Genomic DNA, 72,089 nt, shown 5'->3' on the forward strand with positions numbered 1-72,089 from the left:
AAACATGCGCCACGAACGCAAGCCGGTCGCCGCGAGGCACACACGCACGAGTTCTCGGCTCTTTGTTGTTTTTTAACTGCCCGGCTGTCAGTTAAACCTTGTCCAATCTCTTTACGGGGGTATGCCTGGCTTGACAAACGTTCGCAGGGGGCGCTGGGCGGTCGTTGCGAGGCACGCACGCACGAGATCTTGGCATTGTGTTGGATCTGTTAACTGCGGGGCGGTCGCTGCGAGGCCGGCGCTCGCGTGCACGCGCTCGGCAATTTCTTAATAGTGTTAACTGCGGACCCGAAGAATCACGATTTGCTAAGCAGTTGCTCTGGTAAAATATTTATTCCTCGTGTGTTCATTGTGAGGTTTCCTTCTTGTTGTTTGTTGCAGTGCTCTGACCTTTATTTCTGACCATTGGTCGAAAATTTGTCTGGAATCCAGAGTCTTCGTAATAAAAATAGGAAGAATGATTGAGAAGCCATGCTTCAATGTAATTTTGCATCAACCTAGAAAGAAAGTAAGGAAGGCATACGAAAATTTTAGCACCTCAGAGAAGGCAAGAAAACGGAGCGTTTCACTCCGCATTTCTTTGTGTGTCGGGCATTTGTATTTGTGTTGCTGGAAATATATGATAACGCTGGCGCATCTTTTGTGAACTGGAAGCAATGTGGCTCTCACAAGCGCCTTACTTTGTTCGTAATAAAATTTTTGCGTTATTGAACTTATATTTGCGCGTATGATACGCATGTTGTAGTAAAATTATTTTAGCTCGTAAGAACCACAGCTGCTGCATCTTTACGACCACGCCGTGGTGCGCTCACCGAGCAGTAGTGAGACACAAGTGTTAAGACACGACTGCCGTCGCTGCCCTGTTTGTAAAACACAACGGACATTGTCAACTGTGTGGGCTTTTTAGCTTGTGAATTTTAGTAAAGGAATTTCTTTGCTTGCAACCGTTTTGTTTTTACATATCCTAAATTGAAATTTTTTGCCGTGAAAGCGATTCAGTGCTAAGAGTCTAGAGAAATTTCAAGAACTGCAAAAATTGTGTGAGCGTTCTTGCGCAGCTCCTTTTTGTTTTGATATTTTTATTTTCTGATTTTGCTATGTGTTGTGAAATCACGTTACTTTTTGTCGTTATTAGATTTTTGCCATTAATGATTTCCCCTATTTACCAACGCTTTATACACGTACACTATTTCAAGGAGTAAGTGTTGTAAGCTTTGCAATATTTCACGTTCCATCAGAATCAGTTAAGTCGTTACACTACAGCCGCTTTTTGAATTTTTTGTGTTCCTGGATTCTTTTTTCGTTATTTTGGCTGCAATCCCTCAAAATTGTATAATAATTTATTCGTTTCTGTGCGTATCTTTCCGTGTTCTTTCACACATAATCGGCATTTAGGCTATTCCAACGATTGAGCGTGTCATCTTCGCTAATCGTGCCAATTTGTGCAAGTTTAACGCATCACACGGTTGGTACTGGAGGTAGTTAGAAAGAATGGTTACGCATTAAATGAGCAGCATTGAAAGAGCTGCGTTATCCCCTAAAGACAACGTTCTTAGGGCAGCGTACTACAAAAAGCGCAGTCTCGGAGAAGTATTACAAGATTGATTGATTGATTGATTGTAGGGTTTAACGCGCCGACGCAACGCAGGCGATGAGGCGCGCCGTAGTGGAGGGCTCCGGATTAATTTTGACCACCTGGGGATCTTTAACGTGCGCCGAAATCTCGTACACACGGGCGTTTTTGCTTTTCGCCTCCATCAGAAAAGCGGCCGCCGCGGCCGGGAATCGAACCCGCGACCTCGTGCTCAGCAGCGCAACGCCTTAGCCACTGAGCCACCGCGGCGGGTAAGTATTACAAGATACCTACCTTCAACCTCAAAGTTTAAGATACATGACCAATTCATTGCCTAGTCTGAACCACACAGGTTGTGCCACTTTGGTCACATCTAGCAAATGGATCACCATATAATTCATCTTCCAACGCTTCAAAGTATCCCAACACTATTTTATACCACTTGGAGGTTTATTTCCACCCACGTCAATGTAAATATCGGCGGTGTAACAGAAGGCAAGTCTACAAAGGTGGAGAGATTTGCAACAGCCGCAGCGAGAGCACCAAAAGTTTAAGAAAATAGGCAGAAGAGACTAATTCCATTTAGTCATATGATTAATATTCGAACTCAACATTTATTACCTGGCCAAAAGGGCTGTTGCATTGAAGGGCTACGTTTTTACTAAAAGACTGGAAGATAGCCGGGTGCGCAATGTGTTTTTGACAAGGACTCTACATCTCTTAGATGATTTTTTTGCCATTACCAGAAAGCACACTATTTTGCGTGTGCCCAAACCAGTCCTAAACTAAAAAAAATCTAAACTGCTTTGAGTTTACTCAGTGTTAAAGCAAACTCATATTTCTTTTTGGCGGATATACGAGGTATATGCGTAAAGGCGGCGATTATGTTGACGTTTGCATTGCTGGAGTTGTAGCACCACCAGACATGATAAACCACGAACCAATTAAATATGCGGCTCTGTCAGCCATCGCTTCATGCTATAGCCTGAAAAGTTACCAGAATGATGCCAGAGAATTTTCATCTAAATTTCTTCTAAATGAACGCCCTGCTCCGAATAAAGTAGTTATATTTGGCGCTTTTCCTATTGACATTGTACACAGCTTAGACTGTGTTAGTCGCACTGCTAAATCTTGGCGCTTATAGTTATGTGTTTATATAACTTATAATGTTCAATTCTGTCACTCCAATCTACATCATTGTACCAGACAGATCGTGGCCCCTCTTGAAAAAGCCGTGTGCAGTAAATAGATTATCTCTGTGCTTTCATAATGTTCCTGGGAATGGGTACAAGTTTAGCTAGTTTCAAAACTTGACCCTCAATAAAAATTCCACAAATTTGTGCCGGAAAGTTTTTCGAGCACAGAGCACGCAAGTAAAAATCTAGTTAGCCAAAGGAAATTACTCTCTCATGAGTTCCATCTTGTTGGTGAGGAGTAATTTTATTAAAAGGTTGCCTCAAACAGAAACCAGGTCATTGTTTTATTGTGTACGCCTTTTGGGCAATCTTTCACCACTGGTTTCCCCATCTAGGCCTAGCCAAATCCAGAGGCCAGAAACCCCTTCGCTTACATTTCATTCCAAAGACATCCTCCATCGTTGTGATCAGATCAGCGAGTGGAGTGAATGGACCCTTTCTCAACATTTCTTGGATCGAGTTGAGCATACCGCAGACCATTTTCATCGAACCTCTCTGCGGGGACTTCACAGTAATGCTGCTGAATACGCACTGCAAACACATAAAAACAAACATGTTGAATCTGGAACACCTGAACAGGCTAACGCTTTGCTGATTTTAGTACTCTTTTTTAACCGTAACAAAGAGGCCGTGCTGGAAAGGCGGTGCCGGCACGACGGGCTTCCGTGAATACAAATATTTACACTACTTGTTTAACGCTCTAAGCGACAATTCTCTCGAGCTCTCGACATCAGGGACTTTTGAGAACCCCGTGCAATTGCAATTCTCAAAAAAATTAGCCTACCTACGAATGCTAGCAAAATAATAACGCTTTTGATACACAAAGATTGCTTGCTGTCCTGTCTTTTGCTACGCAGTATATTACAACAATTTCGGTTCCAGGGCCCTAACGTTAAAGCTTTGTGCAGATTAGGGCCTACGTTTCATTTAAACGACTTCTCAGATGCAGAAAATACGTATGTGCAACAGCTGAGTTATCCGGAACGGGAAACTACCAACTCCCAGTTCGGATCACTTACGCCATTATATTTCAAGAACTCGAGGTAGACTTTTACATATTATCGTAGCTTTGTTTTCACTTATATCAGTGCTCTAAAACACCTAGATCCTACGCGAGACTAGGGTTAGATATGGAACCCCTGATTGCCTACTATCGCTTTTCAGAAAGTACGCAACAAAATTTTACAAGCGGACGCGCAACGATACCAATGTGATGAGTTGCCGGTGGACAATAAAAAAGAAGAAACCGACGCCAGCAACTTAACACTGCAGCAAATCCAGTCAGTTGGCTGATGAGTAGACGCCTGTGACGCGCTTAACTAGAGAGCGTGGCCCAGAGATCGCCGTACGGTCTCTGGGCCGCCTCTCAATAACTGATAGTGTTACTGAGAGGCGTCCGCCGCTGATGTTTCTGTCCGTTACCGCATTCGTCATGAGACTTCCGTTAGACTACGGAAGAACCTCCGTAGGACGGTTCTTTCATTTAATATGAACATTTTCCTGTGAGCCATTCGCCACTTTTAACATCCCTACCTTGAGTCTCGCCTTCTAGCCTCTTTCCGTCAGCCGGATGCCTTTACTTCTCGTCCTTTATATATGAAGTAATCTTTACACACGCACACACTCTCAACTGACCCGGGAATTTCACGCCAATCCTGGGCCACATATACCTGCCGAAATGAAAGAGAAACTTAGGGAATTTTTAAGTGCAGAGCACTTTAGGGGCCCGTCTTGTTGTCGTAGCTCGCTGTCACAATGTCACCCGAATGCCAGAATCAGGTGACGCCACGAGATTACGGACCGAAAAAGAGCCCGACGGCGTACTCTAACGGCGTAACACCGAGGCTTCGAAAACCGAGGGATTTGTATAGTCATAAACGTTGGAAACCCTTTAACCGCTGGCACTTGTAACACATCTCCACGCTGTTTATCGCAAAGAAAACTGCAGCTACATTTGAGGCAGGATCCGTGTATATAACGAGCCGCCCCCGCGTACATCCAGTTCGGAACGCTCATTGGGTTGGTTTTTACAGTAGTAAGTGAAAAAAGTGCCCGTCAAAAACGACACGTTCCAAACTGTGCAATTAGGCAAGATCTTGCTCGCGCTGTTCCAGGCACGGGGCGCGCGAGCACTGCGAAGGCAGGAAATTTCAATTGCAATTGACCAATTTTCGTACAATTCATCAAGAGATGAGGAAGACCGGGAGACGAAGAGCGTGATGGGTGGTAGCAGCGAGTAAATAACGGCACCACACTGCTCTGCACTTGCGACTGCTTGAACGCTGAGTGGAACGGCTTTAATTTTTTTCTTTCACCCGCAACCATTCTCCACACGTTTGTTCTCACAATACATTACAACAGTTTTAACGGCCCACGATTCCAGAAATATTGGTGTTGTGAACAACAAAGACGGTTACATATAGTATACAATGCCTAAAATTCTATGCGTGAGGGAGTACTAAGGCTTCTAAAAAATACCTATATCTGGGTAACAGCAGAACTAATTCAATAAAACATGTGTGCAAGCGTCCTATTCGAATAGAACAAGAGTGCGGTTGATATCTAATTGAAATTGTGAACAATGGGGCTCAATTTCTAAAGATCCGTTTCGGTTTTTTTGTTCAGAATTACACCAGAGGATGAGGGCGAACGTAACAATAATAAATAACAGTGCGCAAAAAATTAACAATGTTGCTTGCGCAGGACACGAGAACATGCGTCGAACAGCCGTGTGGGATCCTAGCTCGGTAAGCACAGTAGCAAAAGTTGTAATATGCGCTTTTGCACCAATATTTTTCTAAAAAAAAGAGCGTTGAACACGTGTTTAAAAACAAAGTTTGTCGTTTTTGTAAAATCGCGTACGTTTGGGGATCACCAACAGCAGCCTCCATGTAGGATATGATTAAAGGAGCCATGAAGAGAAAACAAAAGTTTGTTTTATTCGAAGGATTAGGTTTTCATAGTACCCCAAGCGCATTCCCGGAAGCAAATGACGCTTTATTCACTGAGAAATAAGACAATTTAAGCCAAAATTTTAAATCTCCCGCTAAAATTGCACATTCCGTGACGTGAACCATGGCGTCATACGAGCCGGTCCATGAAACAGATACTTAGTATGTCCACTACATATAGCACCCACACAAGGGAGTCGACCGAGACGGCGGCCATTTTAAAAATACTAGTAAAACCTAGTGCACCCGCAGCCCTAGTCATGGAATCGCCTGATCCGGAGAACAAAACTCTTGCCGAGGAGCTCGGGCTTGCATTTAACAACCTCACACAACTTGAACGCTCAATGCTTCTAAGTGCACGGGCGGCAAGAGTTGTGGGATACGCGGTGGACGGGAAAGCGACCATTCCGCGATAGCCACAACAGACGAACGCCCTGCCGCCGGCACCGCTGCCTCGTCAGCCCCGTCGCGACGGACGAATACAGACTGGTACGTATGTGCCGTATTTTTATTACGGTTAATAATAGTTCAATTTCAGTAGTAGTTACGCTTATGCCAGTTGGCCGGTGTCGTGTACGGAAAGCCGTTCGCGCGAGTTCTCTGCTTCGACCAGAAAGATAAGAGCGTCAATGCGCGGTGTTTACGGCATTTTTTTCCCCCAAGGTCACAGCGGTTTTACGCCGATTTGACGAAGTCTGCGACGAGCGCCAGCATGTCCCAGGAGTGAGCTAACGTAAGGGACCCTGCCGTAATCACTTCCTCGGAAATGAAGCGAGCACACTCGTACTTCCTTTAGCTCTCTTTCTCCTCCGTTTGCAACGTTCACAAAACGTAGCCACTTGCTTCGCCGAGGTTCGTCGTTGGGCAGCACATGAAAGGAGATCTCCTCACCGGCGCGGATGTCGCGCTCCCTCGACGATTTGCCCGTACTACATGGGCATTTCAAAACGCAGCAACGAAATTTCATTGTAAAGTACTCCAACAAACTGAAGTTTTCAGTGGTTGTAAACTGTAAACGAGCTCGCAACGACAGCAGCAAGCCAACACCATTCCGAAACTGCGACGACTGTCACTATCTCGTCGCTGCTTGCTGTTCCTTACTCCCCTCGTTTCTATTTTTACCTTTGCTGGTTGGCGATATGACGGCCAACCTCCTGTGAAGGAATTACGATACCAAGAAAGGTCGCGGCTGTGCGTGCTGGGATGGTTCGTTGACCCCTAAAAGCCTCGAACCCGAAAATTCGTCTGCGCGACGGTGGCGACGGCGAGATGTCGAGTTCGGCCGGCGGTAGTTTCGTACGCATTGGCGCACACGCTTGCGTGTTCGTTCGGAACTTCAACCGTTTACTCCACCGTTCTTTGTCATAAAAAGAATGTGCTGTATGTATCACGGGCATTTAGCTCGCTATGCAAACTGTAACCCCTGCCTAACATGCGTTTGCTTTTGCCGGCCTCCGCCAATCGCAGAGCATTCTCGAGTGACATCATAGATTCTGTTGCGGAAAATGAGCTGGTGGGTCGCATGGTTATTTCCTTTTTTCCTAATTATGGAGCTTATTTGAGCGAAGTTTGCGTTATAAGTGGTGTCGTTATGGTTCTAACGAGGCAATCTTTCGAATGAACCAAACTTGTGTTTTCTCTTCATGGCTCCTTTAAAGAACTTATAAATCTGCTAAAAATTCTTCGTCGTGTTACCTACAGCGAAATATTTTGGTTAGAAAAGCTGGAGCATGTCAGCAGGATACTTTAATTAAAACTTTGTCTTCAATTAACCTTCAAGGATTTCAACCCTAAGTACAGATATTCATCCCACAAGAATTTTCCCGGAGTAGTTTTACCAAATCCAATCTGGTCGGGGCTTATACAGAAGGTCAGAAAAAGCCATGACAACATTCAGTAAGTAACCGGAATTTAGTTGTATCCCTAAGTGAGCACTTACAGTGACGGTTTGAAAGAACTCCTCGAGTATCTTGCCCTGTGTGAAAAAACAAAACCATAAAATCAATTATTGTAAAAAAATAGGTCATTTAAAAGACAACACTCGAACCCGTACATACCTGGTTGGGTTCATTTCCAAAACACATGGAAACACTATTGTTGACGCACTGCAAGGCAAACAAAAATGCGATCGAAACGCCACGTGAGGACAATGTAGTATAAAATTTCAGTCACCCGAAAAAACTCAACCGCGTTTTTGTCTCAGAAAAAGGGCAAGGACTGAAGGATATTGATCACTTTGAGGATCAGTTTATTGCAGTGTTTAAAATTTTTTTTCTGGCTGTTCTTTGACTCCTTTCACAAAAACATAAATGTGCTTACACTGCACTTCAATATTTTGTGAAATTTTTATTGAACACCAACAGAGGTTTTTTTTGTATCGGAAGGGCCCAGAAACACTGCCACTGCGCTTTATCTCGTGCACTCAGTATTAGGCTTAGTTCAATTGGCGAAAAACCGTACGGCACCTAGTATTGATGTTGTACAAAATACTCGTTGGCGTGTTTGCTTCATATTCTACGCAGCCAAGATACGCAAAACAACCTTACGCACGAACTCAAATTTTTCATATGCCGATAAATTGCTTCCACATCGTACCCCAGCGGTGAACTCGGCGATTCTCATAGCTGGTGAACAGACCGTTTCATTTAAAGTTCTGGTGTTCATAAAACAATTCCTACAAGTGAAACACAAAAGGAGTGAGGCTTGAGTGCATACGTGAAGGAAATATTCCTAGCCTGACTTTTATCTTTCGCCTTTACAAGAAGTACGCCAGCATTGCCGGTAATACTTCAGAGTATACTATATTCTCAGCTTTTCTAATTGAGCATAATGTTAATATACTATATCAAATGTCTTTTTCCTCAACTTAATTTTGCTTTGCTGGGTTTGCCCAAAAGCTGCACGTTTGGTGCTTTCAAGTTCGCGTCGAGTGTTTCAATGCATTTGAATGCATATGACGCGCTTATCTATAGTGGCATTGGGCCATAAAGTGTTAACATCCATATCATATTGCCTCAAACCATGCATTGGGTTTGTTTATTTGTGTTTTGCTTTTGCCACCCGGCAGCGCTGGTCTGTTTTATCGGTGTTGTCTGTGTGCCAAGGCAGGCGGGTGTTGCTTCTTTATTTCTGTGCAGCATGTGTTATCTCTTCTGATAGGGAGAACGTTCCAAACTAACGTGTACAGCCTAGAATAATCTCCGTTGATCTACAGTGTTCTGGATACACTTCGGCTATTCGAGAAACCCTCCCGCTGAGGGATAAATTCCCGCAGAGCAGATGCCGCGGCATTCGAATCGTCTACGCTCGTCTTCGCACGTCACTTTGTTGACTGCTGTTTCGCCGCCTGTATTCTTTGAGTTGTTAGGGGAGCACAAGTTTACTCCAATAAAGTTGTTTTCCTTGGAGACAACTGCATCGTCTTTGGCTTCGTGACAATACTAGCCAGCGCAGGATGAAAAGGTGTTGCTTGGGTGAATACATAAGGGACTGGTGAGGAAGGTAGCCATCAATTTCCGGCCTGCTGCTTTATTCGCATGTTTTTCTTGTGCCTTTTTATATTTATTTTCAATGTTAGTCAAGAAAAACGTACGTGGGCAGAACCAGTAATGTTCGCTACTACGAACCACATTAAATAGCTAATTCCGAGTTGCTCTTATTTCCCTTAATCATCTGTGTAGCTGCGGGAAGGCTGGTTACCTGTGATTTTGTGGAAATGCAGTGTTTGTCGTTAAAAATTCAAACGATTCAATAGACAATATTACATTGCGTGTAGATGCATTGAAAACAATCAATTTGCCAAAACATAAAACCACATCTACATTTTTGCTTCGAATATTACGCGAATGTAGCATGGAGAGGAATAATTCTCCAGTGTAATTTCGCGCTTAAATCTAGGGTACATATGCTCTGTTGCGGCAAATGAACATAGTAAACGGACAAACGTTCTTTGTTGTAACTTTATTAAACATACTACAAAATTCAAACCCCGCTACATCTAACGACGACGATGGTTGAAACGCGAGGCTTCATTACTTGCGACTCCAATGGAGAAGTGCCAAAGTCAAAGCAAGAGGGAATGTAGTGGAGGGGTGGTTGAAGATAGAACTTAATCGTTTAGCGAAATGAAAACACGTATCGAAGAGATTGCCTTTATGGATTTCAGAAGTTTTTGTCATATACACGTTCCCCCTGCATCGACCACTTTGCATTGCACAGTATGGCCTTGTGATCGCTATGGTACACGGTTTGAGGTTCTGCCATCGTGACACAAAACAGATTGCGCTCCGTGCCGACCGTGACGGAATGCCGCTATCGAATAGACGTCGGCTTCGTAACGTTCAATTTTGGCCAGTGAAAGGGTTTTTCGTGAGGCACTTGTTCAAACTTGCTCTACTGTAGTGCGTTCGACCATACGTTAGCCGCCATTCGTAAGGCGTATAAAGCTTCGATTTGTAAGATGCTTCCAAGCAGTCGGTACAGATTTAGCGGTTAAAGGCTAACCGCACTTAAAATTTTGACTTCTAGGAAACACTACTTCCACATAGTCTGCTGAAAAAGAAAGCAAGATGCAATATACGACAGATGAAATATGTGCGTGGACGCCGCAAGTGTCAGTAAAAATCTGCGATTTTGAAACCGAAATCGAGGAGAGCGCGGTCATTGCAGTGACGCGTTCCAGCCGTCCAGCGAGCGGCCGGATGGTCAGCAGCTGGGGAGCAAGCCTGCGCGCAAGCTGTACGCGCGCACGGGGCAGCACATGGGCGAAGCGTTCGCAGCAGATCTCGACCGCTTCTCCAGCTTCGTGGCTGGCTCGAGGAAGAAGCCCGGGCCGGCCGGAGCGTCACAGGGGCGTCATGGCTGTTTACCTGACCCGCCGGCGGGTGCAGCGTTGCCTGCGGCGGAGCTTTTTTGAACGCTTCTGAGTGATTAACGAGGCGTTTCACGGGGCTACCAGTCGTATCTCAGCTGATTTGATGGTACTTACTTCACATTAAAAATATACTTGGTCGAGGCGATATTTGAGTCCAGTTTGCCTTAACCAGCGAAGATGTGGCGTACGTACGGTGCGTACTCGTGTGTTGCTCCGTACGGTTGAACAAAGTCTCGATCATTACACGCTGCGTGGTTGTGGTACTTTCTTTCATTACCGCTCCTGTCAGCAGCGTCGCTTATTGTAAGATGCCTCCTCTTGGGAAGTGCGTATCACGCTTGCACTTCTACTTACGAAGTGACGTTCGGCCTATGCTTCCCTTCGCCACTCTGACGCGGCTCATCTGGCGCCAGCGATCGCTGCTGGCAACAATAATCGCTACATCTGTGATTCCCACTGTAGCCTGCTTCTCGCAGGATATCCACTGAGAGATAAACGAAGTCACACGCTTTCCCTTTATTGCTAACTTGTTTGAAGGCATTTTTTTACGAATTCCTATAGGGCTTCATCGGAAGATTTTTCCAATCACAGAAGACCGTTCTCGCCTACCAATATAAAGCTTCGCTTTTAAACTATTCTACTAACCCCTATCACTCCAACACATTTTTACTAAAACTGCTCTTCCTAGCGGTCGTGCGTTCGCGCAATCCTACACTCTGGGAGGTGAGGTGAAATACTCCTAATAAACATATTTTTACGTTTTCTGCGCTAATTGAATGTGCGGAGGTAGGCGGACAGCGGAGGTAGGCGGTATTAAACGGAAGAAAAAACAACAGGTTCAAGAAGGACCAGGGCTGCATAAAAAGTGCTTGAACTTACCTGTCCAATATTAAGGATGCTTGGAAACTGAAACACCACTGGAGAGCCGCACGTAACGTCTGTTCCGGTGTTGGCACCGCTGCAGTCTATAAGCGGAGACGCTGCACCCTTCACAACGTTCACAGCAGGCTTAAAAATTCCACTGAGAAAATTTCCGCCATTTTGCTGGCTGGCTTTGTCTGTGCCATCCGCAGTTTCGCACAGCGATGGAATAGAATCCATCAACTTCCCTGCAAAAATAACAAAAATAGCACAGATCACGCCCAGCAGCGTAAGCTACTGATGTAGAGTAGAACTGGGTATGAAATTTATAAATTGCAAAAAGTTGTCTACAACCTCCTTCTTAGGAATAAAAAAAATACGTAGGACGGATGTCTAAACGTTCGCCTTCTCGATTATAAGGCCGGTTAAAAGGGGCACTATATAGGAATTTCAACGTGCATTGCCAGGTCTGCCGGTTCTGCCTAGAGATCTGTGGCTGGCGTACTGTTCACAAAGCCAGACTATTCGGCCACCTTCGCAGTTGAGATGCTCAGACCGGGAAACGGCGCACCTGGTAGAATTGGATTTTCTTAGGTCTGCCCATTTCCTAAGCAAAAGGTGGCTAGAAAGCCGAGTTTCCTCCAATCAAACCGAGGTAAATCAGTCCACATTTCACCCACCTCAAGTCCAAAGTCTCAGCTTGCGTCAATATTGATTTTTCTCAGAGTAACACAATTGCCACTGAGCTAATCCATGGTTTGGTTATGTAACGACCAAGAAGATTTGATGAGGAAGTGCAGAAGGAGGGAGATGAGAGGACGGTTACCTAGTGGGCAACACTTTTTAGGCTGTGGAGGTGCTTTTGATTAAAATAATAAATTTAAATCTATGCTTGTGTAGCTTCATGTCAGCAGTTTCATTTGACAGTGAAACTTGCGAATTTTTTGCACACCCCTACATATTACTAAAGTATGAAGCCTTCATAGCTGTAGACATTGAAACAACTGTCTCTCTTCGCAACTTCGGGGTAATAACTTTTCCTTTGCAACTTCCAAAATTTACTGTCAACTCTGAGCTGTTGTCGAATCAGAGTAGCTGAAATTGATAGTCAAGAGTAGAAAAAATAGCTCCATTGGATACAAGGCGCCCACCAACACACATGCTAAAAACGACACACCTGAATTATAAGCTGAACTCCCCAGAAATGTTCTCTTTTAAAATTAAATTCGGGACAAATTATTTGATCACGCCTTCTCTGTCGTAGATATTTTACACGCTTTTGAAGTATACACCCTCCGCCAGGGTTTCAACAGCCAGATAATACGATGACTACGACCTCTGCCACCGTTCATAACTGCTTGGAGCGTTGCCACTCTCCCCCTGATCTCCGTATTGCTTGAGCCGTCCGACAAAGGAACCTCCTGGCTACAGTACAGCACATTTCAGTGTTACAAAACATCGTCACCTCATTATTTTTTCACTGCCTCAAAAACACATCAGCCGCAATTTTTTTTCTTGGCGCTTGAATCTATTGCTATCCACAGTGTGCTTTCTAGCTCCACTTGATTTTCGTTCCGTCTATCCGTATACCTATTATCTTCTCGTGATATGCTCTCCTCTTGCCCGTGCAGTAACCACCATGCCACGTGTAACTGCTTTTCTTATCCAAACTTTTCTTAGCGTCTTGTACACAATCTTGGTCTCATTTTCTATCAAGCTACTTCCTACTACCTAGGACTTTTACCTATAATTTTTTATTCCTTGGTTCTTTAGACTCACAAAAATATTTAGAAGTTTTACACACCATCATTATAAATAGCCGATTTAGGTCGACTGCAGGACGAAGGCCTCCCGCAATCGCCTCCACGCGATTCCGTCCTGCGCTGCCCGAGTGCATTCTTTGCCTCCAATTTTCTTATTTCATCGTTGTATCAAAGTAACTGTCTTCCTTTTCTTATAGCCCCATTTCGCTTTGTGTTCTGTGGCCCCGCGGTCCACCTATGGTTAGTTCGTCGTACCATATAGTCAGCACAAGTTCACTTCTTTTTCTTAACCTGAACTCTGATATCATCTAACGGAGTTTGCTGCCTAATCCAGGTAGCTCGTTTTCTGTCCCTAAGCGTTACACCTAACATAATTTGGGCGGACCTAAGTTTGCTTTCAGGGTTTTTAGTAAGGCGCCACGTTTCCGCTCCGTTTGTCGTCACCAGCACTACGCGGTGGCTGAACACCTTTGTTTTTTATGGATATAGGTATCTCACTTTTCATTATTACCGAGGACTTACCGAATGCACCCCAACCCAGTCCTATTATGCGGGGAATTTCTTTTTCGTGGTCTGCGTCAGCCTCAACGTATCTGTGCCACGAGTAACAACAAACGTGCTTTTCATTGTGCTAATATTTTGGATTACCCAGATAACCTATTATTCGAGAGTGCTTATCAATTCCGCCGACACACTTATAGTAATTACCAGTCTTCCATCTGGCAGCTATTTTACTCGGACATTCGTCCAAATACACTTTTATTTTTTGGCCCCACTCTCATTTGCTGGAATTAATGGTCTCAGCTGATGGACTCCCTATACCTTAATGGCTCGTCAGCAGTACCTTTCAAGCAGTACCTAAGCGCACTCTAGATGGCGTAAAACTATATGAAAAGTAGAAGTTGGCAGAAAGGAAACCATTGCTTGAATCAACCTAGTACTTACGCCGTACGTAGTAGGAAGAAGGTTGTTGCCCCGAAAATATACATTGGTCATTGCCGTTAAATATGACGCAATTTTTCTCGCAATGATTCCAAAGTTTTTTCTTTAGATAAACTCGCTTACACCGAAAAAAAGACCGCTCATAAACCTGAAGTTGAATAAAAAAGTGGCGATAAGGGTCGTTGCAGCACTCCTGTTAAGCGAACTATGAATCTCCGATAGATGGTGACGTTTGTCCAAGAACCAGCGCTCCTGGAAGGTTTAGCGCGACGGGGGAAGCTGTGTTAATTAATGCGAGGCCTATGCCATCTCTGGGGTGTTTTATGGATGATGGAAAACCCTGCCTTGAACCATTATAGCCACCAGTGAGTGGGAATGACAATTCATGAATAACAAATGACTGGAGTACTACGCCATCCCTGCTCAAGTGCATCATGGAATGGATAATACAGAGACCCCTGGCACAATTGTCCCTGTATCGGCCGCGTTACTCGAAGGTTGTAAGTTCGAATGCAATTAAAAGAAATATATATATACATATTGATGTGTGTGTGTGTGTGCGTGCGTGCGTGTGCGTGCGTGTGTGTGTGTGTGTGTGTGTGTGTGTGTGTGTGTGGGTAGGTGGGTGGGTGGGTGGGTGTGTGTGTGTGTGCGCGTGTGTGTGTGCGCGTGTGTGTGTGCGCGCGCGCGCGACGACCGAGAGATGGAGAGAACCAGGTAAAGGCCAGCAGTCTAGAACGCCGTTGAAGGCATAGGGGGAGGAATCAACCGTTTTTAATATGTAGGTACTACTTTTTAATTGAATGAAAGTGTAAGAACCATGCTTCCAAGTACTATCCGAACCTACGACCTTCATATATGTTTATACATCTGTGCGTGTGTGCGTGCATGCCACGCGTGCGCACGGGAAAAGCAAAGCCCCTGGGGCAAATTCTGGTACCTACCCATTCCGAAGTTGGAGAATAATTCCTTAATTAGACCTTCCATAATAATCAATTGGCTTCCGAAGTTCAAATGCGTGATGCCGTCTATAGCACACTGAAAAGTAGAAAATGCAAACCTATAGATTGACAGCTTTTCTACTGGCTAACTTAAATCCTCTTGCCTTTGTCCAATACATTGCATGCAGTGAGTAATTAATAAACAGTTCAATTTGAACTTTGCAAAAACTTATATGCTTTACAGTAACGCTGCACAACCACACGAAAACCTTGCAGATGTCTATTAAGAAATAAGGGTTGCTATTATATTTCTACTCTTATAAATATTTATTTATTTATTTATTTATTTATTTATTTTTTTATTTATTTATTTATTTATTTATTTATTTATTTACTCTCAACGCCGAAGCATTACAGAGAGGAGCGGGTATACATCGTACAAAAATCAAGAAATACAGCATATCAAAATTGTATGCACACAATGGCAGTCTGAAAACCATAAAAAGAAAGACTGCGTGATGTAAAAAACAGGCAGGGTGGTTGTAACAACAATGTTCACATGGTTGCGTCTTTGAATGACGCACACACACACAAAAAAGCTAACAAGAGAAAACACAGCGTAACTGAAATGAAAGGCGTTATTGTTATAAAGGCGTTATTGTTTGAGGTATCTGTCCGAGTATGCACAAAAACCTACGTGGTACAACTAATATCACTGAACTGCCGTTCAATCATAGATATGGCATGTAGGAGCACACAAATCGATATACTAATTTACACCGCACGAAGAAAAAAGCTAATCCCAGGTTTAAAAGTCGATTTCCAATGACGGCCATGCCCAAAGAGAAGTGATGTCTATTCAATACGAGATGTTAATTTTTTAAGGAAAGGTGGTGCTTCTGTGTCGTCAGGTGAGGAACTGAATGACCGGTGGCCACGTGCGAGAATCTTAAGTTTAGTCCTGTTTGTCAACAAGAATATTTTTAATCTAATCATCAATCAATCAATCAATTCACTCGTTCTCGTGTATTCTTCACGTGTGCACAGTGCAGTCACAATACATTTAATCCAGCCCAGCTTTATGTTTGCCGTAAGATGTAAACACTGTTAGGACTTCGGTTAATGTCTGCAACCACAGGTACAGCATAGTACGGCATGAACGTCGCGTTTTCAATACTCTAAACTGGTCGGTTATATGCGTGCCTAAATATGCGAAATCACCCGTGTCTTGCACCTATTTTGCTTGGCATAAGGTTGAATGCAGATCTCAGTGTTGAGGCTGAAACATTTTCGGTCGTAAATAACGGGAATATTTTGATGCTATGCAAACGATTCTGTGTCGTTCAACTGATGCCACAAGTCAACGAACAGACTTCACCAAAATAAAGTACAGCCAATTCAGAAAGCAGCGAGTATCAAAAATTAAAACAAAATCAGACGAACATGTCAACATGCAAAATGTGAGCTTACTTTTATTCAATACGGTTTAAAGACGTTATCTGTAACTTTGCGATAACAACGTTGTACATTTACCTTCCCACCCCGAGCAGTCAAGAGCCAGATGGTGTGGTGGCTTGGGTTAGCATTCAGGGAAAGCTATCGGAAAAAAAACCGCTTGAAGTCGCATCACCGTTTTCTTTTATTGAGAAGGCAGGTCCAAAATATAACCAAGCGTGCCAGGCAATATCGCAGGCACGTAGAGCCAAGGAAACTTGTGGTTGCGCTAAGATGTTCCCCAACCCTCTTCGCGCTTGAAAGGAGTGTTGTAAAGCCTACGGTTCTCCCTTCCACCCCCCCCCCCCATCCCACATTTTTCTCATACGCTAAGAATTATCCGCTCCTTAGCTTTACCTTTAAAAGGTTATTCTTAACTGTTCGTGGTACGGCCAAAGTTTTTCTGTTGCCTGGCGTTCTGTTAGCTTTTCATCTGCATCTGACACACTGGGAAAGTAAGATTCCACACGGTCACGTCATGCACTGTAGGTAAACTATGCAAGCAATTTTAATAAAAACGTTTGAACGACCTATTGAGCAAAAAACATTCTTCGAGCACCGATGATTGTATGTATTAACATAACAAAACGTAAGTTTCCAGTAGTTACGATTTATCACGTAGCCCATCAAGCACGCCCTGCTCAACATCAACGCGTACCTACCTCAAGAATAAAATATAGCTGCAACACACATTCTTCGTTACGAAACCTAGTTCAACTAGCGGGGGCGCCTCCCCTGCGCTATAGGTGAGCGTGATTCACGATCAGAGAGACGCGTGCGAAAGGAAAACTGTTGGGCGCTTCTTTCTCTCTGCGGCGCAACAGTTACCAGAGGCCCAGGGGTCTCTGCGCGGATACGCGGTAATCCCTCCAGGCACTGCAGCAGCTTCGAAGGCACGTCAGCGCCAACCATACCGGCAGGTTAATTCAGCGTCATGACAGCTCCAGGGCGTTCATTGGAGAAGACGTAAAAATTGCTTATGTGTCATCAGGATTTCCTGATAGTACGATGGATGGCGTTAGGTACGTCAACTCGAACACTTGCGATCATGCGGATGATGGCACCAAACTAGCGGCGAGTGTCTTGCCTTATGTCTTCTGTTCTGCGTGGTTTAGCGAAACGCTGCCCTGCCTTCGGGTATCGCTGCCCTAAAACCTCTCAGAAGACGCGTTTGAGACATATTTTATGTATAAATGGTTTTTACATCGCGAATTTTGTGAGATAAAGTACCAAGTGTCAAGTGAAGCATCATGGTATTTGTAAAAAAAGCATTCTTAGTGCGATATGCATACCATTATCTCTCTTTCTCAACAAAAAAGAACAACCAACCAGCGTTCAATTAACTGCTCTACGCTGCACTACGAGCCACAGTTAACAATTAACCGCTGTCCTTCGAGCCACAACTGAAAAAAGGGATTGAGGCGTTATTTTTTGTAGTGCCTGTATTTACGCTGCCCATTGTAAGTGATTCAAACATTTGCATTATAAATAGTCAGAATAACGCGAGTTTATATCTGCCTGCAACGTTCAGTGTTAGCAATCTTGTGAATTCCAGTTACGCAGGTTTTTACTTACGTTAAAAATGTCCATCCCAACCTTCATGATGTTTCCCTGAAAAAAAGTAAGCGTAAGCATAAATAAACCTTAACGTACTTCCCATACCATCATAAATAACAATTCCAAATGGATGCCTCGTATAATTTCTGTGGTATGAAATTCATCCGTCTAGTTCCACCGACTAGCAAATACATACGTTAATACGGAGAGGATGTCTTTTCTCGAAAGAAGCCAGTAGGACGTTTTGTGTCTCTTCGGTACAAGTATCAGTTTGCGTAGCTATAGAGAAACTAGCCACGTAAGTGGCTCCCGAGTGCTCATGTTACCGTTTTGCGGATTTACAATATACCTGGACTTTGTAATATTATTTGACCAGAGCGTCTGAGATTTGGGCTCCCAGCTTTCAGTGGGCCACAGTGAAAGAAGTGGAAAATAGGTAGCACCATGCAGCGAATGAACCAGAACGTCCGCTATCCACTCCTACGTTTGCAAGACACGTGTGCACTGTTGCTTTCTTTAAGGGACACAGAATAACGTCGATATCTTAAAACTTTCTGCTGCATCGGCCAGGTAGGGTTCAAACCGGTGCCTTTTAATGCCAAGGGTAAGAACGTGTTTTCCAAAATATCCAGGAAACACTAGCGCTTTCGACCCGTTTTTGTACGCCCGCGTACGACTTTTGTACGCCCGCGTACAGCCGGGGGTTCTTGGCTGTACGGCCGCGTACAGCCGAGAACCCCCGACGCCTTTCATGCATGCGGCGCTGGGTCGCCTCCGGCAACGTGACTCGTCTCGCGCCCGGCGAAGAGGAGCGGTGCGTTCGCTGTGAATGAACGCCGCGTTCGACACGTTCGACCGCGTTCACCCGGCCTCCTTCTGTGAGCGTTGTACCGAACCGAACGGCTTTGAGGCATGGTCGGCAATACAGCTAAAATAATGGTTAACCAAAAACTAAGCCAAGCATTTGCTTTGGATATCCAAGGTTTGCAGAGCTAAACCACACCAATTTTTTTCTCATTGAGAAGGAACGCGAAAACCCTCGTCTATTGAGATTTCGGCGCAAGTTTTATATCCTCAGGAGATCAAATTTACTCTGGAGCCTTCTACTAAGGCGTGCCTTATAGCCCCGGTCTAACCTCAGCACGTTAAACACCCTTATCAATCAACCTTTCCCGTCCCGAGTGGCTCGATCAACAACGCCAAACATTATAACTTTCCAGAATTTTTCTGAATTTTTTAATACTTTTCAACATTTCAGTCGTATCTAATCAATGCCATCGAATCAGTCCAAAACCGCGCATCCCGTTTCATCATCATCATCATCATTACCAGCCTATCTTATTCATGGGAGGTTGTGGCCGTTACTACACCAGGGTGACCAATCCTGCTCTGGTGAGGGAGTGCATTACCGGCAATGGTCGCCGGGGTCAGGCCGCACCCCAAGCCCCTTTGTGCAGTTCCATCAATACGCGGATTTTTTTTTTTTAAATCCGGTGGGAATTGTCGGGCACCGGGTTCGAACCACGGTCCTTCTGCACGCGAGGCGGGTGTTCTACCTCTACGCCATCGCTGCATCATTTTAATGACTTCTAAATATGATTGGCATCTCGGCGTCACCGACATAAAACCGTCCCTCTCCCGCCCGTCCCTGACAGCTAGATGGGAAACTGGAGGGATATGCCTCTTTCACAAACTGTATTATCACTTTCAATATCTCCGAATTTCCCTCCTGCTCACACCATCCAGTTACTCACGTTGTCTGTTCAATTCTATCACCCGCCAAGTGCGCCGCAATGGCCTTCACTAAACGGGATGTATCCAAGTACCATTTAATGGCCGCTGGCGTACCAATACCATATGTGGATCACCACAAATTCCTTGGTGTCACTTTTGACCGTCATCTGACATGGACACCACACGTTCGCAGCTTAAAAGAGAAGCTGACATCATTTGCGCACATTATTGGTATGCTCTCCAACAGCGCTGGTGGATGCAGTGTCAGCTCCATTTAAGGCTATACGACGCTCTGTGTGAAGGACTCCTCCGCTACAGCCTCCCAGCACTGACTCCACTCTCGAAAGGGAACCGTAGAGGGCTTGAAAGCCTACAGGCCAAAATACTACGAATCTGTCTTGGGGTTCCGAAGACCACATCCACTGTGGGAACCATGACAGAAAGTAGACGTCTTCCGTTCCCTACTCTGCAGGCACTGGAGCTATGTCGAACGCAACTGCGCATTGTAACCAGACAGCGTGGGCACCCACTAGCAGCGGTATATGTGTCCAGGGCGCAGGAGGTCCTACCCGCACATTTCCAGGCCCCAGCCCCTTTTCTTCACCCACCGTGGATGTTCCATCCCATGAAGATCACGACCACTGTTCCTAGCTTCAAGCGAAAAGCACCCATGCCGGCCCCAGCTTTGAAATTTTTTGCCTTGGAGCTCATTAATACTTACTATAGAGCCTATACGCATGTGTACACGGATGGATCAGTGACGGGTACCTCTTCGGCGATTGGGATTTGGATTCCCTCGTCGCGAACCACCATTAGCGTCCCACTTAGCCACAAGACGTCAACGATGGCTACCGAGCTCGCTGGGCTGCGGGCTGCTTTTCACTACATCCTAAAGCCGCCACCCACTAAATGGGCTTTTTTCACGGATTACCGGTCTGCTCTAGTGTACTTAAGATCACTTCCGAAAGATCAGATGACATGGGAGATACATCATCTGCACCTCCAAGAAACACAACAGCGACACAGCGTCGAACTGCAATGGCTTCCTGCTCACTGCGGAGTCGCCGGAAATGTTGCAGCTGATACTGCAGCCTCTTCGGCCCACAGCCTCTGTGTTCCACCGCTGCCCGTTCCTTTTACAAGAAAGGATGCGGCAACCCTCGCTCATTCCATTGCCTGGAGATCACAGCGGTGCATTTGGACCGACAAGAATCGTCAGTACACGCCTCTGCATACCATTGACCCTAAATGCAGCTTCAAGATGCCTCCTGGGCTCAGCAAGCGTGAGGAAGCGGTAATGCACCGCCTTCGTCTCAACGTGGCGTACACACGGCATTTCCTCAGCAAAATTCAACAGGACATTTCACCACTCTGTCCAACATGCCATGTAACAGAAGACATCAAACATGTCATCTGTACCTGTCGAAACTTTACAGTGCCAAGGCAGACTCTCCAAACATCTCTGTGTATACCACACCACGCAGGCCTTGAACTAAGGGCAGTTATGGGCCCTTGGTCGGACCCACGCCAGGCCGTTCGGGCTACCAAAGCTCTGCTCGTGTTCTTGCGTAGTACTGGCCTGGAACAAGTGCTGTGATGAACTTAACTTCCAAACTCTGTGTATGTGCTTGAACACTTGTGTGCATTACCTCGTTATTTATTTATTTATTTATTTATTTATTTATTTATTTATTTATTTATTTATTTATTTATTTATTTATTTATTTATTTATTTATTTATTTATTTATTTATTTCAGTTCACAGACTCTCATGTTTTCGTTCCCTCATATGGCGTAGCATGCTAAGCGATATGGCTCGGCTAACCTCGCTTTTACCATTAGATGCATTCTCTCTCTCTCTCTCCATGAGCATTCAACGATTTCATGGTTCATCTAACGCATTCAATATCTCATTCCTACCACGTGCCATCGAAGAATGGAACAAGCTGCCAGACTCTTGTCCGTGAACGCAATCCGTCCAAATACAAAGAATTACTATTACCTCAACTTATCCTGTAATTTCATATAATCCTCACGGCTTGCCTGTACTGCCTTTCATATTTTATATGAACTTTCTTGTGCTCTAAATTCTCTAATTACTTTTGTTGTTGCATAAACGTTCTAATGAACCATGTAGCGAACTGTATTTTTCTTGTACCACATATGCACTACGACGACTCTGCCCCCCTCCCTTATGTTATACGCCTCTGGGGTCCTTAAGGGTTTAATAAATGATGATGGTGATGATGATGATGATGGTAATACTTCGTTTTGAAAAGCTCATCGCGTTGTATGAGATCATTTGAAGAACGATTTTTACTTTTTAAATTACGCTTATTTCCAACTGATGCCTTGATAACACGAGTAAAAGGTAGCGGGGCCACTATCATTGCCACCCTAGAAGGATTGAATTTATTGACAATGAGGTTTAACGCGCCGAAGCTACACAGGGGATAAGGTGCGCGGTAGTCGTGGGATTTAACGTGCGCCGAATCTTTAGGAGAATCCTTCGCGTGCGCCAAAATCTCGAACACAGGGGGTTTTTGCTTTTCTCCTCCACCAGAAATACAGCAACCGCGGCAGGGAATCGAACCCGCGTCCTTGGGCTCAGCTTCACAACGCCTTAGCCACTGAACCACCGCGGCGGCAAATCTCACAAGGGGGTGAAGTGTACATTTCTACTGTTGTGCATGAATCTCTGGCAGTTTATATTTTTATTTTTGTTTGGAGTAACTCTTCGTTCAAACTGCGCTTGAGGCGGTCCGCTCACCGGCTTAAGAGGGTGCCAAGCTTCATTAGTTGAGTACATATGCAAAGTGAACGCTTTATGAAAGAGAGGAAGCGTTTAACTTTAAGGGCACAGGGTAAGCCCTACACCTCCCATGCATTTCTGGCCATTTTGAGGTACATTTTTCTCGGCATCTAATGCAGGTACCAACATAATGTATATATCATTTTCTTTTAAATGTTGTGCTCTTTAACTGTAGTAGAATTAGAAACATCCGCTAAACCTTGAATGTTTTATGATTTTTTGTGCGTAAGTATCTAAATTTTGTCATACATTTAGAATTTAAAGTTGTGCAACAAAAAAACGGTTGGGTTCATATTTTCAATTCTGGCACAGTAGGTATGACACGTTATTTAGATGACAGGGAAAAACTCAGCTCGTTGTCCTGGAAGAAATAGGAAATGATGTTACCTATGTATAAAAAATATTGTTTTGAGATAATTGAGTTTAAAGTAAAAAATGAGGTAAAAAACAATACTTTGTTGCAGAAACACCACTGAAGCCATTTATTTAAAAAGCACCAGCTTCGTAATCACGGTCGAAGTCATTCTTCTTGCTTTTGAGGCTGTCGGCTTTCCTTTTTTGCATATTTTTTGCACCATCGTACAGCTCTGTTGGAAAAGTATTTACGCTTGTGGTCAACCTCGTTCAGCCACTTTGTGGTGGTGTTGCGCCCAGGTTTTGATCCGAATGGTTTCATAATGCTGGCTCGTGCGCTCCTATCGTCATTGAATCAATGAACCGCACCCAATGCTGCGATCTTGAGAGTAAGGCGTATTTTTCGTGCGCGGTTCAGAAGGGAAAATGTGCAGAAAACGTGCAAGAGCGTCTTCGGATTGTCCTCTCTGAAAAATCAGCTATGCAATGGTTGCTAAGCAATTTCTTAATACAGTTGGTTCCAGAAAAGCATTTTCACCGTGAATTGGAAGTTTCTTGATGAAAAAAAAACAATAAACACGGAGAACATTCTTAAAGAGGATGTGGTCATTTCCTACTTGATTCCGGATAAACTGTTTTTGAGCGAGAAATACGACTTTATATGAAAAGTGTGAACATGGGAAATGTGCACAAAGAACTGAACTTCCTAATTGCGCAGAAAAAGAAGACACTTTTTAACAAATTCGCCTTACACTGTGCCCTTAATTTGGGCTAAAGTACCTTCTCCGTTGCAAATACCGCTGGGTTTTGCGACTTCGTGCTCGAATCTGTTCTGCGGCTCGCCAGGTCCGGGGAAGGAATTATAAAGGGAGCTAGCCGGTGCCTAAGATGTTTCTACCACTATGTGAGTGCGCCCATTCCGTTTTGTGCGCAAATGCGAACTACGGAGTGCAGGTATTCAGTACAAGCGGCGAATCTCGGCGACGGGACGGTACGCCCTGTAGCAATGTTACAAGAGTTGGCCTGCCCATTCCGCGTGGAAGGAACATCGTTTGGCGTGGGAGCCTTTTGGTTTGGCCACCACCGCGTTTCCCGCCGGTTACCCTACCATTATCGGACTTCACCGTCCGCCGTTTTTGTTCTACGCAAGGACGATAATGATAGCAGTGCCTGAATTTAGTATCAAATGCAACGCTTGATCAATTGGATTCCGCACTACTTGAAAGAAAGCTCTATGTATTTTTTACAGTTCTCAACGAACTGCAGCTCGCAGCTTAGATGTGGGGATGTTTTTTCACCAACATTAAGTAAAATAAAACTTACGTTTCCATGGCACAGGTCTTGTGGTTCTTTAAGGCACTGCAAGAGAAGCACAACCTACATAAACAACGCTCAAAAACGCTTGTTGACTGGCAAAAATAGGTTTTGTATTCGCCGTGCAAAAAACAAATTGTAACACACCCAAGAATAAGGTCATTCATAATGGCGTTTCTCGATGTGTTGCACCAAGAGTTGCTGCGATAGACGAAGCGAAAAAGTGCCAAAACTGTTCTTATGCATTTGAAAACTGCAAATCACCCAAAAGTGCGCAATGCACAAAAAGGAAGAAGGGTTTCGCTGCATCCAACCACGCTGTAATGTGAGAAACCATCATGCATGCCTCTTTACAAAGAGTTGTTGAATACACCATTCTGCCGAGCTCCAGACTACTTTCATTGGTCTGGTACAACGCCGGTCAATCGATTTCATTTTTGAAGAGCATTGCCATTGCCTAAGACGGCTCATTTGCTGTGCAACACCAAACACCATACGTGCCCTAGTAATGACCACAGATCACTGTGCCATGAGAGAGAGCAACTTGATGCTACAGCTCATTTAAACTAAGCGGCGTGTAATATCCGTGCCACACGTACACGAAAAATGACGTTAAGTGTTTAATGCCTTAAAGGGGCCATGAAACAAAATACAAGTTTGTTTTATTGGACAGATTTTGTGTTTAATAGTGCCCCCAGCGCTTCTCCGGAAGCAAACGCTGGTTTATTGACTCCGAGAGGTATCAATTTGAGCGAAAATTTTGATTCTCGCACTAAAACATCTGTTTCATTGTCGTATGGAATGCCATCATAAGAACAGGCCTTTCCGTTAAACTTCGTGTGGAGCGGACACTTGCTTACTTCTAATCAACCTAGACGGCGCCACCACACCGCGCGAAGCACTTTCTGCCTTTGGTTTGTTTGGGACTGTATTGAAACCTGGATTGTTTTTGCTTCTGGAGACAACAATTGTTTCGTGAAACATAGTGCTTGCTCGACGAATATGTTCACGTGAGACACCGCTGCTTGCATCAATCACCGAGTGTCGTCTGAGACAAACTCAAAGCACCACAGTGCTGGGCATGTACACGAAGTATAGTGCGAGCAGTAGGAAGAGCAGTACGCATCGGTATTTGTATGCTTACCTGTGCTTCCGTAACTTCTACTGGTTGTCCCACTATTCTTATCGATATAAAATAATGTACCTAAATTGAAGCACAAATACCTCGTTCTGGTAGCTTATAGGTTCTGCCTAATTTGCGTTTTCTTTTTCGGGCCTCCACCAATCTAAGAGCTGGCTGGTATGATATCGTAGGTTTTGTTGCGGGAAATGAGCTAGTGGGTCGCATGGTCATTCCCTTTTCTGCCTACATATATAGCTTATTTAAAAGACGTTTGCGTTTAAAGGGGTGTCAGCATGATTCTAACAAGACAATCTTTCGAATGAACCGAACTTCTTTTTTCCTCATGGCTCCTTTAATTAAGGTGTAATGCCATTAATTTGCAGCTACACGCAAAAATGTAATTCCATTCACTCTAATGTCATTTTATGGTTTGTGGGGAGCGCCTTGGCACACCTTCTGGCCTAGAGGGTGTTGCCCGGAGCCCCTCGCCGTAAGCTCCCTTCCCTTGCCCTCCCCGCCTGCCGTGCGGCTACGGGGCCGCAAGACTTGGGAGAGGGGGTGCCCGAGTGATGGCGCGAGGGGATGTGTTGGAGCGGGCGGCGGTGAGGAAGAACCGCGCGCGGAAACTCGGACTCGGGACGGACAGAGTGTTTCTGGTGATGATGTGTGTGTGTATGCCCGGACGGGCGACAGCGCGTTGGAAGATGTAAGTAAAGAGTTCTTTCACGCAACCGCAGTGTGCCTCATTCCTTGGCATGCCGTAGAGAGCAGGCCCACATCTGGCGCCCGAACGTGGGGCTGATGTCAAGCCCACCCGTGGACATTTGCTCTCTGCGGCTGCCGGGAAGGGGCCCACTGCGGCTTGGGACGGCATTCCTTTGTTCCGGGAAGGAAGCGCCATTTTGGCAGTGGGAGACCAGGGCTTTGAGCCGTGTAGATGCATGTTTGTAAATTAGTTTTGAGGCCAGTGTTTTAGTTTGCTTAGGTTTTACGATGGCTGTAGATGCCTGAAGTTTTTCTTGCGTTTTTTTCTCTGTTGTTCGGGTAACGGCCTGAGTGGTTACATTGCGAGTGTATTTAGCGTTTGTAGGGATATTAGTCGCTTGTGTATTTGGATGTGTTCCTACTGTAGTTTATTTGTATATTAATGTGGCTGTAGTTCAGCCCCGTTGGTCGAATGTATTGTCTTGACGTTCGTTTTTTGCTTCCATTATAGATTTGTGTGTGGAGTGTGTTTGTCGAGTTGCGTATGTAGTTAGCGCGGCTTCCTCTGTATTTCGCGTCTACAGTTTGGCGTGGTTGAGCCAGCTTTTTGTTGGGTAGTTCGCTGGAAATGGCTCCTACCACAAGGAGAGAGACGGGAGAGAAGGAGGAGCCGCAGGGCTCGGGGGGAGACTCAGCGGCCGCTGCGCAGGAGGCTGCTGGTCAGTTGCAGCCCGCAGATCTCGCCTCAATGATGAGGCAGATGACCGGGATGTTCGCGGAGATGACCCGAATGCTCGGTTCGGCGCCAGCGGCTCCCACCGCGGGTCCTGTAGTGCCAGTCTCGAAGCCGCGTTTAAATATCGAGGTTCCCTCCTATTCCGGCTACGGAGACGCGAAATCCGTTTACGAATACCTGCAGCAACTGGAGTCGTACCAGACTGCGGTAGGCGCATCGGATGATGACGTGCTGAGGCAAGTCCTGCCCGTGGCACTAGTAGGAAGCGCTGCGCGTTGGAGGCGCTGCCAACCGGCTTTCGAGTCGATGGCAGATTTTAAGGACCGCTTCCGCGCGGAGTTCCTGCCACCCGATTACGAACACCGTATGAGGGACGAGCTTGCCCTTCGCACGCAGGACCCTGAGGAGAGTCTCCTCGAGTACGTGCGGGCTATGCAGGAGCTGTACGAACGGGCCGACCCCGAGGCAGCCAACGCGGTCAAGGTAGCGCGCGTGTGCAGGCAATGCCACCCGCGTTTCAGACCGAACCTGCGGGGCCGGAGTTTTCGCAACTTGGAGGCCCTCGCACAAGAAGCGCGAGTAATTCAGGCGGATTTACTCGCCAAGCTTCACTACAGGTTGCCACCGAGACCCGAGGAATCGCTCGAACCGGGTTGCGCCTGGTCGGGAGGGGGAGACGATAACTCCTCGGTCGGAAGCAACGCAGGCGACGGAAGAGGGAGGCAGGACAAAACGACCCGTTTGTGCGGGTTTTGTCACAAGCCTGGCCACTTCTCCCGTCAATGCCCCGAGAAAATGCGTAGCACGCAGGGAAACTCGGATCGCCGGCGGCGGTGAAGGGCGGTAGCTTGTCGTCGCCGGCGGGAAGCGAGAAGGGGGGGCCAGGCAGAGGGGGTGCAAGGGAGCCCCCAGAGCACCACGACGCTGGCGCCGGCGGCCAGCTGGCCCCCTCCGCATGTAGGGCACACGGGGACCCATCCTCGGTGGCCCCGTTCATGCGAGTGCAATTGGTCGGTCAAGAACTTTTTGGACTGGTCGACACGGGCTCGACGATTTCTCTCATCGGGGACGAAATCTTCGAAGCCTGCCGGAAAAGAAGAATCCGGGTCAGGCCCGCCGAGACACCCTTGAGCTTAGCAGCGGGTTCGGCAAAAGCAGACGGAGCTGTGAGACTCACGCTCGGTTTTGATGGCAGAAAGCGCAGACAGCGTTTTGTTTGCTTGCCTGGTTTGTCTGTTTCAGTCATACTGGGCAGAGATTTCCTCTCGAGGGAGGGTGTTGTGCTCGACATGGGGAGGAACGGTTTTCGGTACGGGCCGCAACCCCCTTTCTTTCCTTTCGCGAACGCGCCGATGCACGGTTTGCAACCGCACGGGGCATATAAACTCTACTGTGCTGCGGAAGGCCAGGGAGAGGCGTTAGGAAAGATGAGCACTGATGTAGAAGCGATCGTCGCATCTTTTTCAGGATCCGATGATCGGCGCCGAATGTTGGCGGAAAGTTTGCTCCCCTTATCGGAAGGGGGTGGCGGAAGCGCGCGCGCCGAGTGCAGTGGTTTCATGGGCGGCGCGGGCCACCCCTAGAGGGGGAGGAAAGGGCCGGACGGAGGAGTCGAGGCAGGCCGCAAAGGGAAAGAGGAGCGGCATCTCGCAGCTGCGATTTCTCGCCCCCCGAGAACAGAGGCAGAAAGGAATCTGTCGTGGGGGGAGGTAGTGAGTAAGGAAGAGCTCATTGAGGCCCAGAAAGCAGACGGTCTGTGCCAGCGGGTGCTGAAAAGGCTAGCGGGAGGCGTAGCTTGCACCGGTAACGCTGAGGGGTTTGACGCGTATCTGCTGGGCGACGATGGCTTATTACTTCGCTACTTTCCCCAACTGGACGACGAAGAGGCGGTTTCATCCCCCTTTCGAGTCGTGGTCCCGAGGAAGTTGCGGAAACGGTTCATGCGGTACTTTCATGACTCAGCGCTGGCAGGAAATGGCAGCGGCAGTAAGACTTACGACAAGTTATGCCGTGTCGCGACCTGGCCAGGCATGAGGAGAGACGTAATGAGCTATTCCCGCGCTTGCCCTCTTTGCCAGGTAGCGAAGCCGCGCGCTGGGAAGCCTGTGGGTTTCATGAAGCCGGTGGAAAGCAGCTACCCTTGGCAGATTGTAGCGTGTGATGTAATGGGACCCCTCCCAAGATCCGCGCGAGGAAACCAGTTCATTCTGGTTATAACGGACCACTTTTCTAAGTGGGTAGAGTTGTTTCCCCTTAGAAAGCTAGCGTCGGAGCGGATCGTAGAGAAGCTGGTGGAGACATTCACTCGTTTCGGCTTCCCCTCCGACCTGATCACTGACAATGCTTCGTATTTCACAAGCAAAGTCTTTTCAGACTGTTGTCGAGCGCTGCACATTCGGCACAGGAAAACGAGTCCTTATCATGCTCAGAGCAACATCACTGAGAGGGTGAACAGGAACCTGAAGTGCATGCTGGTTGTGACAACCAAGGAGCATAAGGACTGGGACACACGTTTGCCTGAGCTGGCTTTCGCGACTAGGACTACCGTAAATAGGTCAACGGGTTTGGCACCAGGTTACCTAAACTTCGGTAGAGAGATCGCTTTTCCAATGGAAAATGGACTGCTGTACGCGGCGGCGGGTAACGCCCCTTCTCTGTCGCAGTACGCGGCTAGGCTCCGGGAACGCCTTTGGGCAGCGCAACGCACGGCTCTGGAGAATCTCGACGTGGCGCGCATGGAGCAAGCCGAGCAGTATAACAAAGGCCGTTGTCACCTTGTGTACAACATCGGTGACCTAGTGCTAAGGAGAACGCACCCACTCAGCAACGCTGCACGCGGTTTCACTGCAGCGCTCGCACACAAATGGCGAGGGCCATACAGAATTACGGCGCAGACGACTCTGCTCACGTATGAGATGCAGTCGCTTGAAAGCGACGAGCTGGTGGGTCCTGTGCACGTGAGCGATCTCAAGGCCTATCACGTTCGCACTTGCGATGACGAACAGGTGGTAGCGGAACCAGAAGGCGGGAGTCCCGCTTCTAATGACAGAACGGCCGGCGACAGGGTTCGCACCCATCGTTACGACCTGAGGGTGCGGTAGTGCCTACCCCCCACGGGTCCGGGTCTCGCGTGGTCCTACCACGAAGCAACCCGCAGCAGAGTCACCGCTTCAAGTTTCATCGCGCCACCTGTGCGGTGATGCGAGGCGTGGTTTTGTGTCTGGCCGTTACGATGCCAGCCTGGGCCTGCCGACAGCGGGCCCTCCCGGTGCGACCCGGGAGCTTCGCGCCACCGGCCTGGTGGTGCGGGGCGAAACGTTCGTGCCTGGGCATTCGAGTCCGGCCTGGGCCTGCCGAGCAGAGGGCCTTCCCGGTACGACCCGGGAGTTGTTGCCACGGTCCGGGTGGTCCCGCCGCCCTTCGAAGATGCGAGGCGGCTGCGGTTCGCCTCCTGGTCCACGGCGGAGTCGTATTCATCTGTAGGAGGCCTGCTGAGCTCATCGCGGAGCTGCAACCCTGGCCTGGAGGCGCCGGTGGGCGCAGAGCCTACAGCTCGCTCTGGGGCTGCGAGCGCCCGTCAACCGGGTTTGCCCCGGGCTCATCACGGCGTCTCCGGGTCCGGCGCCGAGCAGCGGAGATCGGGACACCGGGGCGCTGTCGAGAGGAGCCTGGCCGTTCGGTGGAATCCTGCGCTGGCACCCGAGAATGCGCTCCTGCGGACGCCTACGTGGTGACGATGGCGACAGAGCGGCATGCTGCCACACTTCGGCGGGTGCCGTCCCAGCCACAGCTGCACAGGGCGGCCCCGGGCGCCGACCAGCGGTTCCACGTGCGCTAGGAACCCGAGGACGATCTTCATTGACGGACCCGTACCCCGTGTTGGAGGGGGGGAGAGATGTGGGGAGCGCCTTGGCACACCTTCTGGCCTAGAGGGTGTTGCCCGGAGCCCCTCGCCGTGAGCTCCCTTCCCTTGCCCTCCTCGCCTGCCGTGCGGCTACGGGGCCGCAAGACTTGGGAGAGGGGGTGCCCGAGTGATGGCGCGAGGGGATGTGTTGGAGCGGGCGGCGGTGAGGAAGAACCGCGCGCGGAGACTCGGAACTCGGGAGGCAGAGTGTTTGTGATGATGGTGTGTGTGTGTATGCCCGGACGGTCGACAGCGTGGAGGATGTAAGTAAAGAGTTCTTTCACGCAACCGCAGTGTGCCTCATTCCTTGGCATGCCGTAGAGAGCAGGCCCACAGGTTTAAGGAGTTCCGCACAACTCATTCGCCTTCACGAACGCTCTAAATCTGCCTACTCTCCAACGTCATGAGCACAAAGTGAAATCAACAAAACTCTCAGCCCCAGAGTGTTGACGCGGAAAGGTAGCTGAAATTCGAAATAAGACAATTTTTTGTACACTCTTGGTGGTGAACTTCTGAAGAAGACCAAGTTGACTAAAACAGCGGCAACAAGGAAAACATTGTGATAGTCTTCGTTTTAAATTTTTCGGTTTTGGCCACCGCTGGCGGGTGACGGCAGCTGCTGAAGCGACTTTTAGAAATGGCTAACACAATTTTTTTAAAAAAGCCTATTTGTCGTAACGTTTTCTTTCACAAACGTTTGTTTGAACGTTTGTAAGGCATTTTTCGTTATCTTTAAAAACTTCTAAATCATGCCTACATTTCTCTTTTTGGTCATTGTCACCACCATGCCTAACAAATTTATGCCGTTGCGTTTTATGGTTTACCAAGTCCCGCCCAAATACTGTATCTCAAGGCCTCAAACACCTAATGTCATTTTTCGTATACGTGTGGCACGGGTATACAATCACGTCTTTTACGAGACAGGCCAAGACCTCCTTGGGGAAACTCACAAAGCCTGTGACCCAAAAATTCGAGCGCACGGATAAACATCGCGCCTCTTATTGTACACATTGGACCCGTGCCCAACATATCCCACTAAATTTCATTTGCGGCTCTCTCCTGACAGGCTACCATGCCTTCGTCCTTGACCTAACTGAACCCAGAAATTCTTCCGCGTATTTCACTCTCTGATTGGCTATAGCACACGCTGTACATGTGGGCGCCGAAGGAACGATTTGAGTCACCTGCAACTTGAATGACGCCTTTAGACTACTGAGGGTGAAAATAAACGATTAACCTTGTCTACTATACAGGGCTTACATCTTTGCAGGAACACTTTGGCACATGACACTGATCCTAAAGCCAAAGAAAAATTCACGCATCTCTACGAAGTGAATCATGACGAGTGGGCGAAGTACTTGGGATAGTTCTTATGTTAAATCACCCGTGAGAGGGCTTACTGCTGCTAAAACGATTTGCAATCCAGACAGATCCAATACAATTCAATTTATTTCCATCCATTCCGTTTAAATCCAATCCAATACTCCACGCGCATGCGCAGCAAGGCTCTCCAGGAACTCTCTCTCTCTCTCTCTCTCTCTCTCTCTCTCTCTCTCTCTCTCTCTCTGTCTCTCTCTCTCTTTCTCTCTCTCTCTCTAACTTTTTGTGAACCTTTTGTTCCAGTTTAAATTTACATGGTGCTGTGCCGTGAGCACCTACGCGGGACGCTGGACAAGCCTCGGCCTTAAGGCTCTTCACACCTAAAGAACTGCGTTTCAGAAGTGGATGCTAGGTGTTTAGTAACGTTTGGTTAGTTCCTATTATTCACGTCAGTGGCGTAGCCAGAGGCGTGTTGCGGTGTCAAAACAGCCCCGAAATTTTCAGGGAGCTGCACCCTCTTTGGGCTTTTTTTGTGCATGCTATTTACACGACACAAACATATATCAAAATATAAAAACAAACATAAATAGCTATAATAAAAACACTAATGAGTAAGGTATTCTTCGAACACAGGCTTTCTTCTATTTTATGTTTTTACATGTGGTACAAAATAACTACCAAGAATTACCTCTGGCTACGGCGCGAATTCACGTATAATATACGCTTAGTTAGGTAGCATCAACCGCGCCACGCCATCGTGGTCTCTAAATTGCCACAGCTCGGCAACAGCATTTGAACCATTACAAATTGTGCTGAAATAAAGTATCAGATATTACGGCAATAAAAATATAATAATATACGATTATTGCGCACACCATTACAGTATAGGGTGAAGTGGCGTCGAGGCATGGGAAGGTTGTAGGTAGCTGACATTTGCCGTTACCGACCGATAATGTAGGGTACGACATGGCCGCCCTTGAGCCCCATTATGAAAACGCTCTGTAGTCTTTTTAGGCTAAGGTTGATGATGTCCTGATGTCCCCTTGTAGCTAGTTCCTACATCTGAAACACTTGAATTCTTCTATGACAGTAATATCTTTCTCAGTAATAGCCTTGACAGCAATAGCGACTGTGACCGCTGACCTATTTTCTAGATTCTGACAGCCAACCTTTTAATTAGCTTGAGAGGCGTTCAATAGGGCGTTTGTAAATGTTCGTTTTTTGGCGAAGCTTATTTGGCTTTCCTCGATTTATTTTTTTAAGCAGGGAAATATCTGAAGTACGATTTCTCAATTAAAACTGGGTTTTGCCTAGTTGTATTTGCTATATAAAGAGATGAGATTTTTTATTTTCAACTGCAACGTTTAACTGTGAGGCACGTTTATATTTTTGTTTCTAGGAACAATGTTTCGTAAATCATCGGCAGTGGGACGTTCTTGCTTGTTCGGAAACTAACAGTGGCAAAACCTAACGGAACGAGCATAAGCCACAACATTTTGCAAATATTGACCAGTGATTCACTTAGAAGGTACCCATAGGCTGTGAGACATGCAGTACCAGGGGCCTAAATAAACAGAATTGCACTCTGGTATTTTTACCGTACGGAAAACCTGTAATTCCGGAGTTATTTTTTGCAACCATCATAGCAACATCAGCTTTATGCGAAATCAAATTTACGCTCTCCTGCTAAGCAGCACACAACCACGTCGCCGATCGCTGAGGCTGATCATCGGCTATTCAATTCATGCAATTTTCCTGAGAGTTTAATTTACACTCTAAGTTAATAACTGCGCGAATTCTGAGAATGATTACGTTTTGATACATTGTAGAAGAAATACGGACTGATTTCTTTTTACGCACCCAGATTCCGAAGGTAATGCTCGCGGTTCCGCAGGATAAGTAGATTAAACTACAATTTGTTTAATCCGCATATACAGAATTCGTTTTCCAGACCGAAAGCTTTCTTAGTGCGACCGGGGGTGTTCTCTCAAATAAACTAATGCATTTATCCATAAACCGGTTGGTTGACCAAAAAAGCTATGGTAGATCTCTGACCACAAGGCGCGTGTGTGATGCAGGGATTCAATTGTGGAAAAACGGTTATTTGAAAATCGCCGTTAAGGAAGGGTTCTAGAAAAAACAATACACGAATCGATTATGAAGGAGGAGTATTATAATGTACCTTTATACCATAAACCAGGCATCGGTATAGATTTAGTTCGTTTGTTAAGGCGTTAGCTCAGTGCGCTAAAAACATACGGTTTGTTCTTGGCTTGAGATTTCTGGCTTTGAAATTTTGACGATAGATTGGACTCGCTTTCAGTGAACGTGGGACGCACTTTAGCGTCCACGCTTGTCTCAGCTTTCTTTAGGCAGGAATGGTAAATGTGATTTAAGTGGAGAGAATGCAAATTATATATTCGCCACATATTTCCTTCGGCCAAACCACAACTGTCCTTCAAATTTTTTATAACGCATGCTTGCGCCAATATCTTTAGCGCAGACTTTCACGATAGTGTCTTACCACTCTAAGTAGCATTTTTTTAACCGATGGATTCCGTAATAAGCGATCCCAATGCTTAGCCCCTTGTATCAGCGGAGTATTTCAAAGGAATGTTTAGACCTGTCTATGAGAGGTGCATGCGGCAAGGGAGAATACTGCACCGCAGTTTGTACGCTTACTGACATCAAAACACCGCTTTTTACTGGCAAAAAATAGACATATCCGATGCCTAGTGAACGAGCATTATCATCATCATCATCAGCCTGTCTAAACCCACTGCAGGGCAAATGCATCTCCCATATATATCCATATATACCGGTACTGTGCTATCTGCGGCCAATTTATCCCCGCAAACTTCGTGATTTCCTCTGCCCGTCCAAGTTTCTGCCACGCCCTGCCATGCTTGCGTTCTCTAGGGACCCACTCTGTTACCGTTACTGACCAACGGTTATCTTGACTACGCATTAGATGTCCTGCCCACACCCGTGGAACGGAAGATGAAAGGTGTAGCATTCAGGGGCACGAAGAGAGCGAGTGGGTCAGGGAACAAACGCGTGTTAAATTAAGGATATATTAGTAAACATTAAGAAGAAGCGAGCGAGCGTATGCCTTTGCGATTTCCCCGAAAACAAAGCTTACTTGGTCTTGTGTGCTCCCGTAATACTGAGCTAGTTCTGGCATCCTTCCTGTCGTCTTTGAAGTACACGGTCAAGTGGAATGTCCGTAAAAGCTTCTATTTTTCTTCATTTCCCTTGACCAATTCTGGGAATTAGCGTGCACATTCCTCCATGAAATGTACGCAGGCCTTCTGAATAAAAGCGACAATGATGTTCCGCCCTTGTAAGAACACTTCCGTGTCCCTGCTGTTCAGGTGAAACCACCTCAGTACGATCCGTGTATCTTCGGCCCTGCTTGACGCACCTGGTGAATCGAAATGTACTAAGTGTCTCCACGCTGGCATTACTTTAGAGAAATGCATCTCGTTTCAGAGCCAAATGAAGTTTTATCGACCGCTTACTGGTCGCTTTGCAGTTTGTTTCCTCGAGTCATGTTATAGATTCACGAGCATCTACCGACCACCCTTTTACGTGCCGAAATAACTTTTTTTAGGGTCGAAGCCCTTAGTAGCTGGAGCTGTTGGCGTCTCCTGGCGTCAGCGTCGTCGTAGTAGTAATCGTCGATCGCCTTATGTAGTCACGTTACTAAAACACCGGGAAACTCGTTTACGCCACGCCCTAGAACCTAACGCGTAATAAAAAACACCAGGACAGTCGTTTACGCCTCGCGCTGGAGCGCTTCAGAACGTGTACTAAACAAAACACCAAGACTTTCGTTTACGCCTCATGTTAGAGAGCTTCGTGCTTCAAAGATAAGTCCCTTATCTTTTAAGCACGAAGTTTATTATCTTTGAAGCTCTTGGCGCCTTGGCATAAACGCCAAGGCACAAGAATACACTGCATGCTTCGCCCCTCACTAGGTTTCACGCTCGTGGAGATGGCCTTGGATTTTTTGTTTCCTCTCCCGCTATGTCTAAGCAGCACCATCGCATTCCGTTTAGATCACCGTGCTGCGAGGGGAACGTCAACTTTTTTTATTCCTGTTCTAGGCGCCAGTAGTTACTACAGGTTCTGTAGCTGGTCGCATGTATCTGAAGGTGTTTGTCAGATCATCCTGGAAATTTCATCGGTGTCTCGATGTGCCATGCTCCGAAAGAAAAGATGGGAAAAAGATCGCCAAAAATGATGAGCGACCGCAGCCACCTCTTGAAAGAGTATTTGGATCTGCGCTGTGATGGTGCACGTGCCGTGCTCCGCAGTAAATACCATATGCCATAAAAGAAGGCTGTACTATTTTCTACATTGCCAAAAGTGTTACCAGAATAAATAAATATTTCAAGATATTCCAGGTGCGTTTGGTTAATTTGTCTATATTGGTGAAAGCGAATACGGCGAATTTTTTTTCATTTGTTTACTTCTTAAAGGCCACAGGGCATTCCATAATTGATGTCTTCTCAAATTAGCGGCTACACTTTACATTTGATCACATCTAATTTCCCAAAGTGGTAGCGCAAGACTATGCTTTCACGAAGAAGCAAGATTGGTGCGTAATGGCCGGTACACTCTATATAAGTGTTGAATGATTTAAAAAAAACTTGATTTTTTTTGTTGGTTTTAACGTGTAAACTGGTTTACCACAGCGGGGTCCTAAAAGTTCGCAGCAATTTGTATCATGCCCTTTTGTATCCCAATAACGGCATGGTCTCATAAAAGTTACTTTTTTTGTTTCAGTTTCAGCCAATCATCATGCTGCGCCGTATGTTTTGTTTCGTTACCATGGCTGCCTAGAGCGCACTGATAGCGTAGCTTAGAGCGCACTTTACCGTCGACTCTTCTTAAACTAAAGATCAAAGGATCGGAAAATACTGTTTTCTTTCTCAAGAATTCTGTTCACCAGGAAAAAAGGATTGAGCATTACGCGACGGGGAATCCATGTCGTAAAGATAGCGGGGTACTACAGGTAAAACTGGATGTAACGAACCTTATTGTAACAAATTCCTTCATTTAACGAAGTTTTTCAATTCCCCATTGTCAGCCCCCTTGAAGCCAATGTGTTTGCGACCTGTATGTAACGACAGCGTTGCAATGGTTACCCTCGGTGTAACGAATTCGCCACGTCGGTGAATGACTGTTTTGTGTCCATGTTTCTGACGAATAGGTTATAAAAATGCACTAATTTAGCAAAGATCGTCCGCACCAGAAACTACTGTGCATTTATACTTGTGAGTGCGGTGTCGATTAGGTGCTAGGCCCCTCCCGTCAGTGTGTAGTTGCGCGTCGCCGCTGCTACTTGTAGTGTCGTTCCTGCTTCCAGAAAACGAAATGTTTTGTCTTTTCACGACAAACTTGAAATTGTCCGCCGACGAAGAATAAGAACGTCGCCGCCCGGTAAAGTATCCCAGAAAGCAACCTCTTAACAATTTTGAGTGCTCAAAAGAGCCTCAAATTTGCAAAAAGGTGCCCTTTCAGCACACTTTAAGTTCTTGAATCGCTTAAATGCACCGACAAGTGTCAAAAGGCAAAAGAGATACTTGATTTACGTTTGGTCATATGGTAAGTGACCATGCTCCTTTAGAGTAGCCAGTAGTGATTAAGCTGGCGAGAAAGCAGTAGGCGATAACCACGCAGTTTTCACTGTGAAATGAATCTTTGAATTGTGAGTTCACCGTCACTGACATCTAGCAGTCTGGTTTCATTTCTGCTTCATTCACGGAAGCCTTACCTCCAAAACCTGCATGTAACGAAAACCTGGATGTAACACAAAATTGCGAATTTTTGCCGACTTCGTTATATTCAGGTTTAATTTTACGTGCACAAAGTGACTGCACAAATGCAAGCACTAGGCTTCTGTCCTTCTCCGAATTGCTAAGGAACTTTACAATATGTCACTAGCCCGCTCAATTATTCTGTATGTAAAATACAGTGGGAACTGCGATTATTTTGCGGGTGCAAAACGACTTTATGTTGCCATCTCTAGCTCCCACAGCCTTCTGTTTAATAACCCCACCCATACCCGCCAGGCTGCGCAGAGAAACTCAGGAAGCTCTTGGTGACCACCTACTCGGTCGCAAGCGCTGTTCTCGTAAAGTGACAACTCGGCATGTCAGCGATGATTTCTTTTTTCCTTTTCACAGGAACGACATTAAGATGTAGTTTCTGAGCTGTCATCGGTAATGACTTAGCGACGAACTGTCAAGCAGGACCAAAGAAATTCTCTTGGTGTAAGCCTACCTGGACATAGCGGAATGCCCAGAGGGGCAGCGTGCGCAAGTGAGCCGGAAACCGCCTGGAAAGAAAACCGGAAATGATACGTGCCATGGTGGCGCGGCGCTTGTCCAGCCAGCTGCGTTTTAAGTGTATTTTAGGTTCGGTTTAAGCGGTCGCGAAGATTTTCCCCGCATTAAGGACAGTTTTTTGCATTGTTTTATCAAAAACCAACTGCCCGGCATATATTCCTCTTAAGCGGTAGTCCCGGATAACCGGTTTTCGTTTATCCACCTTATAATATTATATTTCAATCGGTTTTCCCCGAGCTCAGAGTAGTGAAATACACACTGGTGAAGATTTCGGACTTCTGGAATGTGATATTTAGGATCGCGCAAGACGAAGCACAAATGCACTGTAACATTTAAAACATAGACCACTTTATTCAAAGATGTGAAAGTGATGTCACTGCCAATTTCGTTCTCAAATTTTCTAAATGTTAGAGAGACTACTAGGAACCAAAGCCCTCCTAAGTTTTAGGTCATTCACTTTATGAAACAATCTCTAAAACAGTGGAAGAAAAACGAGAACGCAACAAATGGAGAAAAAGTCAACTTGACCCGTACAGAAATTTTTGTGTGATAAACAACTGGCACGATAACATCTAACGCGATTCCACACATGGCCAGACAATGCGTTTCGTCCTCCATACCATACAGTTTAAACGCGCACTATGCAAACGTGCATATATCTATCTTAACTGTTCCTGTCACGGGCCAGGCAGTGGGAGGCTGTATTGTCATTTCCGATGTAGACACATGGGGTTCGGGGAGAGCGGTTTTATTCTGTGGTTTTATATGACGCCGGCACACGTAGTGTTCGCTGAGCCGTGACGCCTGCAGGTAATGAGTCGTGCCCCTCTACCGAATGAAATCGAGTGGCAGCGCTCTGGCTGCCACCTGCGGCTTCGCGACGCAGGGCTCGAACGCTAAGGATGCATATTTGTAAATGGGCAGTATTTATGCGATGAATGCGCACGCCGCTGAGGGCGCTTCCCGCAATTCCCCGTGATCTTGCTTGAGATAGTCAGGCGTAAATCAACGGATGAGCATTTTCATTGGTGTTTCTCACGAGAGCTGCAGCCTCGATATATATGTCACGGTGATCTTGGACGTAATTTTTTGCGCGAAAGATCTCGCGCTTTTCAGTGCCTGTGGTCACAAGCTCCATTCTACGTGAGCATCACCGTCCTGCTTGTAATATCAATAACCACTTCTATCAGGCGTCAATCTGCCTACGCCCCAGAATAAAAGCCACCTGGAGCAACGGCGTCATAAGAAATGGCCTGCAGTAGGAGATGCTTTTAGAAGGCGCGGATTTGTAACCGGCTAATCAAGTTATAAATACAAAGGAACGGATACACGCCTGTATTCTTTACGTGTATTTTTCTATTTGGCTTATCTAATCAAGCTACATTCTAATGGGGGAGCCACAAAACGTTGGTTCTCGCGTACGACAAGGGTGACAACTGGTAAAAAAAAATGCCACTTGTTGTGCTCTCTGCCGGCACAGTTCGGGGGATAAAAGCTTTTTAGCGAAGAACTGTGTACACGTATGTTCTCCATGCACGCTTCCCGTACGTATTCAGAGAGGGGAAGTTTTTCTGTAGTTGTTTTGCAGAGACGCGCTTACTAAAACACGTGGAGTACCCACGGCGGCACGTCAGTGTGCATTGGCTGTTTCAATGCCCTTTTACTGCTGACGGATTCGGCTAGCCCTTACAACGCTTTTTACCCGTCGAAAAGGTGGAAGGTTGAAGATCAGTCGGCAGAAACCTACCTGCGCATGGGCCCAAACAACCGAGATATTTGAACACGTCCGTACTCGACAAAACACCTTTCTCATGTGCTCATTTGTTCGGCTGCTCGGAAACTGAACGCATATTCTGATTCAGATTTGCAGCACAGTTAGAGAACACCTTTTAAGATTTGAGAAACCAAGCCAACATAAAGCAGGCGAGAAAAGCTTCGCTGCAATGGCGCATCACTCACCTCGCCAAACCCCAAGATGTTCGGAAACGTGACCTCTACACATGGGGCTGGAAACAAAAGCAAAACATGTGGGTGAGTAAGTTTTATGCATTCATGGCATGATCAACTCGGCCTCATCCCTAAAATTGGGAGTGCTCTGGTTGCTACGTAAATGGATTGGAAATCAATATATTCACGGGGCGTCCATCATCCGACAGGGTTGGGATTTCATAAAATGTACACTAAAACAAAGCTTTGTTGTTTTCACTGACGGCGTCTGAAGCGCAAAAACACCATGCAGGAAAGCCAACTTTCTCTGACGATGAGGATGAATAGTCGTGGTTGGGGTGAATGAAAAAACTCTTCAAAGTTCGGAATCTAACCCGGGGCTATCGGTTAATGAACACGACGTCTATCCGACTGCTCCATTTCGACATCGTCGAAACGCAGTACAAAGTCAGATGAAAACAAAAAAATCCATCACCAGAAAGCTTCGCCTTCAACCATCGTCGTCGTTAGACGGAGGGGTGCATAATTTTTTTTTTATATTCTCTTAAAAAGCACATGTGCTTCTAGTTTTAGTAAAAACTTCGAATATCAGTTTAATGATAATACGAAACATCGTTTTCAAGTGCTACGCAAAAGGACCCTCCTTTCAAAAAACCCTGTTCAACTGACAGCGATGCATTCTCAGCTTGCGGAATCAAAAAAAGTGCGAAGGAAAATAACCTTTAGTGATGCATTCTGTGCCACCTCAGGTTCGCTTTACATTATTAGGGCTGCTTGAACATTTGCGCGCATGCGAAAGGCTTCATAAAAGGAACAACTGTGAGTCAATCGACGTTGGCGTGGTAGGTAACAGGGAGATATTCTTAAAAGCTGTGGGCTAAAACGACAGGAAGTCGTTGCATTTATATAGGAACAAGCTAACTTGAAAAGTTGCTCGCAGCCAAATAATTGAATTAATATTTTTTCCGACATGTTTTCGGTCAACTTTGCCCCCTATACTCCTGCTGAAAACGGCGCACTAAATCTGCGCTCCCAAATCGAAATCTTGCAAGCATTTTTTTCAGTTTAGAGTGCAAGAACTCATTGGATATTATTCATTCTGTAGAAACTTCCGAATTCCAACTACCTTTTACAAAATTAGGTTCTAGCATACAAAAATGTTTGTTTACTGTAGCTTTGGGAGTGAGAATGCGCTTCCCGAGACGATATTTTGTCCGATGTTATTTTGTCCAGGTCGTCAAAGAGATAAAATGTAGGATATATGGTACTGTTTGGTTTGTAAGCTTCTGAAACTTAGTCGTTGTAAAGCGGGAACTAACGTTAGGAGCCTACTTTACAAGCTTTGATTTTCATGAAAATGTAGGATAAAGAGGTATTAGAGTCCACATTATCAAAACCCATCCCGTTTAGGCTTTGTTGAAAAGTTTAAATCAAGTAAAAGTACTTACTCTCCGCATCTGCAGCCAAGGCAAGCGAGGCAATTGAAACGAAGACTGCCACATTAAAAACTACTTTTTTGGAAGAAACCATTTCGAATCAATTAGAGCCTGCTCTACAACCTCTACCTTCAAAGTGAGCAGCACGATTATAGGTGGTTGCTTGCGTTGTGCCTGAATGTCATATAGCCTGGGTCATGGCTTTTGAAGCCTCTTTTGTTTTTAAGGTTTATTGTGACGTTAGTACGGGGAAAATTAAATTTTCATTTGACGTTGTCCCACGCACGCGTCACTTTCGCTCAGAAAATAATTGCTTTTGAACCGTCCGTGCCAATTTCAGAGAGTACAGCTCTTCAGTTGACGCTGGCAAGTGACGTTTTGCGACTAGATGGTTTTGAAGGCCCGCCAAAAAACAGTACGGCTGAGTAGTACACCTCCGTCTTCTGCGCTGCTGCTTCCGTTAAGATATTGAACTTGGCTGCCAGTATAAAAGATAACACTCCATTTCTGACACAACGAGGAGGCTCAACAGAAAGGGGAAACTAAACCGATACCGAGCCCATTTGACAGACCTAAGCACCCAGGTATTCTATCGCATATACGCGGAACAGAAAGTAGCTAATTACACCATTTTTCAGGCACCCTCGTTGAAACATTTTAGGTAGTAAGTAGAAACGTGTTTGTAGATTCAGTAGCAGTGACGTCTGAAAAGATGGAATTTGAGGATGAAAGCAGATTAGTTTGCATTATCTGGTAAGCAAATGTCTGACGCGCAAACAGTAGATTGCACATCTATTTCAGGAAAAAAACTTACAATCAATAAACTACATTACTAAATTTTTCCGAACCTATCGTAAGTAAGAAAATTACAATGTCACGTGCTTGCCTTTCAAAGATTTAACTACCATTGGATATCAGTAATGTTCACAGCACTTGTCCATTTATTTTTCGTGAAAAACAATCACATCGCTTTCACTGCTTGCAAAGCATGTAGACGTTTATTATGATTAGAGATATACTAATCTAATGTTATGATTAGAGATATGCTAGGGGTCATGAAGACAAAATGCAAGTTTGGTTCATTCAAAAGATTGTCTCGCTAGAATCATGCTCACACTACTTTTAACGTAAACTTCGCTCAAATAAGCTGTATAATTAGAAAAAAAGGAATGGCCATGCAACCCACTAGCTCGTTTCCCGCAAGAGAACCTATGTCATACCAGCCAGCTCTGCGATTGGCGGAGGCCGGAAAAAGCAAACGCAAATTACGCAGAACGTATAAGCTTGCCGAACGGGCAATTTTCGCTTAAATTTAGGGCACATTCTTTTTATATCAGTAAGAACACCATGTTTCGCGAAACGACTACTTTCTTCATAAACAAGAACGAGCCAGGTTTAAATACGGTCACAAACAAACCCAGCAAACCACTAACATCCCTGCGACGTCCCAAAAAGATCCGAACGTCTATGTCCCAGCAGTATCTCTATTAGACATCCGTACAACGTGCAATATTTTAATGAAAATTTTTGGATGTTGAGATAACGTTGCTGGTACCTTAATGTCGGACGTTCTTTCAACTTTGCTAAAGACGTACTCTCGATGTTTCTGGTGCTTCATTTGGGGACAGTATTTAGACATATTTTGCGGACGTTGTTCAGATGTTGCTGGTATGTCCGTTTTTTACTTCGAACATGTCTATCGCAGCTACATTTATTTTAGCTATATCTGCTATACTTTATTTTCAAACTCTCCGCAGGCATACGGTTTTGATGTTACCGAGGGGTTTTTTATGTGTTTTGTAAGGGTTTTGTACCGAGGGGTTTTGAGCAAGTATTGTAATCCACCAGTATTGCTTTGAACCTTTGACCTTCAAAACAGTAGCCCAATACCGAACCTCACGCAAAGAGGCAGGGACTTAGTGCAGAATTCGGTTGCAAGCGAGGTTGCCAACGAGCCTTCTAAGGGTTTTTTTTTTTGGGGGGGGGGGCGGGGTGGGGGGGGCGGGTGTCATCGCTGTCAAATCTGAACAAAATAAGATAGGATGATGAACGAAGACGCAATTACTTGCTAACTTTACTCGCTACGTGATTTAACCTTGATGTTACGTACCGAATGCAGCTTCATGCATTCAAAGTGTGAGAAAAGCAAATTTCGGGTCTGCCTTGATACTGAGGTTACCGTCAAACGTCACTTGTAGGTTAAACGGCACGGTACTCTGCCTTTTTTTGCCTTGAAAAAAATTTCGATGACACCCTCATTGCAAAAAAAAAAAACTAAAAAAATCCGTGACGTTTTGCCAAGATTTGAACCACAGACTTTCAAAACACAACACCAGCACCTATAAGTTCCAATCCACTGGAACACGACGGAAAACAATGCGTGGACCCAGGAATTTGGTACCCTAACAGAGGCTGCCAGCGAATATTGTTGGGTGATTCGTTTTGGTCGTATTTGACAAATTTCGGCGGTGCTAACGCTTGTTTCTTCTGCACCGATCTTGGAGGCGAGGTCAATTATGCTAATACTGCAAGTGATGTAACTAAAGCTCCCTTATTTAAGCCAAGAAAAGCTATCGCGCTTAATTTCCCCCTATGCAAGGTACGGTAGCCGCGAATGAAATTGAATGCACCGCTAGATTTCTGGCGTTGATAAACTTTGTTCGTGACGCACCGATCTTGCAGACAAGCCCATCATGCTAACACTACAAGCGATGTAGCCAGAGCTCCCGTATTTAACTCGCAAAAAGCTCTCCCAGACCCCCGATCAAGCCAAGCTAGCCACGGAGGAATGCGCACTTTCGAACAGAAACAGCTTGTAGTTTGCCTCAAGGCACCAAATTACCGCACGTTAAAAAAAAAGGATTGTTTTCTGCGAACGTAATGACCCCAAACCAGGAGATGGACATAGAATCCGGGCGATGTCGCGTGCTTTCGGATGCTTTCTGGCCCTGCGTCGACGCTGATATCTGTCGAACAGCATAGACATCGTCGTAGCTACATAGGAGCAGTGTGAGAGTGAACTTGCCAGCTCGGACCTAAGTAAGCAGCTTTGGCTCGCTGAAAGGGCGAAGACGGCAGGCCGCACCAACGGAGTCCTGGACTGAGGACCCCGCCCACTTCACTTCCAAACTCGATCTACCTGTTCAATAAAGTTTCCTCCTCCCCGTCCTCCTCCCGCGTCAGTTCACGTGGCAGTTCATTTTGCCGACGCCGTCAACGCGGGGCGATGTCGACGCACGAAAGCGCGGAAAATACGCTGCAAGTGTTTGCGGCACCGTAAAATTACGGCGCCCACAACCCCACGGCAGCTGTATTTCCACCGCAGAACCTGCAATTGCGTAAATGCCGTAATCTAGATTGCCGGTACAATTACTTTTTTCTTTAAGAGATACCAACGCTCAAGCTTTTCTTGAATATAATTGGAAACTAATATCTGTATTTACCAATAACTTGGGCATATATTTCGCAACGCGTTTTTATCAAGGTGGGTGTCTTTCAGGAACTAGTTTTTCCCTCGGATGAACACGAGACAGGAAGTCGCTGCGCGGCGAGTCCGATCTTCCGACAGTGTATTAACTGCACTCCGTATCGATACGCGTGCTACAGGCCGGTGACGGCACGGGTGTGCACGCCTTCAACTTTCCTTATTTCGGTGATTTGACTACCATGGATTTATATACCGAACGAAGAAATACTGCCAAGTAGTGGAGGTAAGTGAGTACTAGTGATCCTTGTTTTCTTGTCATATGTATTTAACGTAGCAGAGTTGCTCTCGAACGCGTAAGCGGTTCGGTACGCGTAAGCGGTTAGCCCTAACGATTTGAGGGATTCGCTTTGTGCGTTGCGGAGATTTGTCGGTAGACCTTTGTACCTGGCTGCTGCGTTTGTAAACAGAATCATTCTCGCGCAATTTCTAGTCCGGTGTTTGGTGAAGCGTTTGTGTTCTGTCCTGTTTTGCTAGGCGAATGTTTTGATACGAAATGAAATAAGGGAAGCTGAAGAGTGCGAATGTATGTGCGTGTGCGAATATAAGCACGTATAGGTTACACGCACATTGTGTACGTTTAGCGTGATATTGGTTTTTGTTTCGTTTCTGCCAATGCCGTTTTTTTTTTCGTCATAATAGTTTTCGGTTAAAAAAACGGCCCAATAAATTGAATGATTGCCGTGCGTGTAGCATTGAAATAAAATAATAAATCGAGTGAATTCCGAGAGTACAGCATTAGATTAAAATGCCATCTGGATGCTTTTTTCGCGTTCGATTGAGTGTTCAATCTTTTCGAACGTTCAGTTTGGTCGTGAAATGTTGGAATGAACAACGTGTATGCAACCCGAATTTATTTGTAACGTCAGAACTACACGCATGTCGTAACTGGTACAGTAGTATGAGCAGCGCTGGTTGTGCTTCGTACTCTTACTGCAGCATCGCAAACGTAAATTAACCTTTCAGAACCTAGTAAAAATATTCAAAAATGGCTGTTAAATTTCTATCACTTACGGATTTTTCAGCTTAATGAATTTAGTGAGGAACACACCTTAGTGATCAGAGTAACACAGCATTTGGGATTTCGCAGGTTTAAGGCAGAGTATGATTCTGGTGTGTGGCCTGTCGTTTGCTAATAAATTACATGTTGCAGGCTGCTGACTGGTGCAACTTAGACTATGTGTGAATGTGATTATGCTGTAAAAATGTCTTGCACTACTTTGATGCTTCCCGCTGTACAACGTATACTAGCTTCGACTAAAAATGTAGGCCTAGCAGGACAAGCGAACAGGACAACATGACGAGTGTTTCAGTGATGTGCTTTTTGAAGGTTTAGTTATGCATATATACCAGCTATCCCACCTCGCCATTCTGCTGCACGAAGTATACATCCATCGCAGTGACGCTGTCCTGGTTTGTCTATGTTTCCTTTTGCCACATTTTCTGGACATGGCTTCATACGTGTATGTATTGTCACTTAAATCCACCAAGCGGTTAGGATAGACACAGAAAAATATTTTGCAAGTTCAGATGGGGACCTTTAGCTGGTAAAATGTCCTCAGAGTCCCCATTCACAAAATATAGTTCTTATATTTAGTGGTACCTCACATTAGCTGTCATAGTGTTAAGGTTGCTTTAGTAGTGCCAATGCTGACATTAAAGTATATCCACTCCGCTCTCTTCCTGTCCCTTAATGTTACACCCATCTTCTATCCTTCTATTGTCTGCTAAGTCGTCCTTAATTCAAGTTAGACCCTTTTTGTTAGCCTGGAAGTTTCTGCCTCGTAGGCGAGTACCGGTAGGATGCAGCTGTCATGTACCGTCTTTTTCAGGGACAATGTAAGCGGCCATTCTGTATTATACCAGTCTTAAAAATCTGTATTAACAACACAGATTTTCCTGTACCCATGCCTAGATTGATGAACTGGCTTGCAAGGGAGGTGCTACTGCAACAGCCAGCACAAGGCGCCTGCTCAAGCTACTGTTGACGGTCAAGTTAACGCAGGACTTCTCCTGGTTTGGGAAGCAGGGAACACGTTTTTTTCCACCTGCGAGTGGCATCCTGCATTGTGTGTAACAAGATATCTTCGAGTTGTTACAGACATCAAATTCTTTCACCAGACAATGTATAGGGCCCAGATTTTTATTGTCAGTCACATCCTGCGCAAATATCAGCTTTGTCGACAACCTGCGGCTTCTTAGTTTTTATTGCTAGAAGCGGTATTAAATTTCTTTCAGCCTTTGCACCATGAAATTTTTACTCACTTTCCAACCAATCTGGTCTGAAACTATTTTGGCAGTTTCTGGCACCACAACGAAGAACGCAAACTGTTCAAGAATCCCTACCATAACTGATGATGGAGGCATGCACCATTGAACCATTATTGAACCATTTCTGTGCTTCCATGCGTTTTTATTTTGTGTGATTGTTCTTTGAGCGTATCACCTGGTGTGAATCACGTAGTCAAGTAAATCTGTCTTCTTGTAACTAATATTAAATCATTTCCGTGTTCCCCGTTTTTTCGTTTGTTCCCAAATCATATCACTTTGTGTGAAATATTGAAATAGTGTAACCTCTTGTTTTCCTAATCAGAATTCAATAAGTTGTTTCTAAAGTTTTTGTTGTTTTATTGTTGTCCTGCCATTTCACTAAGTGTGAATCATTTCATCACGTAAATTTCTACTGCTCATGTAACCGCCGTAGTCATACACCTTTTCTATAGATCATAACCATTTCCCTAGATGTTGGTTTGTTTAAAGTAGCTTAAATTTGTATGGCACTTACAACCACCACTCAACACCACTTCCGTGTTTCCTAGGTGCTTTTGTTTTATTGTGTCCACAAACGTTTCACTACATGTGAACCATTTAGTTCCGTAAATTTTACTGTTTTTATAGCCACCATTCAATCATTTCTTTGTTTTCACACTTTTCTTGCGTTGTTTTTCACCCAATTATTTTAATGTGCGATATTTCAAGTTGGATAACTATCTTGTGCTTGTACCCTGGGTTTTCATGTTTGCTTTTCTTCCTATTTTTTGTCAACCTTTCTGCTGTGTGACTTATTTATGGTAATTAATATCTGTACTATTCTTGTATTTGTACAATGTGTACCCTGTGGGCCAGGGCACATAGGAATGAAAATTAAAGTGGTTGTGTTGCGAAAGCATATTACATAATTTGGAAGTCAATATAAACTGTTTTACCTGAACTCAATTGTGTTTTATGTGTACTTTGAAAGAGTTCTTACTACCCAGCTGCAGGTACTTACAGATAGGATGGGAGAATGTCATTCTAATTAGTTTAATTTTTGAATTGTTTCTGTGATTGTTTATTTGCAGGAGGTCTGTACAGCCGTGCTGTATGATACAATTCGATGACGCTACTGTGGTTGCCTTAGTGTCCAGGGCGCTTGTGCTGATGAGGACTGGTTTGCTGTTACTTACTGCCTCTTGCTTTCGATGCGACATTTGTTGTTTAGAGCTGTGCTTCGTGTGCTTCTGCGAGAGTGTGGTCAGCTTGGCACTTCACATATGAGACTTCATGCAGTATGCAGCACTTCAAAAGTGGAAACACATTAATCTAGAAACCAGGTGACAAGTAACAGCAAACAGTGCTGAATAGCTAGTAAGACATGTATTTGAATTATAAATGCCCAACACACGTAGGCAACCTTGGAAAGGGGGCTGGCCAAACCTCCAAATAATGTATAAAGAATGTAAATTTCAGGCATACAGGTTCATCTCAACAATATCATACTAACGTACACAAAAACTAATGCTTGTGCCAAAGACAGAAAACCAATGTAGAACAGACATCTATATACGTCTTGCATGCGTACCACGGCAATATCCATAAGACGTACCACTAAGGTAACGTCCCGTAAAGAGCGTATAAAAGTACTATGAGACGTCTATTGGACGTTATCCTTCGTGTGATTTAGACGGGTTTTTTGCGGTTGTAGCAACGTTGAATATATGTAACTCTGACCCCAACGGTACGTCTCCTGGACATCTGCAATGTCGATTGCTGACGTCTCCGGGATATCTGCACGACGTAACGTGGTTTGCTGGGAACCAAAGGCAGAAAACGGCTTGCCGCGGTGTGGTGGCGCAGTCTAGGTTGATTAACAGTAAGCAAGTCGCCGCTCTACAGCAAGTTTAGCGAAAAGGGCTGTTCTGATGATGTCATTACATACGTCGTTCTAACACACGTTTTGGCGCGAGAATCAAAATTTTAGCTTAAATTCACTAATGACGCAGTGACTAAAGCATCCTTTGCTTCCGGGGAAGCGCTGAGGGCACTATAGAACACGAACCTTTCGAATAAAACAAACTTCTATTTTGTCGTCGTGGCCCCTTCAAGAAAGAAACTGTCGTTCCTTGCGGTAACGACCCCTTCGACTGGTGCGACTCAAGCAGGTCTTTGCACGGAGAGGTTTCTTCATAGGCTTTACTCATGGTTCGACGATTCCCAAATTCGTTAAATCCACTTCTGGAGCTGTATTTCTCATTTAATAACTTAAAGCAGCTACTACCGCCAATCTTTAACAAAAAGATTATTAAAACCGGTCCCCGTAAGCTGATGCTCGATATTGATAGCGCCACACTTATTGTGTGCAGGGCTGGGCCAAAAGGCGGGAAAACGAAACCATTAGGCCTGGCTTTGAATGCGCTTCTCGGTAGTGTGTACAACGAGCTTGGACAACAGCAAAAAAAAGGGCCAGGGCTCGTGCGCGCCAAAATTACAGTATTGATCTATAATCTGACGAGATGTGTGGGGCATCTGGAAGGACGCTAGTAAATGCAGGTGAGTTGCACATACCCCCAGCAAGTCATTCTGCATAACGTGCGCTTGTTTCTTAGAATATAAGAGCCAGGATAATCACTGAGTGGTGGGCATGGTGGGCCCACCGACACTTGAGCTTAGTGTAGCTTCTTCATCTACGTGCCGGCTGCGCACGTTCTATGTATAATTGTCAGGTGGTAACAGTGCACGCTCTACAGCTTTCAATACATTAATTGCGGCTTCTAAGAAAAGCCCTACCGTTCAATGACAACATGAGCACCTTTGGCTAAGAAATTGTTGTTGGGACTCAACAATTGCTCCGTCAGTAGGAATGCTAGAACAGCTACCGCTAGCCATCAAAATTGAGCGAGTGTTTATACTTAGGATGTTTACTGTAGAGGCCCATACACTTCTAACCAAAGGAAAGTAACACGAGTATAGCGTTTGTCCTTTGGGGGGAATAACTGGACTGCCAATACCTTTACCCTCACTTAGGATGAAATGCGAAAAGGCTCACGGTGAACCTCCGAGTAGCTTTCCTGAGCAAACAATTAGTAGTTCCTTTAGAATACTCTCCTCCCCAAGAACATAATGTTAACAATATGAGCGACATAAAATCATCCTTCACAGGCAGTAGTCCAGCTGCCAATTTTATTTGATAAGGTTTTATTTTGTGCTCTTCAACACTAATCTGAGACTGTAGGTCGTATGGCGCAGAAGACCACGGGGTAGAAAAGAATTGTAGCAGCGGAGCGCGTAACTGGAAAGCGGCCGCTATTCCATATCTGGTGTCACTTCGTTATTTCACTTGTGGGAACTTCTAGATTCGCAATTGCTCCCCATTAACTCTGCGAACTCCGCAGATCATCTCTCTGTTTCGATTGCTAAAACAATCGAGCAAGCATAGTTTTTATACGTAAAAATGACCGCCCTAGTTTTGGTCGGAGGCTGGTTGATGAAGCAACACGTGTTGCGGCACAAATCAGCCCCAACTACGCAATTTTAAATTGTTTGCTACACATCCTAATAGCTTTGGTGTCGCATGTGAGAGAGGAAATTTTATTATTTCAAGTGAAACGACCGATAAAACACGCCTATTTTGCTTTCCATACTAGCCTAATACCGGCACTGATTAGACTGACTTTATCAAGTTAGCGTAGACTACCGGGACTGAAGTTGCCCCCGGGACTTGCGGCTGTTGCTGCATTCTCAATGGTCTTACACGCAAAGTATTCGTGTTCCCAGGAGTAAATGCTTACACAAAGAAGCGCACGTTTAACTTTGTTATTGTTGTGTTGAGCTACTCCTGTAGTCATCGTGTCCGCTAAATTACACCTAAAACACGGCGAGTGAGCCTTGCTAATTAAACTAAAGACTGCCTTTTTGTGGGCCTCGCAGAACATGTTTTATTAGCCTGTATTATCCCATGGGAGATTTCTGCAACGCAACAGATTGACAGAACAAGAAGCTTCGGTCCATCGTGCACATCCATACTGTGCCTTGTGCCGCCACGTGAGTTCGCCTAGGCGCTCTTCCATTCCGAAATTCGGTTTTACTCTGTATTAACTATGTATGCCAATAGCTAATTGCTTGCACAGACGCGTGCAACAAATTATGAAACTTTCAACAACAATACATCCGAAATCACATGATAACCGCGACGCCATTACAGCGCGAGCAACTTCCTAGGGTCTCAAACTACACCCACCACTGCACCATCACTCCTACCAAAAGTCACCCCCCTATACATTCTTTTTTTACTATGTGCCGCCACTGGACAGATGCTGAACTTGTCTTTCATTGCCATGTAACGTTCTCCGGTAAAAATATCAGCACATACTCACAGAATTGCAAAATGACGCACAGCATTCTCCGAACGCGTGTCTTCAATGTGATGTTTTAGAGCCAGACGGCTAGGAATAGCCAAAAAACATGCATCTATTTTATTGTTTGACAGTTTGGCCATGCTTTGTTTTGCCTGTGCTGAAAATTTGCTGTTTCATCAATAGTATTTGTGTAATTTCCCCGATTATGAATGTTGTGCAAATTCAAAGGGTACACAGCGGGTGCGTCATTGCCATTTTTATTCGTGTGTCCTTTGGTTTATTTCGGAATTTTTAATTTTGGCTTTGTTTTTAGGGGTCATTTATGCTAGTCAATTTTTTTATTTCATTAGTTGTTTTTTTCATGGAGTTTACGTCACGGGAATAAGATGTTTTTTTTTTTTTCCTAAACGCATTGACAACTTAGGCATTTTTTTGAAAATGACCTAGATTCAGAAAGCGAAACTGAGTCGCATAAAGCTACAGTGACAAGGAAAACTCGGAAACTTTCTCCTAAAAAACAGTGGCTAGAAAATAGTTGAGATAACCCCCTGAAAACATGTTCGCAGATCCTAGTTCGTATCGAAAATGAGACAGATCCTGCTGTTTCACGGATAAAAATGAGCCACATGCATTTGCCCAATAGGAGTTTGCTTTTGACTTGAGTGTTTAGACTGTTTTGTGGGTGTTTTTGGAAGTTTTGCTTTTTGCGTTTCAGAGCTGGCTTATTGTGAATTCATACGGCATTTAGGAGATCGGCGAAAGACATGTCCCCACATCCCAACGACGAACAGAACGGAAGAAGTGAACGACATGAAACAGACATGGGAAACTATGATTTCGTTTCGTCTCCTCGTTCCTAGGAAATAACTGTGGGTATATTTATTTTTTTACTTCTATAGTTACCATTTAAGTACTTAACTAAATATCCGCCGCTAATAAGCCCTGCCAAATCCCCCCCCCCCCCCCTCTGTGAGAGCACGAACCAAATCATCACGGTGAAGAGTAAGATACGAGCAGCCTTTTTGTGAAGCGTTTTGAAAATTCATGGGAAGGCAATGAAGGGCTTGCTTATTCGTTAGTGCCTTGCGGCGTGCCCAAGATAATATACCCAGGTTGAATTCGAAAACAGCAGCTAATTGTGCCAAGAGGACGCACCTCCTCTCCAGGTATAGTTCTATTGTTCTTGAGGCCGTGTTGCATAGTTTTAATGCATTTTCCACCAAACCTAAATCGCACAATGCTTGCGAGTAAATTTAAATAAAGGTTTCATAGGAATGCAGAATCAACATGAGTTTTTAATTCAATATAAGCAAAATCCAAACTTATTACCCCAATATTTATTATGTGTGGCCATAAACTTTCCCCTATCTGATGTGTAAAATATATAAAATCATACATTTGACGGAGCTGAACTTAGGTCCGGTAACAAACTTCGGCTTGTTTTTAAAGTTCGTGTTAGGGGGTTCTGGCTTATTTCGAAAAAAAAAACGCCTCATTTGTTAAACCAGTTATCTGATTTTACGGTATTATTTAGAATAAATGTGCTACTTGCGCGACAATGCATTTTTCTGACAAAGCGTTACGCGGTCGGTTTATTTTGGCAAATTCTTTATTTTTATTTGAGTCGTTCGTTTCCTTATTTTTTCATTTAATTGATTGGGTGAAGGGTTTAATGCACCGGCGCAACACGTAGGCGATGAGGCGCGCCGTGGTGGAGGGCTCCAGATTCACTTTGACCACCTCGGGATCTTTAACGTGCTCCTAAATCTCGTACATAAGGGCGTTTTTGCTTTTCGCCTCCATAAGAAAAGGGGCCGCCGCAGCCGGCAATCGAACCCACGTCCCCGTGCTCAGCAGCATAACGCCTTAGCCACTGAGCCACCGCGGCGGGTTTCCTTCCTTTTTTCAATTTTTCAGTTTGTTTTGGGGAGAGGGGCGATGCATAGGATGGATATTTCTCGTATTTTTAGTTCGCTTTCATAACTTTATTTTCTTTGTTTTTTTTTCAAAAATTGCCTTCTCTCAACTACCTCCTTTTGCGCTGTTATAGTGATAACGCATTAATCTATTCAATCATGTATTTTCTCCATATGCTAAGCACTACATTTTGGGTTTCTTTGCAATATTTTATTTTGTTGTTTTTCGGGCGTCATGTAATAGATTCTTTTTTCCACATCACGAGTTTAAAAATTTTTTGTTTTGGTGATTTTGCACATTTTACGCATTTTGACCAGTTATCTTTACTGACGCTATTATAGAAAATAAATATGCTAACACCCCGAAATTAAAAGTTTTGTGTAAATGCACGGAGTTATACAGTTTGCGCTCTGGGGATGATCAGCAAAAAATGCTAGGGGTAAAACAAAATTGCCCAATCACCGTTGTCAACGTAGTACTACGAACGAAGCGAAGCGAATGACCGACGCCGAACCCGGTTGACAAAAAACAAAAAAAACGATTGTTTGTAATTTGCGCTCTCTCTTACTTATCGGGTAATTATCGTAACCAATATTCGAAATACTACATTTTTAACCCAACAAAAAAAATTGTTCTGTCCCGGTCGCGGCAGCTCTCCTATGCTTCGAAATCGGCTTCATGCTATTTGCAATTAAATTTGGACTGATAGTTGTTCATAATACCAACTCAGATAAAAGTGCCGCCGCTATGTAGTCGCGTACGCAGACTAACGTCATCGTATTTTTTTTTTGTTGATAGTTCGGATAAAGACTGAGGTACAGGCGTTTTCTGTAACCATTGTCTTCAGTACATCAGCCAATTCCTGACACGAACGGGAATCTGTGACTGTTGACAACGCCATGGTGAATTACAATAACGAAATGTAAACACATCGGCGCCTTGTGGTAGGGTCATGTTATGTATCAAATTTTTTGTAGTTTGTGTCTCAACAGTGCCGATAAAACGCGAGCTGCAGCCGCTTTATGCAACGATACTTCTCCGGCAGATTCCCATGTACTGAGAGCCGTCGGGAATTCCTGATTGTTTGCGACTAACAACGCAATATAAGTTCAGCTCACCACCGTAGCCGCCAACTGCTCTGTATTTTTTCCTTCTGAAATAACAATATTAAACTCATTATCATTCGCAACAAACCTGCGATTATCGTGAGATTGATTCTTTGACTGCTTGCTCACAACCCTCCGTGGTGGCTCAGTGGCTAAGGCGTTGTGCTGCTGAGCACGAGGATGCCGGCTCGAATCCTGGCCGCGGCGTCCGCTTTCCTGACGGAGGCGAAAAGCAAAAACGCCTGTGTGTACCACATTTCTGCGCAGGTTAAAGATCCCCAGGTGGTCAAAAATGCTCCGGAGCCCTCGACTACGGCGCGCCTCATCGCCTGTGTTGCGTCAGCGCGTTAAACCTTACAATCAATAAAAATCAAATCCATCGACTGCTTGTTCACTGACGCCAGATACGGATGAGTTAATAGGGGTTATCGTTATGCAGCCTGGTGTGAAAAAGAATACTCCGAAGTATACAGAATTACATTTGATGGGCGAGAATTCTTACGCCCTCTTCTCCATTTTGAATCTGGGAATTTCTGCGGGCCGAAGTTACACCTAGGTCGAAAGGTGCGCCGCGCGGTGGAGCTCTCCGGATTAATTTTTATCGGCTGGGTACCATCAATGTGCGGCGAAATATCGATACATGGACGTGTTTGATTTTTACATCTGTCATAAAAGCGGTCTCAGCAGTCGGAATTCTAAACCGCGTTCTTGGACTCTGATCTACAATGCCTTACCCACTGAGCCACCGAGGCGTGTTTTCCTTCATTCTGAGTTTCTTTTTGGTTGCGAAATATGTGCATTAGTAGCTGAAGTGGGCTTCTTTTCGTCATTTCCTATTTGCAGGATCTGCATTTAGAGTATTATATTTGCCCAATGTCCTTGCTTCGGTACCGATGCGGTACTGATGCAAAATCTTAGACGGTTGGTTCTGTACGATTTTCACGCTTTTCAAAATGTTTGAACTTTTTATTTCCAACAGGGCGGCGTACTACCCCGACTTGGTCGTTTCCATTTTCGCCTTTTAATATTTCATTTCTTTTTTATTACCTGAAACAAATTCTGCATATTTACACTGTTAAAAAGTTTACATCCCTGAACTCGCGCCAACATGTACGTCTGTGCTGATAGAAAGCGTTGTGCGGTTGGTGCTTTTTAACAATTTCCAGTAATTGTTGTCGGAGCTTTGTAATTTTTGTTTCAACGGTGTCAACGTGGTTGAGTAAACTGTGTATTTGTGTTCTTTTTTATTTGTTTTTATTTTTTATTTTTTTTCCAGAATGTACATACGCACAAATGCTTTGAGTGCACCTAGCGTGAATTTTTGTGCGGGTACAAGACAATACAACGTCGGGGCGACGGATCAGTCGGCGAGGAATTTCCACGCATTAGAAATTGGATTGCACTCGATAACCATTTGCGGCTCATAAGTGAGCGAGTGTTATTCCTCTGGCTGTTTCTGAAAGGCCACGTCGAGCTGTGAAATTTCACAAAAAGATCTGAACAAGCTGCGAAAAGCGGAAAATTCCAGAGCGAACATCCGCTTCACCGCATACCGGCATAGGATATATCCTCAATATTTCAGCCGCCAGTTGCTCCTGCCAACCTTAACTTTAGCCTAAGCATATACGGCTTCATCCTACCTTGTGTTTCACAGCAGAATCCCCATTTGGTGCTCTTGAGCACTTATTTTCACATTAACAAATTACTCCTATGTGAGATTACCATTTTAATTATACTGTGATGACTCGCATCTCCCGGCCGCAACAACGCGCAAGCAGACGACGGAAATAAGCCGACGGTGGAAGAGAAGAGGACGACGAGCGGGTCCACGCGGGGCGCGGAGCACGAGAAGGGAGTGTGCCGGCAGTGACCGCGGACGGGACAGCGCAAGGATTCCTCTCGGGAGGCGGTTCGAGGGCAGGCCAGGAGCGTTCGCGCGCCGTGCTCCGAAAATCGTCCCGGGAGCTGTTCCGGGACTCCTCTGCTGCAACGAGGGGTGCCTGTTCCCGCTGGCGAGATCCCGAGGCGTGATCCGGGCCGAGGTCCGGGGCGAGACCTAGAGTGGCCAGGCACGAGCGCGGGCATCGGCGTTCCGACCAGGGACCTCTGAGTCTTAAAAGGCGGCACCGAGAAAGTGTACCGCCACGTCTCCGGACCACCGGCACCCTACACGGGGAGCGCTGAACACGTACTACCGACGTCATTCCGCCCAGCGTCGAATAGACTAGACGTGAGCGTATCGCCTCCTTTGTTTTCCCCTCCGTTCGAACTTTACTTCGGACTTGTGTTAGTTTCTTTTCGCGTCCGCGTTGCGATGTGCTGCATTGTGTTACCGTAATCGTTCCTAGTGCGTTTCTCTAGCGTTTGTGTGTCCGCCAAAGAATATGTTTTTTAACATGTGCTGAACCCATGGCGTCACCCGTCGTTGATCCTCCTCCGCGAGCCACACGCCCGCCTGCTTAACACGCGGCCTCACATATACATTACACTAACCACAACAACAATAAAATATCTATTGCCTTAGTAAATGCAGCGGAAAGTACCGTATATTTGTTGCAGCTACGCAATTACTACCGATTGTACCAATGTCAAGGTTCTTTCCTTCATGCATTTTAGATGTGCAGATGATTTCCAAACACATATATCGGTTGGCAGTGTACTTTTCTGGCGACTAAAGATACCAAAAGTCACGGTCCACATATTTCTTGCCTTCCTGTATAAGGGCAGGCAGCGGAGGGAGCGCAGTGCACTCGACAGGCCTAAAAAGCATTATGGCGGGGCTTCGAACAACGATTCTAAAGGCACACAGGTGTATACCATGGCCCAATCCGTGACACGAGCGACACTAGGCCATTCCTACGGGCTACGTTTGCTCGTTTATTATTATCATCATCATGGTCATCACCGCCACCTTCACCAGCCTACCTACGCCCACCGCAGGGCAAAGGCCTCTCTCATTAATCTCTCATTTCCCCGACCCTCTGCTAACTGCGAGCAATTTATCCCCGCAAACTTCTCAATATCATCTGCCCATCTGGCTTTCTGCCACCCCCTGCAACGCTTGCCTTCTCTAGGGATCCACTCTGTTACCTTTGATGACCAACGGTTATCTTGCCTTCGCATTACATGCCCTGTCCACGTCCCTTTCTTCTTCTTAATTTCTATAATATGTCCTTAACACGTGTTTGTTCACTGATCCACGCCACCCTCTTTTTGTCGCTCAACGTTTAACACCTATCATCCTCCGTTTCATTGCCCGCCGAGTCGTCCTCAATTTAGGTTCAACACTCTTAGTGAGCCTCCAAGTTTCTGTCCCGTAGGTGAGTACCGGTAAGATGCAGCTGTCATAGACTTTCTTCTTGAGGGAAAATGGTAGGCTGTCATTCATTATCTGAGAACACCTGCCGAATGCGCTCCACCCCATTCTTATCCTTGTAATTATCTCTGCCTCATGGTTGGGATCCGGGGTCACAACTTGGCCCAAGTAGGTATATTCGCTTTGCTCGTTTATGAGTGAGAACGAAATTCAGCGCTAATCGGAGAAGTGGCGTTGGTGAAAGATCGAAAAGGACGGAGAAAGACGGCAAAAGTTGGGCTAGTTGCTGCAGCTCCAGATTCATGGCGAAAAACAGCGCAAGAAACAGGAGACAAAAAAGATGGGACGACGCACAGCGCGCACGCAGAGCGCCTACGTCAGTGCTGCGTGTTGTCCCCTTTTCTTTTGCCGCTGTGTTTCTTGTGCTCTTTTTCATCATGAATCTGAAGGGCTGAGCACCTGCCCTACTTTTTCTCTCTTATATTCGTTGGCAATTCGTACATAGTGGATGTGCCGCAGCTGTTCTTTCATTGTTTCACTGGGGTCACTGCGCTCAGTGTTTGTCGATTGTCCATTGGGTCCATGGGGGGCATGAACACATGGCTTGGCTAATTGCTTGTCATATGAAGCTTTTACGGTATAGTTCCAATAAGTATATTAAACAATTGTTTGAGGTTGTTTATTACGTACAACTGTGCAATGCCGGTTAGAAACTGAGCAAACGTTTTTCTTATTTTCTTGGTGATAATGTACACGATGAATGACTGAGAAATACATCTTGACGATAACTATAGTTTTCATTTCAGGCATAGATGGGATGGGTTGTCGTACCGAGGAACTCAGCCGTTTGTAGGTCTGGTAGGCTACCTCGATGTGGATATTGCTAGCATTTCTCATGTTTCAGTGAAGGAGCAGCTGCCAACGAAGAAGTCTCCATCCCTAGTACTCCCTACGCTGCCCAAACATGCTCTGTTTGCATACACAACTGGTGGGGCCGTCACACACGAAATGGCCCGTTTGAGCTGCTTCTGACGAAACTCACGAAACCGTTTCGATCGGATTTAGCACGTGAACAGACGAAGGCTCAGGAAACAAAAGACCATCAACCTAAAACAAAATTGAACACAACGTTCTGAAAGTGTAAATCAACAAAAATGCTCAAAAAGCAAAGTTTACGCTAGAGCATACAAATTTGGTTCCCGTGTCGTTTATGTTTGTTCTTTACACTACCATATCTAAACCGACTCAAACTTTGCCATCCTATTATTCTCTATTTTGCGAAAAACAAAAAGCCCATGTGTCAAGATTTCATGGCACGTAAAAGGCCACCATGGTGTCGAAATTAACCCGTATGCCAACCCAACAGCGTACATCATAGCACATTTGTACATTACGATTAATTAACCTCTTGAGTCTCGGCTATGGGAGATTGTCCAATTTATTGGACAACGCTTCGTCGTCTGCTACCACCACAGCGCCCACTATTTTGAGTTGAAAACTGCTTTTTAGTTTTTTTGACCAACTACTAGCGCCCTCTGTCAAGTATATATAATGCCAGTGCAGCGACGCGCCTGGCAAGCCAGTTCAAAATGGCCGCATTCAGCAGTGGCGCGTTCTACGGCACCGCCCGTCAAAGTAAGTGTTATTTCAAATGTTTTGCTTGTACCTGTGCCGTTTTTTAGCTATTGTTGTATTTTTAATTAGTCGGCGCACCTTTTGGCATGTTTTTTGCATTACACGTTGAGTTATTTTTGGTTTGCCAAGCGCGTCTTCGTTGCGTCCAATTTATTGGACAACAGGACTCGGCTCACGTCGTCCTGACAGGGCTGACACTTGAATGTACGCGTGCGCTGCATTGCATTAACCTTTAATATGCTTGTTTCTCTCGTTTTATTTTTGTTTATGTTCTATTCAGGAGACCGATCAAGGATTACCGATGGTGCTGCCGAGCGTATTTTGGAAAAAAATGCTATGGAGGATCAGGCCATTAGCTGAAAGGTTGCTTGAAGGATGTCGCAAACTTCCACGAGAGGAATGTCTCAGCGTTGATGAGCAGATGATCCCGTTTACAGGGAAGACGCAGTTGAAACAATTTGTCCCAAGGAAGCCTAATCCAGTAGGACTTAAGAATTTTGTCTTGGCAGCTCCAGATGGGCTTGTTCTGGACTTTGAGATTTATCAGGGGAAAAAAACCGTTGTTCCCAGGCTGTTCTGGAATAGCCGAATCAGCAGTCATGAGGCTTTCTCAGAGCCTCAGTCCGGGAACAAAGCTGTTCTTAGACCGCTATTTCACGTCATCATCTCTGCTAGATAGGCTTGTTGACAAGGGAATTGGAGCCACAGGCCCTATCATGAATAATCGCCTACCCAAAGGTGTCAAGTTGTCCTCTGAGTCACAGCTCAAGGATGTTGGGCGTGGTGCAGTCGAGATGTGCGTTCGTAGTGACGATAAACAGATGGCAGTGCGGTGGTACAACAAAGCAGTTACGTTCCTGTCGTCACAACATGGAAAACAGCCACTGGACTCATGCCGCAGGTGGTCGGCAAAAGAAAAAAAGTACATAGACGTACAAAGGCCTCACATTGTACAAGCGTACAATGCCTACATGGGTGGCTTGGACATGGCTGATGGAATGATTAGCTATTATCGTCTTAAAGCACGCGTGAAAAAATGGACAGTCAGGTGCATTTTCTATTTCTTTGACATGGCACTTAGCAACTCGTGGATTCAGTACAGAAGGGACATGAAGGCTATGCAGAGAAAACCTAAAGATACTCTGAAGTTTCTTGAGTTCCGCAGTGCGGTAGGTCACGCACTAATTGCACAGGCTGAGCAGGAGTCAGCCGAAGAAGACGAAGAGTGGAGCCCTCCAATCAAGCGAGCATCTCTGAAACCAAAAAATGCCAAGGAAAATCCTGCAAAACACTTGCCAAGGTTGGCTGACATTCCTAATGGTGCTCGCTGCAGGCTGCAAGGTTGCCAAAAGAAGACAAAATTTTTTTGCATCAGATGCGACCTTTTTTTCTGTATTACAAAAGATAGACGGTGTTTTGAGACAGCGCACACTTGCAAGTAGTGGTTCTCGCATGCTAACTGAAACTTGAACAGTTTCTGTAATCGTAACTGCTAACACTTCCTGTACTTGGTGCAAAATAAATGCATTTCGCCTGTTCAATTGCTGCCCGTCTTGTTGCAACTTTATTTTCCACCACATTCTTCGCAAATATTGGTGGGTATTACTAGGGTATGTTTACATGGAACATTCAAGTTGAGTCCTGATGTCCAATATATTGGACATCGCATATTATTATAACCCGAAGTATTACCGATTTAAGCTTTAACACTTTTTGTCTACGTGGTCTAAATAAGTCATACTGAAAGTCTTTCAAAAATTCGAGCTCCTAACCGCGACCGGGACTCGGGATATGGCTGGGAGCACTGACCAGTACGTCCTGAAGACTGGTCGGTAACGGCCGTTAGCGGTTGGTACGACCGCTACGTTTTATGCCAACCGCAGCAGGTCGCGAGGCGAACTAAGTGACGCAGTGGAGTGTAGGAGAAAAAATAACGCCCCGCCGCCGGCGTGCGCCGCAGCTCCTGGAAGCACCGGCTTAAGGACGCGGTGAAAGCATGCGTGCAAAATGAAGTACAGCGCCACATGTTTTTATGCGTCTGTTTTTGCACGATAACTGAATCAGTTGTGCATAAAGGACCATTAAGCACTTTTTCGGGGTAGGTTCCAGAGAACACGCCAAAAAATAAAAAGAGCTATCGTCTCTGAGCGCTGCTGACGTGCTTCGTTGATGACTGTACTCAATAAAATAAGAAAAGATACAGTAGATAAGAGTTGAATATTTAGTAACCGAAGAAAACATTTACTTTAACCCCTACGCCCCTACGCTGCGATCCTCCTGATTGACTAAATTGAATCAATAATTGAATTCGATTTTTATTGCTATTTCTAACTAGTTCGTTTACGAGCGGAGTTACAGGAGTCGAGTCTCAGCAAGTACAAGACAATCAACGTCCTTTTTTTAATTTGACATCTGGCATTCCTCAGAGCTAATTCCCGTAATGAGGCTTGGAAGGACCACAATTTCACTCTAGCTGACACACATGCGGCCATCCACCCTACGGCATTTCTGTGATGGCGCTGGACTGGTTTGGCAGCGGCGGCTTTACGTCATTTGCTAGAAAACCACGACTGACGGGGAACCATGATATTTGTTTAGATAAAAGTTCGTCCGGTGATGAAGTCATTAGAATGGTCCAATGGAAGCGTAATTTGTTTCAGAACATTACTGATAAAAAAAAACGTCTTTTCTCTCTTTTGAGGTGGATGGCGAGCGAAGCGAGCCCCCGACATGGGGGCACAGAATTTACGTTGAAGATGTGAGCAACGTTTATTAACTGCAAAGCTGTTCTAGGGATGACCCTTACGACAGTACTGGCTCGTATCGTGTGACGCTCTCTCCGGAGCGGGTTTGCCCGCCGCGCAAAAACGGCTGCATGTATAGAAAAAATTATAGAAAATAGAAAAAAAAAACAGGTCCTAGAGCCTCCATTTTTCAATGTAATAAGGATTATGTTGCCCCTGAAAAGGTGCTTGTCCAGTAATGCAATTTTGTTCAGGGGTGGAGCTTACTTTAAGGAGATCGGTGTTAGCTTTGTCTAATCTGGCCTAACTTTTCAACTTTGTTTGTTGCAGACTGAAGTATGGCCGCCAACGGAAGGAAACGACCTTACAGGAAACGGCCTTATCATTACAGGAAACGGCCTTAACTCTGGCGTCATGGAAAGTATCCCCCAAAAAATTATTTAAGCGCGTTTAGATGAATGCGACAGTAGCGTATCGCATTGGTTCATCGAATCGGGCGAATTCGACGCGTTTGCGTTTACATGCATGCCTATTGAAAACTTAGCGCCGCTCTGCGTCATACTATCTGAGAGTTGTCGGGTCGCATTTTCGGCGTTACCTGTTTCTGGTAGCCGGCAAGTTGCTTGCGTTCGTTTTGGCGTCTATCGCGGCTGAAGGGAAACCTGCGGCTCGGTCCCCAATCCACGCGATGAACTACGACGATAGTTGAGCTAAATATGTACATTCGGCGCGTAGTTCGAAAGAAATGGATACACCAGCAATTGTGAAGCGTTTACTTGCCCTCGGAAACGACCTGCACACACGCCGGCCCCGCCTGCCTGCACGCCCTACAAAAGCGGCTCGAACCGGCGCAGACCACGGTAGAAACAGCTGGTCGCCACTCTTCCAAATAAACCTCATCGCAAAAAAATAAGTTCCACATGCGTTATCAGCACTGATAAAAAAAACGTGTAGGAGAAAAAGCGGCGATCAGATATCTGCCGCGATGCTTAGCCTATGCTGACCGGTCGCAGAGGTTCGAGACCGCGGAGGTGCGAGCGGTCGAAAGATGGCGCTACCTGCGCACAGGAATCGAGACAGGCTTGGGCAGAAGTATTGGTGACCGATCGCTCAAACAGCAATTATCCCGGAAATTAAGTTCCACATACGAGAAGGGGGATGGTAGTGTTGTGAAAAGTTGGGTTAAGGATCGTCATCCGCAGTTGTACAGGCAGCGGCGATGAAATATCCGCCACGATGCTAAGCCTAAAGTTCCCAACACCCGAGCCCAGCCGAGAAATGCGATGGACTGCCCCTGCATAGATTCCGAAAGTCGCATTTCCTTTCTCGATCCACCTTGGTTTAGCTCATCGGTTGCGACGCGTCTCCCAAGCCAATTATCCTGCTTACATGCGATGCGATGAGGTATAGTTATGCGACAAATAAAATTAGATACGCTGTGTCGCATCCATGTAAACGCGCTTTATGGCAATTAACGGCTAAGACGCTTCTACCATTACGCCTAGTTTACTTGAAAGGGGCACATAAAAAATTCCTCCAATTGGCATTACTTGTCCTTCACAAATAAGAAAAAACGGTGGCCCAAGGTGAGGCTTGAAGCTCTGGCAGCACCGAGTTTACTTACCGCTCATCGTTGTTTACATCCGGCCTTCATAGTCCAGTAGTCCAGTCGTGCCGGTAGGGAAGTTGCTTATTAGGTAGTTCACAGTGGCGTAGTGGGCATTACAGCATTACTCTCTGCTGTAAATACGGTCGCAGAAAATGTCTGAACCACAGCTCGGCTTTTTGAGTATAATTCTCGCTGCGTGGACACGGGTTTAATTTTTTTTTTTGAGCGTTGGCTGCAGTCACCCCAGAGAGACACATACAAATACACATACAGTTTTAAATTGTGCGGATTGATAAATAATCTACTGAAAATGCATAGACAAGCGATCAAACGGTTCTCCTTGAGGTGTAAGTGATCTTTCGAGAGGCGCGCGACTTTGATGGTGAATTCTCGTATAGCACACACACGGGACGCTACTTAGAAAGCTTAGGCGCTATAGAATGCTCCACGCTGCGAAGACACGTAACGCCTCCCGAGTTATTTTTCCCGGACATGGCAAATACGCCAAAATCTAGCCATATCAGCCTCCCTTCAAGGGAATTGTAAACGTTTTCTGAAACCACACTTCTCGACTAAAAGCACATCTACTGAAAGCAGACGCGAATTCCGAATTGCTTGCAGTGTCATTGTTAATTGGAACTGGCGTAATTCTAGAGTCGCTTTAGCTGCAAATCGCATTTTGATTTTTTTTCGCTAATTTGCGGGCTACAGAGCATTCGCGAAAAATTTTGCTTTATCGCGAAGCGCATTTTCCCACAAACCCCGACACAACAACACCCCGAACACCATATACGGCCGAAGTCGCAGTAAGACACGGTATCAGTCACAACTGGTCCCGACTAGGAAGGGAAAATGAAAGGCTACCGTTCTCATTACAAAGAAAGATAGGCGAGTTGCTAAGGGTGAATGGTGAAACGAATCGAAAAAAAAAATAACGATAAACCGGGGGAAACAAATACTACCGGGTGCTCTGTCCTGTTGTATTTGTTCCTCCCGGTTTAACGTTTATTTTGCGCTTCGTTTCATCACGCACCGCTGTTAGTTCGTGAGCGAAAATTCCCTTTAGCCAAGGGCACACTCAACATGCTTTCATTTTGGACAAAATAATATCAATCCGATTTTATCGGACTGCGGCCATTATCAGAAACCTATACAACAGCATGAAGGTTATTTTTTGCCTGCACTCTGAAAGGTCTCCGTGTGCTTCATTGCCATAAATTTCAGATAAGCAATAAGTAAATAATGGACGCCGATTTCTTCCACTTCGGGAACACTGACTACTCTTGAAAAACAGTGTCAGCAATGGCACAAGGTAAAAATAACATACGCTAGCCCACTGTGCTCCCTTTTTGTGTCTTTCGTTCTCTATCATATCCTCTATGATTCTTGTTGACCTACATTCAGAAAGCACGGCCGTGGGGCTAATAGTAAATACAAATCAATCTAAAGTAACGAGGAATAGGCATGCGAGAAAAACGTCCTCTTCAGCTTAGGGAACGAAACTCTACAAGAAGTAAAAAAAATAACTACTTCGGACATGTGGTTAGTGCTGACCCAAACCACGAGAGGGTAATCCGGCGCAGAATAGGTGTGGGTTGGGAAGCACTCGGCAAGCATTCCCAAATTATCAAAAGTAAGCTACCTCTTTCACTCAAAAGAAAAAAAATTCACAGCATATCCACGGGGTGAATGATGATGAGTGGGCGAAGCTCCTGAGGGGAAATCATCGGTAAAACCGTGACTCTTCAGTGAAAGTTCGCCCACTACATCTGTGTCCGAACGTAGCGTCTAGAAAGTCTCGCTTAAACCGCGCGTCGGCACCTTGGGGCTGAGCTCGCCTGATGCGTTTTGCAGACGCCTCACGAGCTCTCACTGCATCGGGGTCTGCCTGCCGATACGCGCGCTTTCTCGCCGCTTCCCGTTCTCTGACGTTTTGGAGATCCTCTTCGCGCCGCAGCCGTGCCGCTTCGCGTACGGCAGGGTCCTCGCGCCGTTGACGTGACGCTTGGGCCTCTCGTTCTGGAACGCTGGGATCTTGGCGGCGTCGTCGCGCAGCCAGACGACACGCTTCGGCCTCCCGCTCTCGTACGGCAGGATCTTGGCGGCGGCGTCGCGCAGCTTCACGGAGCGCTTCTGCCTCGCGGGCTCGCACATCTGCAGCCTTATCCATCGGGCGACTCCGAGCGCGCGCCAACAGCGAACGGATTTTATTACAACGCTCCCCGCCATCTAGTAAACAATCCAAGAACTAAACTAGAGGTAGCCACGCCATCTAGTAAACAATCCAAGCGCATCTTTTCATCATATACAAGTACCGCCATCTAGTAAACAATCCAAGAACTAAACTAGAGGTAACCACGCCATCTAGTAAACAATCCAAGAACTAAACTAGAGGTGGCTACATACATACGTCGAGGATGGACAGACCCACGCTCTAAGGAGCTTCGCCCCTAAAAGCTACAGCCAGATCACACTGCCGGTGATGACATACGGAGCTGAAACTTGGCACATTAGCGACAACTAGAATGCAAACTTAGGTCGACTCACCGGCCATGGAACGAATAATGTTAGTAATAGCACTCAGGGTCAGTAAACAAGCTACCTAGAACAGAGAACAAACTACCGCAGAAGATATCATATTTTAAATAAAGAAAAATAAGTGGACTTGGGATGGTGATGTAGTGAGACAAATCGACAATGGTGTACAGTTAAGGTAACAGAATGGACACCCAGAGATGGGTTTGGAAGAAGGGGATGGCAATTCACCCGATGAAGGGCTGAAATAAAGATATTCCGGGATAAACTGTGGACTCGAAGAGCGCAGGACAGGAGAGGGTGGAGGACGGCGGGAGAGGCCTTCATCTTTGAGTGGACCTTAGTAGGGTGATGACGATGATCATGATCATAGTCAAACATTCATGAGCAGTGCCTTGACAGGAAAGCCAAAACAGAACTCTTTGGGTTGCAGTTTCCTGCCATTAAGCCCAGTAACATTTAACCTTTCATTCTGATGTCATTATGAACAAATCAGTTACCGTTGATAACAACGGACACAAGTTATGGTTACGTAGCGTGAAAAATACGAAATCAGCAAGTTCATTTACTCCGGAACTTGTTGCTGGTAACTCTGACATAAAAATTCTCGTGTGCAATAACTAAATACCCGTCATAATAGGTCGAATCAGAGAAATGCGTTCCCTCCCACTTCACTGTTTACAGTCCACTCTCAATATTACGAAGACGCTTAACTGGAATTTTCAGTTAGTTATAAGTGGAGTGCTGGCCTTGCAAATTTATATGCAATCTATTGGAATAAATTGCTCTATAAAGCGAAGATAAAACGATTGCAGCCAGTAGTTTGGAGTTTTTTTTTGTGATCGTTGAACCGAGGTCACCATCATTACTCAGTGAAATTAAAACGTTTTTAGCGCAAGAACAGCACCGTGTTTCCTAATGATCTAAGGTCACTGGAACTGAATCCATAAAGCGGCAGACCAGTTGTCAGTCGTGCCTGGGCACGCGTCTCTCTCTTTTGAAGTCATCAACCTCCTTGCTGCGCAGGGCGCCGAAAGACCAGTTGGTGTTGTGGTAGATTGAGGATTCTATTTAGGAGATACGAAGCAACTACCACGCCAACTCTTGTCGTACGCTCAATTGGACGACGAAAGTCAAGAATATGAACTAAATCAAGTAGGCAGGCGTATTGCCGAATAACAACAATGCTGTTCGTGTGCGTTTTCTTTATTTGGAAGTTGGGTTATTTTGAAGTGTTTGCCGGTCTACGTGGACTTCATGTTTTCCATAGTCGATTGCATTCCCACCGGTTGCCATAAAAACAGTTATCCGAGATAAAGCGCCAAACTCACGCGGGTTCGGTGAGTTACACTACGCGCTACTGGTCTCCTATTCGCCAGTTTCAGGGGATATTATCTTTAAAGCAAAGCCTTTTAGGTTAGGCGAAAGGAAGCAGTGGTGGTCTTGTTTACGCAGAAATCCGGAGGTGCGTGCTCGAAAAAGGTAGGTTAGAGAGAGTTAAGAGTAAAAAGAAGTGAGCGATAAAGGTTCTCTCTCGCATCAGCACGCACGCGGCGAGATGCTGCGTGAAGCACAGCTGCAGAGATTACGCCGGCATGGTCTGCGTCGACGAGGACGGAAACGGGACAATGGCAAATACGGGCCGCACGCACGTTACTCTCAATCGGGTCGGTCATGCGTCATACGTAGTCCCAGTCACGGCTTACAATCGGTGACACAGCTAACGATCGCTGACGCCGCGAGCAACAACAGAAACGCCCTCATCTACGCTGTGCCGTTCGTTGCTGCAGCATCCGCACAAGAACAGGCTTTGACAAACAATCAGGGCTCACACACGAGTAAACACTGGCAACCAGGTACAGCTTCTCTGGGTAACTATCACTGCATGTGAGCATTTTTTTTTTACTTTTCGCAGTCAGCCCATTTCTTTTGCGGCATAGACCCTCGAACTGACGTCATGTTAGTGTGCGGCCATGACAGGCTCATCAGTGCAAATGTGAAAGACATTAGACCCGCGCGCGCGTACCATCTCACCCTTTGAAAGTTTCCGCCTTGTCAACTACAATTTTACCGCTAGACTGCGGAAGCGGGTACTCTGATAGGTCCATACGACAAACGCCACACGGGGCACTTGGGCCGCGGGCATTACGACCAGTTCCAACCTGATGGAGTTTAAAACAACTGAGTGCACCGTCATAGCTTTATTTTTTTCTTTTTCCTGCTGCTTCCTGTTGAGTTTTTTGTCGAGGGCAGTGCGAAAGCCAAGGCATAAACGTGGCATCATTTGAAAACGCAACAGGAAGTCTGACTGAATGCCGCACCTGTGGCTTCTCCTGCTACAATAGCCGAGCCTCGGCACGGCACGAAACGTCGGAACACGGCCGGGAACGGCTTCTATGACACCTTTCGCGTTTCTTTTAAACACGGCCCGACTTTCCTCTCCTCCTCCGGTGCGGGAGGAGGAGAGTCGAGTCTGGCCATGCTCCTAAATAATAAACACAAACTGAAAGGGAGCACATTGTGCCCCAAGCTTTTAACGTCTAGCCATCTAATTCCCAGCGTATGAAGAATGTAGCTTACAAGCTTCAATACACTTTATACTGCAGGTTTGCAAATCTATTCCTTGCACCGAACGTGCACCCATCTTTACACTCAGCTCGCTTTAAGGCCATACCTTCTGGCTGTCCGCGGCGTCATTATTCCTGTGAACTCGGTCTAATCAAATATTTTTCCCACTTTTCTTAATTTGTGTATTTCAGCATGACTTCGTATTCAAATCTACGGCAGTTGGTTCTGATTACTAACCCTAAAAACCATTGCCATACTACCTATGTCCCTTTGGTCTTTCCTCTGTTTCTTTCAGAGTGCTTACTAGCTTGTGTAGTCGTCCGCTTACGTACAGGCAGCAATAACAAAGGATGATTCTATGCCCTTATGTGTAGTGACATAAAAGAACAAGTAGCAATTTTTGGTTCACAACCTTCAGTTGAAACGCCCAATGCACATCACGACATTGTCGTAAATGCGGGATGTGTTTTTTTCCGCGCTTATTTGATCACCCCTATAACTTCTGCAACACAACAGTATAATATCCACGTCTTAAAACATCACACTTAATGCTTATTCTAGGGAATGGTTCAACATTACCTTTTATTCTCTTCCCACTTACACCACTAATTTAACGAAACAAGTTCCTGTCTACAAAATATGAATGTTTTCAACATGTTTTTATAATATTGAGCACGATGGCGGCATCCGCAAACCTTGCTGCTACTAATATTTTTCATTTAATTTTATTCCTAAACCGTAAAGAATAAGAACCCTAAAGGTGTCTCCTGCGCAGGCTGTATGTCATTCTGGCAAAATCGTGTGTCATCATCGGACGTGTTTCCGAATTGGGAGCGTCCTACTCTTCCTACGAAGTACTGTAGTGGCTGCACAGTTTTTGAGGGTGTATTGGGAAATCCAGGAGAAATACCCAGTGATCTTATGGTCCCGTTATGCTTCGTGACGGCAGCATTTCGCCTGGATGAATGCGTGAAGAAATGAAATCTTTAGCGAACCACGGCTTCTGTTGGTAGGACGCACACTCTGAGCTGCGGACACTCATTCGAAGATCATCTGGCTATTGCTTGCTGCGTCGGGCCTTATGACGAGTTCAAGCTGCATAGTAAGGTCCCTGTTGGCATACCGCGTCCTCCAGTGCCGAATGAAAGATTGGCGAAGGGTTTCACACCTGATGCTTGCTGGCACTCTCGCGAAAATATTGGCTGATAACTACAGGAATCACCTACATAGGTTGTTTTATCTGTTGTTGTTTTTTTCAAGTTGACCACACGAATAGTATCTAATGGCCTGAAATTTTCTAAAAATCGCGATACTTCATAACTTAAATAAAAACCTTAAGTTTCTTCTATATGAGTTACTTTTTGTTTGGTAGGCAACTCCTACACGACTTGGAGGAGGCTGATAGTTTACAAAATACCTGTCATGGTGGCGCAGTGGCTAAGGCGTTGGGCTGCTAAGCCGGAGGAAGCCGGCCTGATTCGTGACAACGGAGGCTCCTTTTTAGGTGGAATCAAAGAGCAATTCCAGCCGTGTGTATACATTTAGGCGCAGTTTAAAGATTCTCAACTGGTCAAATTTATTATGGAGCTTCCTATTACGCCACTCTTCATAATCAAAATGCAGCTTGGTTTATAACACCCCCGATAATAAAAAAATGTATTAATTCCTAAAATCTTCAACCCTGTAGAGTAATCTGCTTTAGAGTGGAAGATCTGTAATGCATACGGGCTAAATACGTTGTGTGGATACGTAGCTCAATTGCGTTTTAAACGCAGTATACACATGGTGATGCAACTGATACAAAATCCTAATAATCAGCACCTCGATGGACGCGTACGTAATGAGACTACAAAACACAAGCATGAGGAATAAAAAGGAGTACACATTAGGAAGCAGATGAAAGAAAGAAACGAACGGACATGCAAAAAGAGAAACATGTATAAGGGTAAAAAGTGTTCAAAGCTGTCCAAAAATCAGGAGTCCATTTCCACGGAAAGTCAGATTGGAAAGACGAATGTTCAGGAAGGCGAAGGTCTGTCACTTAGTTGGAGATTTGTTGAACATGCCGGCGGAACATTCTGGACCATTATCAAAAGCTATGGTTCGTGTTGTCGTCTGCCTTGCCGTCGTCTTCGCGTAAATTACTAAGGTACCATGGCCGCGGACCAGGTAGTGGCAACAGCGGCATCAGGTTATCAGGCTGGCCTCTGGCTGTCTCATGAACAACGCAGGGCAACGGAACACCCCGCTTTTCACCGGCCAGAATCTTCTCTACAGCTTCTCCCTCGCCACAGAACGTCTCCACTTTGGGTGGTTGGCCGTATTCTACCAGAATACAGCCTTGTGATCATGACACTGCTGGCTTTTCAACAGAAGCATATTGTGACGTTGTCAGATACGACGCAGGTTTCTTCAGAGAACGAACTTTCATTGTAGGGAAATTATCTACCTCTAATAAATCTAAAATTACACAAGCGACCTCACCGCACACTTTTAGCACTCTTAAATTATTGTCATTTTAGTGGTACACGACAACAGAACGAGCCTTGCCAATACCACAGGGATCGCTTTCTCTGCGCCGTACTCCCCTCCGACCACTTTCGCGGCTTCCCTAAACGATTGATTGATTGATTGATTGATTGATTGATTGATTGATTGATTGATTGATT

At 45.5% G+C, this 72,089-nt stretch overlaps 1 protein-coding gene across 2 annotated transcripts; it reads right to left on the reverse strand.

The window, feature by feature from the left end:
- Positions 1-314: 314 nt before the first annotated feature.
- Positions 315-42,072, reverse strand: LOC144172761 (uncharacterized). 2 transcript variants are annotated; one of them, XM_077701366.1, is made up of 10 exons: positions 41,905-42,072; positions 40,469-40,515; positions 24,375-24,410; positions 18,170-18,205; positions 15,104-15,197; positions 11,473-11,702; positions 7,778-7,825; positions 7,660-7,695; positions 3,144-3,300; positions 315-497 (listed from the first exon to the last, which is right to left on the reverse strand). In XM_077701366.1, exons 1-10 carry the CDS (start codon positions 41,984-41,986, stop codon positions 493-495), a joined length of 771 nt encoding a protein of 256 aa, XP_077557492.1. In that variant the 5' UTR covers positions 41,987-42,072; the 3' UTR covers positions 315-492. The 2 variants fall into 2 exon arrangements, with proteins under 2 accessions (XP_077557492.1, XP_077557491.1); XM_077701365.1 differs by lacking the exon at positions 315-497 and having other exon boundaries at positions 3,005-3,300.
- Positions 42,073-72,089: the final 30,017 nt, after the last annotated feature.

The sequence above is a fragment of the Haemaphysalis longicornis genome, unplaced genomic scaffold, assembly GCF_048455015.1.
Source record: "Haemaphysalis longicornis isolate Haplotype H1 unplaced genomic scaffold, Haemaphysalis longicornis Haplotype H1 scaffold_26, whole genome shotgun sequence".
Taxonomy (NCBI): Eukaryota; Metazoa; Arthropoda; class Arachnida; order Ixodida; family Ixodidae; genus Haemaphysalis; species Haemaphysalis longicornis.

Bases quoted from the DNA above. Each gene is read 5' to 3' on its own strand.
- LOC144172761 (XM_077701365.1), bottom strand. From the start codon at position 41,986: ATGGTTTCTTCCAAAAAAGTAGTTTTTAATGTGGCAGTCTTCGTTTCA. The intron at 24,411-40,468 runs GTGAGTGATGCG...CTTCTCTTGCAG, and splicing joins ACATCTTGGGGTTTGGCGAG to TGCCTTAAAGAACCACAAGA. The intron at 11,703-15,103 runs GTAGGTACCAGA...TTATTTTTGCAG, and splicing joins ATTCTCCAACTTCGGAATGG to GGAAGTTGATGGATTCTATT.